At 53.7% G+C, this 56427-nt stretch overlaps 1 protein-coding gene across 2 annotated transcripts; it reads left to right on the plus strand.

The window, feature by feature from the left end:
- The first annotated feature begins 5569 nt into the window (after positions 1-5569).
- TTC39C (tetratricopeptide repeat domain 39C) lies at positions 5570-49644 on the plus strand. Of its 2 annotated transcripts, XM_078594282.1 has the most exons (17): positions 5570-5821; positions 10961-11035; positions 11717-12265; positions 31428-31476; positions 31993-32121; positions 33199-33313; positions 37737-38007; positions 39135-39353; positions 39794-39962; positions 40452-40545; positions 41400-41507; positions 42429-42538; positions 43345-43468; positions 44125-44222; positions 44912-45016; positions 46296-46334; positions 46967-49644. In XM_078594282.1, the coding sequence occupies exons 3-17, from the start codon at positions 12027-12029 to the stop codon at positions 47054-47056; spliced, it is 1959 nt and encodes a 652-aa protein (XP_078450408.1). In that variant the 5' UTR covers positions 5570-5821; positions 10961-11035; positions 11717-12026; the 3' UTR covers positions 47057-49644. The 2 variants fall into 2 exon arrangements, with proteins under 2 accessions (XP_078450408.1, XP_078450407.1); XM_078594281.1 differs by lacking the exon at positions 10961-11035.
- The last annotated feature ends 6783 nt before the right edge of the window (positions 49645-56427 follow it).

Consider the following 56427-nt stretch of genomic DNA (forward strand, 5'->3'; position numbering starts at 1 on the left):
ACAACATTTATTAAAAAGTCTAATTAAGTAGAACGTGTTGTCTATATTTATTTAAAGTTGCGCATTTTGATGTGACGTGTGGTCACACATCGTCACAAATGTCTGACCCCCCCCCCTCCCCCAGGTGCGTGACGTCATTTATGGACGTCCCCCAAGGAACGACACCGCGGGACTTAGGCGCCGGGTGCTCAAGCGGCTCGCTGCTAATGACGTGTCACCGAGCCATACACAGTTCGACGCCGCTAAGGAAAGACGCAAATCCGTTCGCGTTTTGCACGGGGGGGGGGGGAGAGGGGGGGTTGTGTGTGGGAGACGCGGACGAGTGGGAAGGAACGAGCGAGACAACGATGTATGAGTGACGCCAGCCCCAGGCGCGCACGCAACGCACGGGTGCTGCTGCTGCTGCCACAGCGCTCGAAGGTCGATTCCGTAGCCAAATCCGTAGCCAAAGGGGTCGTTTGGACACCCACCGCTGATGCCCCCCCCCCACACACATCTCAGCCCCCACCCCCGAGCCCCGACCACCATCACCAAAACGGCCTTAGTCGTCCACACTGTGGAGATGGAGTCAGCGATGGAAGTCAACTCGTGTGCAGGAGCTCGGATAGAGATGGCGGTGGCGAAGGCGAGAAGGGAGAAAGGCTTCATCCAGCAGTGGATATATCACGCGTGACCCGAGTTTGATTTCCTCTCACGGCCGGTCCTGGGGCCTCCTCCCCTAGGTCGACTCAGCCTCAAATGACTACCTCGCGCGATGTTTCAAATCATTGCCATTGGCGAGACAAAGGCGGCCGGGTGTGCTGCTGGCCACCCGACCCCTTCGTGTGCCGTGCCGGCCTTCATAGGTGCTCGCCAACAGCACTTGCCCCAAACATCTGCTGAGACTATACGGGGGATCTTTGTCTTTGTGTCTGTAATGCACGTGCGTTTCCTAAATCTGAAGGTTAAACCCCTTTGATCTGGCAGCGCTGCCCCATTCGCTCACCCCCCCTCGCTCTCCTCCACTTCCCAACACGTTCTGCCCCCAGCCACCCACCCCGCTCGGCTGACCCACATTCACGTGGTTTGTAACCTACAAAGCGGGCTGACAGCTCGGCGGGGTGGGGTGGGGAGGGGGTGGAGGGGGGTGGAGGGGGGGTGGAGGGGGATGGGTGGGGGAGGGGCGGGGGGTGGAGGGGGGATGGAGGGGTGGGGGTGGAGGGGGGTGTTTTGTTTAGTGAATCGGCTCGAATTGCAGTGTTCTGTGTCGGTGGGTGGTTGTCTCCTGCCATCTACTGGAAGGCCGTGATTTGTGCAAAACACGGTCTATATTTTAACAAAATAGATTTTTTTTTATATATATAAATAATCTCAATAATTTTGACGTAAACTTTCGCGAATGCAGGAATTCACATTCTATGGTTATTTCGGTAAAGTCTCGTATACAGAAAAGTAACAATAAAATAATAATACAAATTCTAGATTTGAAGCTTTCGTGACTGCAAGGATTCATACTCTTAGTTCTTTCGGTAAAGTTACGTAGGTAAAAAATGAAATTAAAATTAATAAAAAATAATAAAAATATTTTCTCTATCTACGTGACTTTTCCGAAAGAGACAAAGAATAGAATCTCAATCATATTCCAACCACTGCGTTCCTTTACCGCGGTAGAGCCCACGCCTCGATTCGATTCATATATGGAAGTTGATTATTGTTGAGCAACCATCAGGCGTGTTGTAGCGTGTTCACACCTTGATTGGTATGTCGACCCTGACGATGCCTTCCACATTTGTAAAAACGTGCGTTTGCTGGACATCTGTGGGGGAAAAAATAAATGTTCTGATTCCGTTTAGATGCATTTTCCACACGATAAGCCACTTCGTTGAACTAATCATTGATGGCCAGGTCGTTTCTAAAGAATAAAAAAAAGATATATTGCTCAGCTGGTCAAATAAAATTAACAATGCGGTTGCATTGATTGATCAGGGTAAAGCATGACGCAAGCTGGAGCGGTGATAACGTTGAGAAAAGTCGGTGGTGGTGATGGTGGTGCCGGTGGTCGGCACGAACGACAAAAAAGTGGCAACCGGAGGAGCAGGTGGAGCAGGTGGAGAAACAGGTGGAGGAGCAGGTGGAGGAGCAGGTGGAGCAGGTGGAGGAGCAGGTGGAGGAGCAGGTGGAGGAGCAGGTGGAGGAGCAGGTGGAGGAGCAGGTGGAGGAGCAGGTGGAGGAGCAGGTGGAGGAGCAGGTGGAGGAGCAGGTGGAGCAGGAGGAGCACGAGGGGCAGGAGGCTCCGTTAGCACACTGGCTCGCCCGCTTGCCATCGGCATCAAATTTCACGACGTACGAACTTTCTTACATCACGAATCTCTCTCTCTCTCTCTTGACTCAGTGACAACACTGTAGGCGTCAACGAGCTTGCCCAGTGAGCATGCCAACGTTGGGCACACGTTCAATGTTTACTCGGCAGTGATGACAGGCAGGGCATACCGGTCAACCGCTGATCAGTGCCCTACCTTATTACAGACCAATTCAGACCTTATTGGTCATAAATCTCAACGTTCATCCTACAAAGTCCCACCACAAAGGAGAAACACAAACAAAATAGACAAAAAAAATGCTGCCCGTATTGTAACGTCCGTACGCCGTGTAGACCTGAACAACTCAATTTCCCTGTACAAGAATACGGGGTAAACACCGTATGGGGCGACAGCTATGGGCAAGGCAGCCGGTGGTCGCTTCAACATAGCCGCGGAGAAAGACGGCACAAATTACAAATATCTACCGGGCCCTTTTGCCGGTATCACGACTGGTCGCAAGGCCAAGCCGAGAGAGGGGCAGGAGCCAGCGGCAAGAAGCTGCTTCTCCTTTTCCTCGTATTTCGTACGGCCGATGATGTAGACCAGGGGTGGGGAACGTCCAGCCCGCGGGCCGTACAAGGGCCGGCGAAATCATTTGGTGTGGCCCTGCCAAGGCAACCGCAGGCGGGACTCGAAATTCAATAAATCTCGGAGCAAACCTGGAAAAGCAGTTGCGAGTAGCAGCAACATCATCAATAGCAGCAGCTAACATCACCACACGCCTCGCCAGAGAGAAGCAGTTCCAGCCATCACATTAGGGGTGTGAGTTAATTAAATGTTTGACCAAATATAACAGGCTAATTTTAAGTTGATCATTTTGTATGGCCCGCGAATGATGTTGTAAATATCCAAATGGCCCTTGGCAGAAAAAAGGTTCCCCACCCCTGATTGTAGATGCAGAGCGACGGCTACAATGTCACATTCAGGTGGTCAAGCACAGACTTCCCGCGTTAATGTTCCATTTGTGCATCAGGTATCTGCATCTGTGCGGGGTGTATGCAGAGGATGCGATTCAGGGTGGACCGTGAGCAGCTGCTGATTGTAAGGTGAAGTCAAAACCACCCACATTCAAATGCCCTTGTGGAGCGTATTGATGCAATGGATATCACCAATTGTTGGGTAATGAATCGACGTTCTAATAATTATAAAGGGATGTGAAATTCATCACTCCTGTCAAGGTGGCCACTGTAGGTTTCAATGAGAAACCATCTCCACAATTCCCAGGCATTTTCCCTTCTTCTTCACGAAACGTGTGCGCGATGACGTCATTAATCATTTACACCCGCGGCCTCTTCGCAAATGACGTGACTACCTCAGTGACTATGACGTCATGGCGTCCCCCCATCGCAGAAGCTTCCAGCTTCGTGCCGTTGGCAATGTATCTGAAGAGTATGACGTCATTCCGCAACACCGGATATGCTGCGCGATATGGTCCAGATTATAAGACGCACGTAAGTAAAACAATTGAGGGTGCGTCTTATAATCCAGTGTGAGTCATACTTTCAGGTGTGTCTTATAATCCAGTGTGTGAGTCATACTTTCCCGTGCGTCTTATAATCCGGACAACACGTTGTCACATGGGACACCACAGCGGCGATAACTCGCGTATGACGTCACCGCGTTACCAATGTCGCTTCGCCGCACCGTGACGTCATTGCGTAGTTACGCGGGTCCAAGATTACGCCACACCGTTGTTGACATTACTGTGCTCATGACGTCATCGGTTTCGTCCCAGATGACAATGTCGCAAAGTCTGCTTATAGTTTCGCAATCGTTTTATGCGGCGCTCCTGTGTCGTTTTCAATGATACCATTCATTGGGGGCCGTCCATAAATGACGTCACGCACCTAGGGGGGGGGGGGGAGTCAGACATTTGTGACGATGTGTGACGAGGAGGGGGGGTTGAGAAATGTGACGTCACATCAAATGCACAACTTTAAATACATATGGTCAACACGTTCTACTTGATTAAATAGACTTTTTAATAAATGTTTTCTCCTACAACATCAGAGTGCAGCGCCACATTAAATACGCACTACAATGACAATAGTTTAAAGCGATTTGACGCATGTTTTATTTTCAAAATGGAAATATGGTTGTCGGAGGGGGGGGGGGCAGAGCTTTGTGACGTCATATTTGAGGGGGGGGGGGGTCTGACTTTTGGTGACGCTGTGTGACGAGGGGGGGGTCAAAAAACGACCAAAATCGCGTGACGTCATTTATGATGGACGGCCCCTTAGGGAGGCCTTCATTCAGCAGCGGAGTCGGCTGACGATGTTTGGGTGACGTCACCACCTTATTCGGTGTGACGTCATCGCGTAGTGAGAAGAGAAGGGCGGGGAGGGAATGGCCGGAACGGGAAATTAAAGCAAGCGCCCCCCCTCCCCTTGACTCCGCCCCGAAAGCACCGACACTCGATTCGCAAGTTCGATTAAATCGATTCCGATAATTAACATGTCAAATAGCGTAGAGTCGATTCGCACCGATTCCTGCACGTCAATATCGTGGGGCACGCCACGATTGATGCAAAACGCAGTGGTTGTTAGCGCAATGCGCTGTGCATCCTCGGGCGAGATCAGTTCGATTCTCATTCCCCGCCTGGAATCTGTCGCGAGCAACCTTATGGACCGGTCTGGCCCCCACCTATATGCACTGCCCAGCGCGGTGAAGTATGGTCAAAGAAATGAACATAGTTTGTAGGGGGGGGTGGTGGATGGTTCATTGTATTTGTACAGCAATATCAATAAAAAATAATAAAGCGCGGAATCAATTCGTTCAATGAAATCGTGGCGATTCTCGATCCATTCATGAGCGAAAATATCAATAACCACGCCCACTCGTTCCAATGATCCCGCCCACTTCCTCCCACGACCCCGCCCAATAAACATCTGACCCCGCCCACTTCTTCCCACGACCCCGCCCACTAAACCCCTGACCCCGCCCACTTCCTCCCACGACCCCGCCCACTAAACCCCTGGCCCACGACCCCGCTCATCAAGCCCCTGCCCCCCGCCCACTGAGGCCCACTATGCCCCGCCCACTTCGCCACTATGCCCCGCCCACTTCCTTCCACGACCCCGCCCACTAAACCCCTGCCCCACGACCCCGCCCACTGGAGCCCCACGATGCCCCGCCCACTTCGCCACGATGCTCCGCCCACTTCGCCACGATGCTCCGCCCACTTCCCCACGATGCCCCGCCCACTTCGCCACGATGCTCCGCCCACTGTCATCTCAGCTCCGCCCCCCAACGCGAGCATCGTCACCGCAGACACGGGAGGCGAACCGTGACCCTGCAGCTCGCCGCGGCCTCGGCATCGTCACCCCGAACCCCCTCCCCCCAGTGTCTTCTCATCATCACACAACAACATAAACATCATCGTCAGCATCGTCATCAGTCAAGAGCAGTGGTCGTCATTGTCGTGCTGTGTGCGGGACGTTGCTGATTGGAGCAGACGCAGTGCATTTCACCGGCCTGTGAAGGTGCGTGGTGTGTGTGTGTGGGTGATGTGTGATGTGTGTGTGTGATGTGTGTGTGTGATGTGTGTGTGTGATGTGTGTGTGTGATGTGTGTGTGTGTTATGTGTGGGTGATGTGTGTGTGTGTGGTGTGTGTGTGATGTGTGTGATGTGTGTGTGTGTGGTGTGTGTGATGTGTGTGTGTGGTGGCGTGTGATGTGTGTGTGTGTGATGTGTGTGTGATGTGTGTGGCGTGTGTGTGGGTGATGTGTGTGTGTGTGATGTGTGTGTGGGTGATGTGTGTGTGTGATGTGTGTGGCGTGTGTGTGGGTGATGTATGTGTGTGTGATGTGATGTGTGTGATGTGTGTGGGTGATGTGTGTGGCGTGTGTGATGTGTGTGTATGATGTGTGTGATGTGTGTGTGTGATGTGTGTGTGTGGTGTGTGGTGATGTGATGTGTGTGATGTGATGTGTGTGATGTGTGTGTGTGTGGTGTGTGATGTGTGTTATGTGTGTTATGTGTGTGTGATGTGTGTGATGTGTGTGTGTGTGATGCGTGTGATGTGTGTGATGTGTGTGTGTGATGTGTGTGTGATGTGTGTGTGTGGTGTGTGGTGATGTGATGTGTGTGATGTGTGGTGTGTGTGTGTGATGTGTGTTATGTGTGATGTGTGTGTGTGTGATGTGTGTGATGTGTGTGTGTGATTTGTGTGTGTGATGTGTGTGTGGTGTGATGTGTGTGTGTGTGATGTGATGTGTGTGATGTGATGTGTGTGATGTGTGTGATGTGATGTGTGTGATGTGATGTGTGTGATGTGATGTGTGTGATGTGATGTGTGTGATGTGTGTGTGTGATGTGTGTGTGTGATGTGTGTGTGTGATGTGTGTGTGTGATGTGTGTGTGTGATGTGTGTGTGTGATGTGTGTGTGTGATGTGTGTGTGTGATGTGTGTGTGTGATGTGTGTGTGTGATGTGTGTGTGTGATGTGTGTGTGTGATGTGTGTGTGTGATGTGTGTGTGTGATGTGTGTGTGTGATGTGTGTGTGTGATGTGTGTGTGTGATGTGTGTGTGTGATGTGTGTGTGTGATGTGTGTGTGTGATGTGTGTGTGTGATGTGTGTGTGTGATGTGTGTGTGTGATGTGTGTGTGTGATGTGTGTGTGTGATGTGTGTGTGTGATTTGTGTGTGTGATGTGTGTGTGGTGTGATGTGTGTGTGTGTGATGTGATGTGTGTGATGTGATGTGTGTGATGTGTGTGATGTGATGTGTGTGATGTGATGTGTGTGATGTGATGTGTGTGATGTGATGTGTGTGATGTGTGTGTGTGATGTGTGTGTGTGATGTGTGTGTGTGATGTGTGTGTGTGATGTGTGTGTGTGATGTGTGTGTGTGATGTGTGTGTGTGATGTGTGTGTGTGATGTGTGTGTGTGATGTGTGTGTGTGATGTGTGTGTGTGATGTGTGTGTGTGATGTGTGTGTGTGATGTGTGTGTGATGTGTGTGATGTGTGTGTGATGTGATGTGTGTGATGTGTGATGTGTGTGGGTGATGTGTGTGTGATGTGTGTGGGTGATGTGTGTGTGTGATATGTTGTTGATATGTGTGTGTGTGATGTGTGTGATGTGTGTGTGTGATGTGTGTGTGTGATATGTGTGTGTGATATGTGTGTGTGATGTGTGTGTGATGTGTGTGGGTGATGTGGGTGATGTGTGTGTGATGTGTGTTTGTGTGTGATGTGTATGTGTGTGTGTGATGTGTGTGGGTGATGTGTTGTGTGATGTGTTGTGTGTGATGGGGAGTACGTGGTGATGGGGTGTCTGTAATGTGTATGATGGGTTCTGCGATGTGTGTGTTTGATGGCTTTTGTGATGTGTGGTGTGTGTGTTATTGTGTGTAACGTTACGTGTGTAGCGTCTGTACGTGATGGGGTTACAGTATATGTGGAAGTGTGGTTGGTGTGTGGGTATGACGATGGAAACGTGTGAGCTACGTGATGTCGCTCTCGTGTGTGTGTGTGATTATGGTGTCTGTGATGTGGCTGACGATGTGTCTGTGAATGCTCGTACACACACACGTGTGACGACAACGTGCAATCATCTCTCTCGTGCTGACGTTCGCTCGGTTTCATGCTGAGTTGACATAAGGGATGGGACACACACGGGTTTCAGATACAAGGTGACACAGACGGCGGATCGAACTCAGATGATTCGGATTTGAGCAGAGTTCCAGGCAAGTTTTCCCAGTAGGGGGGGGGTGGATGATTTTGCTGTTGTGTGTCATCCCAGTTGAGTCGTTTCCAGGTTATTGATCAGCATTGGGAACTGCCTGGCCAATACAAATTCTATCTTTTAGTTTACCCGTGGTGAAGGGAATAAAACACGGAGCTGAACAGCAAGACACACGGGTCAGGAATCGAACCCAGGCCCAGGTGTTATCACTGCGTCACCCTGCCGGCCCTGAACAGTGAATTGGTGGTGGTGGTGGTAAAAGGGGCTTTGTGTTGAAGGCTGTACACGATCGGGTAGCTGTGTGAACTGCGGCTGTGGGTGGCATTGCTCACTCGCATTACCGCTGTCAACATCATCATCATTGTCAACATCATCATTGTTAACATCATCATCAGTCAACATCATCATCAACATGATCATCAGTCAACATCATCATCATTGTCAACATCAGTATCATCATTGTCAATATCATCATCACTGGAAACATCCTCATCATTGTCAACATCAGCATCATCATTGTCAACATCATTATTAACATCATCATCCGTCAACATCATCATCACTGCCAACATCATTGTCAACATCAGCATCGTCATTGTCAACATCATTATAAACATCATCAGTCAACATCATAATCAATCAACATCATAATCAGTCAACATAATTATAAACATCATCATCAGTCAACATCATAATCAGTCAACATCATCACTGTCAACATCATCGTCGTCGTCACTCCCAGCATTGTCTCCATCAGTGTTTCTCGTGCTGCTCCGTGTTGCTCTCGCGGAGACGACACGACCATTTGTCTTCACCAAACCTCACGTTTTTGGTTGTGCCAGTTGCACGGATGGATTAAGATCGGTCAATGAAAGACGGGCAAGTTAGAGGGTTCCACGGCTTGTTTTTCTTTTTCTCTCACCAACTTTGTTCGAACGCTTCGAGGGCACAGTCCTGTGGGTTTACATCTTGACCAATGGCTTACTGGTGCACGTGGGTTCCACGATGGGCCTGGACGATACGGTGAAGGTCACAAGGGGATGACACCCAGTAAGCATGTCCACGTTGTTGGGTCAACGTTGGCCGAACCTGCCATGCTGACTGGCCCAGAAGGGTCGAGATCACGGTAGTGCAGTAACGTCGTCGTTTTGGTAAATGTCAACATCAACATCATCATTGTTAACATCATCATTGTTAACATCATCATCATCATTGTGAACATCATCATCATTGTCAACATCAGCATCATCATCATTGTCAACATCATCATTGTCAACATAAGCATCATCATTGTCAACATCAGCATTATTGTCATCATCATCATTATCATCATCATTAACATCATCATCATTGTCATCATCATCATTGTCATCATCATCATTGTCAACATCATCATTGTCATCATCATCATTATTAACATCATCATCATTGTCATCATCACCATTGTCAACATCGTCATCATTGTCAACATCATTATTAACATCATCATCATTGTCATCATCATCATTATTAACATCATTGTCAACATCATCATCATTGTCATCATCACCATTGTCAACATCATCATTGTCATCATCATCATCATCATTGTCATCATCACCATTGTCAACATCATCATTGTCATCATCATTATTAACATCATCACTATCGTCATCATCATTGTCATCATCATCATTGTCATCATCATCACCATTGTCAACATCAGCATTGTCATCATCATCATTATCATCATTGTCATCATCATCACCATTGTCAACATCATCATTGTCATCATTATCACCATTGTCAACATCATCATTGTCAAGGTCATCGTCACCGTCTACATCGTCACTGTCTGTTGAGGGGTTTTCTTTTTGTTGAACTAAATTCTCGTCTAGTTATTTCGGTTGCCGACCCCCTGATCTAAAACATCGGTTGTATACTCATATCATCATAAGTATAAATTCATCGTCGTAATTGTCAATATCATTCGTGATTATCTATTGGTAACATCGCCATCGCTACGACCATCACACTGCCATCATCATCACCTTTACATCAACATCATCATAACAATCAAAGCAACGTCATTGCTCCCATCATCATAACTTAATTATGAATGAGGATTATTCTAATATTGCCCAATATCGTCAGCATAACGAGTTACTATGTCTAATTATGTGCATTGCCTCATCAATCATCATCTGCGGGCTGTGTTTATCTGTCAGCGTCCACGGCTGTGGTTTGTGTCGCTCATGTTGATGTCTCTATTATGCGTTTCATGACAACCCGTTTGGGTTGTTATGAAACAGTCCCCAATGCGACTGCATCTCATTGTAAGAGCGTGCAATGATCATCACTGCATCGCGCGCTTTCCGATGCCCTTCTGCGGCCGTCTGGAACGCTCTTCCTTCCCAAATTAGGAAGCCACTGGTAGCTATGCATTTTTAAATCATCGTCGAGATTGAGATCTCAGTTTTGTACAACTCCTTCGTTTGTTGTCCTTCCCCCCGCACCTCCGATGTGCACGTTTGGCTACGTACGGTGCAAAAGAAGTTCAACATCCATTCCTCCCATTAGCACGTTTGGCTACGTACGGTGCAAAAGAAGTTAAACATACGTGCCTCAAATGATCACAGTTGGCTATGTACGGTGCAAAAGAAGTTCAACATACATACATTCCTCCGATTAGCACGGTTGGCTCAGTACTGTGTGAAAAAAGTTCAACATACATACCCCCAACGTACGGTGCGAAAGAAGCTCACCATCCACGCAGAGAAGATGCCGCTGCAACAAGTGGAGAGTACACCCTGGCGGAGGGGCTACGGGGTAGAGAGGGACAGACGACTCAATCTCTCTCGGTGTGTCCCATCGCATCCGTCTTTGTTCGAATGAGCTGTGTGTGTGTGTGTGTGATGGATATTTGTTGTTGTTGTTGTTGAGCGCTTTTCAGGAGGCGCATGCAAAGGGAGCAGTTCCACGATTTCCGTCGCGCGGTTCAGGCACTCTCAAGACGCGGGCGCAGTCGGTCAGTGCAGTCGGTCAGTGCAGTCGGTCAGTGCAGTCGGTCAGTGCAGTCGGTCAGTGCAGTCGGTCAGTGCAGTCGGTCAGTGCAGTCGGTCAGTGCAGTCTCACGAAGTGGATCTTTGCTTGTGGGCAGAGGAGTAGAGTCCGACACTGAGGACTGTGGTGAAGGTTTGCGCGCTAAGTGTGCCCGCCTCTTTCGATGAGGGACGAACGTTCGTACGACATCGCGGTGTCGGACGTACTCCGATGATCTGACGTTTTCTATCGCGCCGGCTGGGATGGTGCGTTCAGTTTCACGGTTGCTGTATGCAAAAACCAATGACATTAATTCAGTAAGCCACGTTTGTTACACTCGCAAGACGAGACAAAGATCCCCCGTGTAGCCTTAACAGACTTTTTGGGGCAAGTGCCGTTAGTGAGGACTGGCACAGCACACGAGGGGTTGGATGGACAGAACCACGCCCGACCACCTTTGTCTCCCTGAGTGGCGATGTTTACACATCGCACCAGGTACTCATTTGAAGCTGAGTCGCCCTAGGGGAGGCCCAGGACTGGTTCAGATAATTCCTCATCACTGTTATTGGCCGTGAACGGGAATGGAACTCGGGTCGCCGGGTTCGTTCCACAGTGCGCTAACCACGACACTCCCGCTCCCCCTACATTCACACACACTGATACACAGACACACGTTGACAAACACGCCAACGCCACAGACGCAAACTCGCACGACGCACAGAAATACACACATGCAGACGTGCACACACATGTACGCAATCATACGAACACGCACATTGACGCACATATTGGCACACGCAGAAAAATAAACACGCACTGACATGCACACACAAGCACACTGGCACACACACACAACTAAACACGTGCACACAAACTCACGCTGACACAAACTGACACAAAGACACCGTGACACACATACACACACGCGCACGCACGCTGTACCGCGCACACACCACGCACTTGCAGAGCGAGCGCCGATGGCCGAGCGGCCGAGCCACCAGCACGTGAACGGCGGCTCGGACGCCGGGGCCCACGGGGACGGGGCCGCCTCGGGGGGCCCGACGGACCGGGGGCCCGGGCCGGGGCCGGGGGCCGGCACGCCGGACTCGCTGCTGGATGTGCAGGACTCGGTGGACGCTCACCTCGCCCTCAAGGGCATCAACATGCTGCTCAACAACGGCTTCAGGGACGCCGACGAGCTCTTCCGCCTGCACAGGTGTGAGCAGTGTGTGTGTGTGTAGCAGTGTGTGTGAGTGTAGCAGTGTGTGTGTGTGTGCAGCAGTGTGTGTGTAGCAGTGTGTGTGCAGCAGTGTGTGTGTAGCAGTGTGTGTGTGTGTATGAGCAGCAGTGTGTGTGTGTGTAGCAGTGTGTGTGTGTAGCAGTGTGTATGTGTGTGTAGCAGTGTGTGTGTGTAGCAGTGTGTATGTGTGTGTAACAGTGTGTGTATGTGCAGCAGTGTGTATGTGTGTGTGCAGCAGTGTGGGGAGCAGTAGCGTAGCTGTTAGTGGGCTCAGCGACGACCCGAGTTAAATTCCCGCTCACGGAAAACACCGATGACGATTATCTGAACTCGTCGCAGACCTCTCTTAGGTCGACTCGGCCTCAAATGAGTGCCTGATTAGCATGATTGGCTACGTACGGTGCGATAGAAGTTCAGCATTTGCACATCAGCACTGGGGAGATAAAGGCGGCCGGGCGTGGTGCTTGCCACCCACCCCCCTAACAGCACTTGCCCCAACTCTTGGCTCAAGTCTATTAACGGCTATATGGGGGATCTTTGCCTTTGTGCAGTGGTAAATGCACTGCGCTACGAACTCGGCTTCTCTAAGTGACCTACACGAAACTGCACCGCCGTCCTATGTGGATGGTGTGTGCACGGTGCCAGTTTTTGCCAAAGCCGGTCATCTTCAACTGCGGTTGACGGCAACTGGAACCACGCGTTGACCTGATCGTCCCACACACCAAGACGAGATACGGCACTTGCAGTGCTTCCATTCTTTCTAGTCATCCACTCACTCAGCTATTCACTCACACACTCACCTACACATTCACTCACCCACTCTCCGACTCATTCACCCACCCACTCACCCACCCACTCACCCACCCACCCACCCACTCACCCACCCACCCACCCACTCACCCACCCACAATTGCCAGTCACTGTGCAGAATTTGTCAATGTCAGCCAATTCTGCAGTAGACTGTGTCCAGCCCATATAGTCACCCACCACTCATTCACTCACCCACTCAACTCCTTATTCACTCACCCACTCATTCACCCACCCACGTATCCACTCATTTACTCGCACACCCACACACCCACCCACTCGCTCACCCACCCACCAACCCACAATTACCAGTCACTATGCAGGACTTGTCGCTGTCAGCCTTTTCTGCGGCAGACTCAAGTCGGACGTGCTCTCACAGTTCCTATGATCATTGTTACATTGCTTTTATGGCTTTATTTTGGTGATTTCGATAACTTTTTTTGGTTTGGCCATATTTGTTTGTTGTAGTACGGAGTTAGACCGATGGCCTTAATCTAAGTTGTCTTGTGGTTATGGTTGTTGTTTGACTTGCATCCCATTGGGATTTTTGCACAGCGTTGGTGTACGGTGCTTTTTTTCTGGAAGACTTTGCAGTTTTTTCCTGGATTTTTCTGTTTGCACATAGTCACTTTAAGATGTTATCTTTTTCATGTTTTAGTTTTTTGTTTGTTGCGGTACGAACCCGATTCAAGAGCCGAATGGCTCACAGGGCTATACCTAATAAATGAAACTGAAACTGGTAGCCTCTGTGCCATAGTAACGGCACAAATCCCTTTGGTTCCCGGCCACAGCCAACTTGAGCGGAGAGTCCTCCCAGGGCCGGTCCTAGGCTCTCCCTTCACCGGCCCTCATTGGCCAGCGCAGTGAAGGATGCTCACGCAAACTCCCGTGACTGACACGGTACGAATTCCATCCAGCAGTGGATCGACCAAGGGGCTGTGAATCATCATTATGATCACTAATACGTCGATACGTCTGGAATGTACACGCAGAACGGTTTAACTCGTGAACCGAGTTTTGCCAGCGATGTATATACATGTGCACAACACACACACGGTGCGCGCATCACCTGCTGACATCACTGCACCGTGATGGCATGCTTGACCTTGACTTTAAGTGCACGGGTTTGCACGCACGCACACACACACACGCGGCCACGCTGCGTATCTTTACGATGAGAGCTGTGGGTTTGTTTATGGAGTTGGCTGCAGTTTGCTCGGAGGTCAGAGACGCTGAGCCGACACCACTGAGATCCTGGTTGCAGCCGCCCGCAATTGAACCGCGTTCCCAAGCGTAGCGAGTTGATTGTCATAGCCCAGTGACCAACGACTGCACACACAAAAATTATTGAATAAAATTTAGTTCGGCACTTAAATTTGGGTACATTTCAGCTCTGAGAAAATGTAAATATAAAATTGACTGAATATTAGTCTCTGGGTAGGTGCGAAAGCGCTGCCCCCTACTGTGCGGAAACAGAGGTCACTTAAAACGATTTCATAAGTAGTTCTGCGGTGTCTGCTTCTGCGGGTTGTTCTCTCAGACGAAGTGTTCGCACGGCTCAGTGAGTGTTGCGAATGGATTCTTTCTCACGACTCCGATAGCACACCTGCGCTAACACTGGGGGAAAAGATATTTGTGGGGGGGGGGGGCGGGGAGTTGCAGAAAGAGCAATCAATTTATTTTATTGGTTGTCTTCCTCTAACCAACCATCATCGAGCGAGTCGATTGTCTGTTTGCCGTTGGTTGTGTTATCTCAAAGGGTGTGCCCAGGTTCGCAGAAGGCATGTGTGGAGAGCGGTAGGGTAGTGGTTAGCGCGCTGCGCTACGAACCTGGCTACCTGGTTTCTATTCCGGCTCAAGGCCAACACCAGCGATGATAATATGAACCGGTTCTGGGCCTCCTCTAGGTCGACTCAGCCTCAAATGAGTACCTGGTGCAGTGTGTAAACATTGCCACTGGAGAGACAAAGGCGGCCAGGCGTGGTGTTGGCTTCCCACCCCCTCGTGTGCCGTTCCGCCCTTCATAGGTGCTCGCTAACAGCACTTTGCTGCAACAGTCTGTTAAGGCTATACGGGGGATCTTTGGCTTTTGTGTGTGTGTGTGACACAACCGTATAAACAACGCTGCTTAAGACCTGCTCACGAAACACTGACCCCCCCCGCACCACACACCCACCCACCCAGGAACAGGCGTCACTTCCTGTGACAGCCGGGCCGGCTCATATCCATTTCTTCTCCGCACCTGCAGGAGCCCGTGCTCTTTGGACTTGTAACGGTGCTTCGGTTCACCGTTTAAAATCGCTTCTCACGCTCGCGATGCGTGCAAACAAGTGGCGTGACGCGTTCTGTGTGCCTGGCAAAGGGCGTTGCATGTCATTCAAATTAAGCATAAAGGATGAACTTAAACATGATTAAAAAATAACAATTGTGTGTTCCTGGCCGAGACCAGCAACTCCGTGGGACGTGAGAGCCTGGTTTTAATCGTGGACAGCTGAAACCTGAATCTGGACACAACCATCTCAGCTCCACTGGCACATCCGAATCTGGCTTGCGGGCCAAGCGTGGCCCCAGGGGCAGGGTTAATCATCTTTGTGATATTAAGCGTTGACCCACACCCAGGAAGAGGCGTCAATTCGCACCTCCTTTGAGCACGGTTGGCTGCGTGCGGTGTGAAAGAAGTTCAACATGCATACGTGACTATTGCACGTGGCTTGGCTTGTGCAGCGGAAAAACAAGCTGGCGCTTTCCGAGCCGCATCGGGATGGCTTGGCAGAGCCCTGCCGCGGCTCAGTTGTGCGGTGGACAAGAGGTTATCGGTTTCTGGCACGGTGTCAGCCCTCTTGAGCGACCGGGCTACCTCCAAGCCATCGCTTGTTGGTTAGTTAAAACCAACCGGTTGATTTTCCCATCGATTTGAACCGAGACTTTTCGTAACAACAACAACCGCCTACTCCTCCTGGGGGGTGAATTTGTTGTTGTTTTGTTCTGCCGGTTTTGAGAGACAATTTGTGTTGAACTTCTTTCACACCGCACATAGCCAACCGTGCTAATTGGAGGTGCAGGGGAAGGACAACAAACTAAATACAAAAAGCAGTTCTAAAGAAATTCGTTTTCAATCTAGATGATTTAAAAGTGCATAGCTCCCAGTAGTTTCCTCATATCGTAAGGAAGAGCGTTCCAGACGGCCGAAAGCACGCAATGCAGTGACCGTCTTTGTTCGAAGGCTGAGAGTCAAAAGCCATCGCTGCGAGGATGACCGGAGTTCGCGTGATGGTTTATGCTCCTTGACGAGATCGGTAAGGTATTGTGGTTCATTTGTGGCAAGCACTTTGTGTTTATCTTGCTTCGTGCCATTGCATCAGCCTAAACAGATCCACCAAAACCAGTTTCCCCCGTCAGTATTTAAACCCGGTCATCGCCGACTCTCCGATGCATTCTACACGCGCCGTGTGGGATCGTGGTGGAGGCTGCGAAAAGGCAGGTCGTGGGAGCGTAGAGGTACAGTGCAACTATGGGTGTTGCTGCGCAGTCTTGTCTGCTCATCGCCACGTGGTGGGCCGGCAGCCTATAGCACCTGTTATCTCACGGTGGCCGCCCATCCAAGGACTATACAGGGTCTTAGCATTTGAATTCATCGGCAAAGGAGCGTGGACTTCAACAGTGTCAGGGAGTCGACAGCACAGATGGCTGGGGAATAAGTTGACTCACATTCGTGTTGTTATTCTAATATCTGGCTGTTTGCGCACTGCAGCGTCACTTGCTGTATACGCGCAGCTGCAGTGAATGGCGCTGACTCGTCTTTACGTAAAATGTAAATGTATTAATATTTATTATAATAATGTCTGCTGTGGATTGTGACACCACAGAGCCCCCCCACCCCCCCCCCCCCTCTTGTGCCAATTTAAATTCTAACGACGCAAATCATCATCACGGATGAGACACCCACTGGTGGCTCGCAGCGCACGAACAACAAACCGCGCGCAACTCTCCCGTGAAACTTGATTTTTGAGGGCGCGCCATGCGGTTTGAACTGCATGGGGCCAAGTGGATGGCAGACTGGAGCCGGAGTGGCGTGAGATGCGCTTGCGTGCCAGGTTTTGAAATCCGTTGGCATCAGCGGCGCCGTGGAGTGGCCAAGTGGCTCGAGGAGCAGAGACGCTGAGTCGGCGGCACCGCTGAGACCTTGGGTCTGATCCAGGTTCCAGCTGCCCGCCGTGATTAACCCAGGTTATGGATGGTTTTAGCCCAATCTCAAGTCATTTGCATAAACCCGGAGACCCAAAGTCTCTCGTAGCAGCCTTTAAGCTGACGCAGAGATCTCTAGACTCACACAGAGGCCCATACACTCACACAGATGCCCATATGCTGACACAGAGATCTCTAGACTCGCATCGAGGTCCACGAGAAATGATGGTAGATCATGGGCAGGACTTTGTGACGTCATCAGAATCACCAGGCGGCGTCCCGCCCACCGTGGTTCGTGGGGGGGGGGGGTTTCCCGCCTTCGGGAGGCAAAATGTCAGAGCCCGAATAATCGACCTGCGAAAAAAAATAGTCGATTACAATTGTTACATCGTCAAGAAGTGAGCGCCAATCGAATCGGCGCTTAAAGGGGTCGTTGCGCCATTGCACAGAGGGGGATGCGTTCCCGGCGGCGTCATTTCTTTCGCGTGACTAATATACGAGCGCGTCGTTGGGGGTAGTCGCATTAACAACAATAATAATGCGTACGGTAAGCATTGCATGAGTGAAAAGAGTCATTTGTTACAGTAATAACATCAGCGGTGGGAGACGAGGTTGGAGGAGCTGCTGTTGATGCTCTTTGGTTTTCTCGGTAAAGTCACGTAGGTAACAAAATTTTTAAAAAAGCGTTTGTGCTTTTGCTAAGTTGTCCTCACCTGAAGAAAGACGCTTGTGTTGCGCCCGAAACGTCGTAATTTAATTCACATGAATTTTTCACCCACGTGACTTTACCGAAAAAAACAAAGAGCATGAATCCTTGCCGTCACGAAAACGTCAAATCTAGAATCTCAGTGATGCCCGCAGTCAACATTTCTGCGGTGAGGGTTTCTTTTAGGTGGAGCCTCAGACTCTGTCCCGGTCTCGCCAGCTCTCGCCTGGCTAACAAAGGACAAATTAAATCGATGTTGTTGTTGTTGTTGTTGTTGCACAGTTATTTATTTATTTAAAATCGTGACTACGTATCGTGATGATCGAATCGCGGGGGGGTTGAGGGGTCTGGTTAGCCGCCGAGAGCGTCGGTCCCATTGGCTGAGCGAATGACGAGGGTGCCGGGTACGCTTCCACGGCCAGCGCTGCTGCGTCTTCTCAGTCGTTTTTGATCGTCTTCATTATTTTTGTCGCGTAAACATATTTCCCCACGACGAGTCGGTGTTCTCGGGGGGGGGGGGGGGGGGGGTCTGCCCGTACTATCGATGTCTGCAGCCACCACAGGGCCTGTCTATCGACGCACTGGGTTGATGACTCGCCGCTCCGTGAGTGACAGCGTCTCCGAATGGCAGTGTGTTTGTGCCGCTGCACGACGCCAGTAGCACGATTGGGATACATTTGTGTTATTTACATTCCAATTGTGATACGATGCAAAACATTAAATAGCTGCTCGCAGTGAGCGAGAACGCTGGCATCGCTGTCGATCCCAAAGCGAGCACGGACACGCGCGGAGACGCCGCGTACAGACATGCACACACAGATACAGCACGGCACAGATACGCATGCGCATATACACGTGCACTGCAAATAGACACACGTGCACCCACGCACACACACACACACACACCAAGATCCCCTTTATAGCCCGCGGTGGTTGTTTGTTCAAGTGATATTAATGAGCACCTATTAAGGGCAGCACGGTACACCAAGGGGTGGTGTGGCTAACAGCACGCTCGGCCACCTTTTCTCTCTCCGGTGCTGATGTTTAAACTCTGCGTCAGGTAATCATTTAAGGCCGAGTTGACCTCGGAGGAGACCCAGGACCGGTTCAGATAATCACCGCTCATGTCATCCACGGTCCGGAATCGAACTTGGGCCACCCGGTCCGTGGCGAAGTGCGCTAACTGCTGCGCACATGCACGGCATGGTGAGCGTGCCGTCATTGCCATGTGACCAAGGAACCGCGGTGAAGAGGGGGGGGGAGGCATTGTCGTTGGCTCGGCGTGAGTCTTGTGATGTTCCCAAAATCCTGCGCCGCCGATGAACAGAGGATTAAATAATTTTTTAAAAGAAGCAAAAAATTTAGAATCCTGCAGCAGTGTGCTTGCGCATTTGCTGACGGCACTGTATGGGGCACTGCGAAGATTGCTTCCCCCTCCAAAGGCGCATGCGTTGAGTGTGCTTGTGCGTAGCCCCCCACTTCCCCAAGCATTGCGAGGGCACGCCGCGGTTACGTAAGTCGACAGCTTTCGCGGAGAAGGCCGGGTGGCCAGGGAGGTCAGAACGCCCCCCCACCACCACCACCCGCTCCACTCCTGCTGAGAACTTAGTGTTCGAACCTGGCCGCTGCCTGTGCTTTCGAACCGTTGTTGATCTTCGATGATGGCCGATGGACTATGGCCGATGACTGCACGCGCATAAACAAAAAGAATGGCATCGTAAATATTAAATTTGGTTGTTTGTACTGAAATTGACCGAGTGTGTCTACGGAGGGCTGCCTAGACAGCGTGTTGAGTGTCTCTGCCCCCCGTTCTCTGAAATTCTATCAGATTTATGTAATCGATTACATTCCAGCTGGATGGACAAGTCAGTTTAACACGTAGAGGCTTTCGCGACAAATATTATCCACAATAAACGTGTTTTTGGGTTAGATCACGTAAATAGTCAAAGTTATAGAAATATTGAATTGCCATGCCTGGATTAAGACCAGCAAAATCGATGTTTTTTGCGTGTGTTATTATTGTTATTATTAAGCTTGGTGACCCAGGAAAGCCTCACCGAGTCACATGACTGGGGTCCTGCAAAGTTTTCTTAGTAGGGGACGATGACTGCCACGTGTATTTCAATTGAGCAATTCGGTAACCACGAGGCCGGCACACGCAGGCCTACTCTTCCGAATGATGTCACAGGATCTTCGAATGGGCCCCGTCCCAACACGCTTCAAATTGTGTGCGCCCAAACGAGCGATTTGGTGAGGTGCACGGACGTCTTTCACCGGTGTGGACGTTCCTTCCGAGGGTCACGACGGAGTTATGTACGCGTGTATGTTGAACTTGTCTCGCGCCGGACGCAGCCAACTGTAGGTGGCGCCGTGTGACGTCATGTGACGTCATGTGGAAAAGTGCTTCGTGGCTCATCGGATTCCTCCAGTGCAGGATTAAGTCCGACACGACGAGCGTGACGATGGCGATGATCTCATCGTCATCCAGCAGAGGCCAACTCGGCGAGGATTCCGAATGGATATCTGTTCGTCTCACGTCATGACGCTGATAAACACGGTCGGAATATAATTGGGGCGGGGGGGGGGGGCACGGGTGGCGGTGGGTGAGTGGGAATAGTTAGTACAAAACTTAAAAAATGAAAATAATCGTTATTCCTTTATATACAATCTGTGCTTACCCCGTGGGCATCGTGACTCAAAGTTCAGAAATAGCCAGAGCGTACATTTGCCCTCAAGCCGTCGTTGACCTCAGTAGCTCGTGTCTCTTTCCCGTACGTTTTCTATTTTATTTTTACTGATGGCAACATTTGACATTCCATGCGCGGCACAAAGAACACGCATTTCAACGGCCCTCCCCCCCTCCCTAGCCCATGGCTACATCACCGGGACTGTGCACAACATCATCAGCAGCCCCCTTAAGCAAAGCCAGGGTTCGGCCTGCGTTGTGCTTGAATGGGCGATCACGGTGCCCATAGCAGTTGCTGCGTCACATGGCACCGCGGTGGCTAGGAGATGTTAACTATCTCGCCTGGTATACAGGAGGTCGTGGGTTCGATCCCGCCCCTGACGCCTGCTGTGTATATTTGGAGTTTGCGTGTCTCTCTCTCATCATCATCACGGTGGCTAGGAGATGTTAACTATCTCGCCTGGTATACAGGAGGTCGTGGGTTCGATCCCGCCCCTGACGCCTGCTGTGTATATTTGGAGTTTGCGTGCCTCTCTCCCCGTGGAAGTGTGGATTTTTCTCCGGGTCCTCCGGTTTTTCTCTCCGCATATAGAATCAACGTGCGTTTTAGAGAATTTGGCTGCTATAAATGTCCACATGATGATAAGCCACTTCGTTGAGCTATCATTTGTGACCATGTCGCTTCTGAAAAAGAGCGATATAGCTCAGTGGGCCTTACCATTAAAATAAAAAAAACAGTTTAATAGCTGCAGGGCTACATGTACGTACAGTACTTGCATTAGCAACTATACCATCGCTCATCACGTACTGTATTAAGACAGTGGTCCTACATATATCTAGATATCTATATATAGATATATATTATATAAATAGATATATATGTATCTTCTTGGTCCTCACCTGAGGACGGCTGCTTGCGTTGTGGCCGAAACGTCGTGAGAATTATTTTATTGTTTTATTTTTATTATTTTATTACTTCCCTTCTACGTGACTTTACCGAAAGAACCAAGAAGATGAATCCCTGCAGTCACGAAAGCTTTAAATCGAAAGATATATATGTAGTTTTGACGAATGATCCCGTCGTGCCGCTGCTGTATTTGCTGTGGCGCCCGAGCATAATTAACCACAGCAGAAACCCTCGATACGGTCGTCAACAACGCTGTGGCCTTAGAAGTAAAAAACAATCGATAATAGGTGACGTTTTTGGCAATGGCCCTTCTTCGTAGCGGATAAATAGACAGGCCTCAGTGGGTAATAAGAGTTGAAGACTGCACCATAAATAGCAACAGACTGTTGAGGCGAGTGCTGTTAGCGAGCACTTGCAAAGGCCGGTTAAACCTCACAAGAGGACGGTGTGTGGGCAGGACCACGCCCGGCAACCTTTGTCTCCCCCGGCGCTCAAGTTCACGCACCGTGCCTGGTGCTCATTTGAGGCCGAGTCGACATAGGGGAGGCCCAGGACCGGTTCAGATAATTGTCACTCGCGTTGGCCGTGGCTCGTAGTCGACCACACACAACATGAGTTGCGGACCGATGCCAGCAGTGGTGGGGCCAGCATTGCGTTGTGGGTTTGGGTCCACGTCTTGACGGGATAGCTTAAGACACATGAAAATGTTTCCGCACCCAGCACACCACATCCAGTATAGGTCTCGCTTCGGGCCACTAGTAACCGCGCGCCTCCTTCGTTCCGTCGACACAGCTTCTTGAATGGAACCGCGCAGTAAAAGAAGTATAGAAAATACTTTTTTGGCGGGGGGGGGGGTGGGTGGAGAGGTTGGGACAGGTCAAGAGACTAAACGTCGGGAGCTCCCAGCGTGATGGAGAGAGCGAGAGAGAGAGAAGTGCAGCAAAACAAAAGGATGTTCCTCTCGGAAGTGGACCGAAGAAAGAAATGCGATGAGGTCCTGTGGCCGTTTCAGCTGGCAAGGCCCTCGCCCAGACGCTCGCCATGAGCGGGTCACCGGCGCGCACGAAATCTTTAGCGGCTCAGCCCCTCCATCCCTGGAGGGTCCCTGGCGTCTCTCGCGTGCGGCGTCCGCTAATTTCCGCGCCGTGCCTCCCTCCGCTAACTTTGTTTCCATGAAGTGGCAAGAGCGCGCGACAAAACGACGACCGGCGCTCATTTGATGATTCGAAGGGTGCAATCGCGTGTCGTTTGGTGGCTTTGCAAATTGAACCTCGAGCCGGTGGTTGATCTGATCAGGGATCCGTCGTCGCCTTTTCGAAGCTCGCGTTCTCGTGGTCTCGTTTTTTTACCGTCTTGCAGCTAACTCGTCGCCTTCCCTAAACGGAGCGATCCCTCTGTGAGCGGACGTGCGCCGTGTGCTGTGATTTACGTGTCATTTTTACAGTGGTGTCCTCACTACAACTGACCGTGATTGGACAGAATCCTTGATGTGGAGCTAATTTCGACTTGAAACTGATTAGCCGCGTCCTGAATGAATTCTGCGATTCAACACACCTCTGATGGATTATTGCGGTTCAGGATCATGATTCGACCCAATAAGCCTGCGGTGAATGGCCGCAGGGTAAATGCGATCTGATTTTGCGCTTCTCTTTTCCCGCAATTTTATCGCGCCGGTGTCATCGCCATCAGGTCATGAGGCGAAGAATCCGTTCGGATATCCCTTGGAGCAGTGCGACTCTCCCATAGTTCGAGAATGGCCCACGGAAGTGGATATCCCAAAACTACTTCCGAGATTGCCTGAACGTGAACTCCGATCCGCACAATAGGAGGGGTTTTGGGGGGGGGGAGGCGGGCGCTTCAGCGCTTTTCCCACCCGCTCTGCCACGTGATGTTCATTGCCAAACCGATATTGTTCATTGTCAGAGCTGGAAACTATCCAAATTGAAGTGCACAACCAAATTGATTGTGATGGGGTCTTTCGTTGTTTGCGTGTGTGTTGACCGACCCAGAATCTCAGAGACCTCCGGCTCGGAGGTCTCTGAACTCCGAGCTATGCGACCACCTCTGCACAAGTGCAATGTTCGCCCCCCGCGCCCCCCCCCCCCCACCTTAAAAATAAAATCAAACTTATAATCTGCCTCTTGCGCAAGAGTGGTGACGCTGCCAAAGTATAAAAGTGCTGTATGCATTGAACCAAGCTTGAACTACTGCCAAGCTCAAAGCCTTAGAATTTATTCTGCCGAATCGGCACAAAGTGTGCGGTTACGTGAGCGTTTTGCCGACGGCGTGTGGCGCAGCCTGCATTGAGCGGGTCCTGGCGACTGGGGGGCAGCGATGGGGGGTGGCTTGCGTCCGTCACACTTGACGTACCCCGTGACTCTTGAGTTTTAGTGCCGGGCGTTGATACGTGCGTCTGTCGCGTTCGTCTGCCGGCTAGCCCGCCACGAGACGTGAGGCTGTGCTCACACCCAAAGACAAAGAAGCCCCGTATAGCCTTTAAACAGACCGCTGGGGCAAGTGGCTTTAGTGAGTTCCTATGAGGGCTGGCACAGCACGCGAGGGAGTGGGTGGTCAGCACCATGCCTGACCGCCTTTGTTACCCGATTTGTGATGTTTTCACGTTCAATCAGGTTCTCATTTGAGGCTGATTCGACCTAGGGGAGGCCTAGGAACAGTTCACTGGTGTTGACCGTGAGCGAGAATCGAACTCGGGTCATTAGTTTCACTCTAATCACGACGCTACTGCTGCCCTCTACCGTGCTCACAATGACAAAGATCCCCCGTGTAGCCTTAACAGACTGTAGGGGCAAGTGCTGTTAGCGAGCACCTAGTAAGGCCGGCACAGCACACAGAAGTTGTGGGTGGCCACCACCAGGCTCGGCTGCTTTTGTCTCCGTAGTGACGATGTTGACACACCGCACCAGTGCTTACCACACACACATGCACACTACAAAGTCTCCGACACACTACAAAGATGTTGCACATTAGATTTTGACATCACAAAGCATGCCGCCACTCGTTACAGCCTGTGACCAAATCAGCCTGAATGCGTCAATTGTTGTCCGACCTCGGAAACGAAGCAAGCGTTGAGCCTGGTAACTACTTCAATGGGAGACCACAAGCACCTGCCACGTGTTGTAGGCTTGGGGCCTGCGAGGTTAGCAGGAGACGGCAGTACAGCGGTCGCCAGGTATGCAGGAGGTCGTGGGTTCGAGCCCCACCATTACGCCTGTTCATTTGGCGTTTGCGTGTCTCTCTCCCCGTGGTTGCGTGGATTTTTCTCCGGGTCCTCTGGTTTTTTCCCCTCCACGTTGAGAATCGACGTGCGTTTCGAGTATTTGGCCGCGATGCATTTCCACGTGATGCTAAGCCACTTCGTTCGGCTATCGTTTGTGGTAGCCGGGTCGCTTCTGAGCTACATATAGCTGAATGGGGGCATTTACTTGGTAAAATAAAAATGGCGTGGTTCAGTGTGTTTTTAAATCTCTGTGAGTGCGAAGCTTTGGGTGTTGGCCCCCCTTTGTGTGCGTGGTGGCCTTCATCTGAGTCCCCGTGGTTCCCCTGACGATGGAATTGGCCATACGTCCCGATGTAGCAGCGCCCTCCTTCGACGAAGAGCCCAAGACTCGGTGCGAGGCTTTCCTGAATGAAAGGCCTCATTAAATAGGGCGGCCTGTAAAGGTACCTACCGTACCACTATTGATTAATCGTAGTTTGACCGCGATGCTGGAATGTCGTACGGAAAAATAATTACAGCGCCACTTTGTGTTCGCGTGGCATCTGAAGGCGATCGCATCTCTCACTCCTCGCGAGGCGCTCCGCACGGAACAACGGTTTGGCATGTTCCTTTGGTTCAAGTTCATTTGTTAGGTATAGCCCTGTGAGCCATTCGGCTCTTGAATCGGGTGCAACTGCAACAAACAAAAAACAAAAACATGAACAAGAAAACATCTTAAAGTGACTATGTGTAAACAGAAAATCCAAGAAAAGACAGCTAAATATTGCAGAAAAAGCACCGTACACCAACGCTGTTTGCAAAAATCCCAGTGGGATGCAAGTCAAACAACAACAACAACCACAAGATAACTTAGATTAAGGCCATCAGTCTAACTCTGTACTACAACAAACAAACATGGCCAAACCGAAAAACTTTTCGAAAATCACCAAAATAAAGCCATAAAAGCAATGAAACAGTGATCATAGGAACTGTGACCGAATTTTCACAATAAACGACGTAAACAACATGTACTACCAAACTCTGCAGCCATAGCTGGCTGCATGAGTCACTCCACAACAGCAGGAGCATCAGTCGGAGCGTCCACATGTTTCAATGGTGGAGAGGGGCAGCCGCTGTGAGGCAGAGGCAAATAAAATAGGGATCGGTCTTGAGGCCTGGACAGAACAGGTGCAGGGAGTCGACAGCACGGATTGCTGGAGAAAGGAAGTTCCATCTCACCTGGCATCAGACAATTGAGAGGACATTCCGTCTCATTCACGTAATCTGTCTTTTCACGTAAACAATGATTACATAAAAGCATTTCTGACACCACCCATCGGCTGCACGGCCTTCTGGGGAGTGTGTAGTTTCAGCGGCGTTGTTTCAGGGCGAGCAAACCCCGGACCGGTTTAGACACGCAGCGTCTCATCAGTCAGGCGTGCTTTTCTCGTATAATCTATCCGCACGGCTCGGCCGCGCACGTTACATTATTATCGCTTTGTCTAACCCTGACGTTTCCCGCATGAATACGCTTCGATGTAGGAATGCTAAGCAATAACCCCGGCGCTCGTTTGGCAATGGCGAGACGTGAATTATTCAAGCAGAACCCGACACGGGGGGGTTGACGCCCGTTGTGACAACGGACGGGTCACAGCACGAGCGTCACGGGCGAGCAAGTCGCGGGGCGAGAGAGTCAAGAGCGAGAGATTCACGGGCGAGAGAGTCACGGAGCGAGAGAGTCAAGAGCGAGAGATTCACGGGGCGAGAGAGTCAGGGGGCGAGAGAGTCAAGAGCAAGAGAATCGCGGGCGAGAGAGTCACGGGGCAAGAGAGTCAAGAGCGAGAGATTCGCGGGCGAGAGAGTCAAGGGGCGAGAGAGTCAAGAGCGAGAGATTCACGGGCGAGAGAGTCACGGGGCAAGAGAGTCAAGAGCGAGAGATTCACGGGCGAGAGAGTCACGGGGCAAGAGAGTCAAGAGCGAGAGATTCACGGGCGAGAGAGTCAAGGGGCGAGAGAGTCAAGAGCGAGAGATTCGCGGGCGAGAGAGTCACGGGGCAAGAGAGTCAAGAGCGAGAGATTCACGGGCGAGAGAGTCAAGGGGCGAGAGAGTCACGGGGCGAGAGAGTCACGGGGCGAGAGAGTCACGGGGCGAGAGAGTCACGGGGCGAGAGAGTCACGGGGCGAGAGAGTCACGGGGCGAGAGAGTCACGGGGCGAGAGAGTCACGGGGCGAGAGAGTCACGGGGCGAGAGAGTCACGGGGCGAGAGAGTCACGGGGCGAGAGAGTCGCGGGGCGAGAATCAAGAGCGAGAGAGTCACGGGGCGAGAGAGTCGCGGGGCGAGAGTCAAGAGCGAGAGAGTCACGGGGCGAGAGAGTCGCGGGGCGAGAGTCAAGAGCGAGAGAGTCACGGGGCGAGAGAGTCACAGCACGAGCGTCACGGGCGAGAGAGTCACGGGGCGAGAGAGTCAAGAGCGAGAGAGTCACGGGCGAGAGAGTCACGGGGCGAGAGTCAAGAGTGAGAGAGTCACGGGGCGAGAGAGTCACGGGCGAGAGAGTCACGGGCGAGAGAGTCACGGGGCGAGAGTCAAGAGTGAGAGAGTCACGGGCGAGAGAGTCACGGGCGAGAGAGTCACGGGCGAGAGAGTCACGGGGCGAGAGTCAAGAGTGAGAGAGTCACGGGGCGAGAGATTCACGGGCGAGAGAGTCACGGGCGAGAGAGTCACGGGGCGAGAGTCAAGAGTGAGAGAGTCACGGGGCGAGAGATTCACGGGGCGAGAGAGTCACAGCACGAGCGTCACGGGCGAGAGAGTCACGGGGCGAGAGATTCACGGGCGAGAGAGTCACGGGGCGAGAGTCAAGAGTGAGAGAGTCATGGGGCGAGAGAGTCACGGGCGAGAGAGTCAAGAGCGAGAGAGTCACGGGGCGAGAGATTCACGGGGCGAGAGAGTCACAGCACGAGCGTCACGGGCGAGAGAGTCACGGGGCGAGAGAGTCACGGGCGAGAGAGTCACGGGGCGAGAGTCAAGAGTGAGAGAGTCATGGGGCGAGAGATTCACGGGGCGAGAGAGTCACAGCACGAGCGTCACGGGCGAGAGAGTCACGGGGCGAGAGAGTCACGGGCGAGAGAGTCACGGGCGAGAGAGTCACAGCACGAGCGTCACGGGCGAGAGAGTCACGGGGCGAGAGAGTCACGGGGCGAGAGAGTCACGGGCGAGAGAGTCACGGGGCGAGAGTCAAGAGTGAGAGAGTCACGGGGCGAGAGAGTCACGGGGCGAGAGTCACGGGGCGAGAGAGTCACGGGCGAGAGAGTCACGGGGCGAGAGAGTCACGGGCGAGAGAGTCACGGGGCGAGAGAGTCACGGGCGAGAGAGTCACGGGGCGAGAGAGTCACGGGCGAGAGAGTCACGGGGCGAGAGTCAAGAGTGAGAGAGTCACGGGGCGAGAGAGTCACGGGGCGAGAGAGTCACGGGCGAGAGAGTCACGGGCGAGAGAGTCACGGGCGAGAGAGTCACGGGGCGAGAGAGTCACGGGCGAGAGAGTCACGGGCGAGAGAGTCACGGGGCGAGAGAGTCACGGGCGAGAGAGTCACGGGCGAGAGAGTCACGGGGCGAGAGATTCACGGGGCGAGAGAGTCACAGCACGAGCGTCACGGGCGAGAGAGTCACGGGGCGAGAGAGTCACGGGGCGAGAGAGTCACGGGCGAGAGAGTCACGGGCGAGAGAGTCACGGGCGAGAGAGTCACGGGGCGAGAGAGTCACGGGCGAGAGAGTCACGGGGCGAGAGATTCACGGGGCGAGAGAGTCACAGCACGAGCGTCACGGGCGAGAGAGTCACGGGGCGAGAGAGTCACGGGCGAGAGAGTCACGGGCGAGAGAGTCACGGGCGAGAGAGTCACGGGGCGAGAGAGTCACGGGCGAGAGAGTCACGGGCGAGAGAGTCACGGGGCGAGAGAGTCACGGGCGAGAGAGTCACGGGCGAGAGAGTCACGGGGCGAGAGAGTCACGGGGCGAGAGAGTCACGGGCGAGAGAGTCACGGGCGAGAGAGTCACGGGGCGAGAGAGTCACGGGCGAGAGAGTCACGGGCGAGAGAGTCACGGGGCGAGAGAGTCACGGGCGAGAGAGTCACGGGCGAGAGAGTCACGGGCGAGAGAGTCACGGGCGAGAGAGTCACGGGGCGAGAGAGTCACGGGCGAGAGAGTCACGGGCGAGAGAGTCACGGGGCGAGAGATTCACGGGGCGAGAGAGTCACAGCACGAGCGTCACGGGCGAGAGAGTCACGGGGCGAGAGAGTCACGGGCGAGAGAGTCACGGGCGAGAGAGTCACGGGGCGAGAGAGTCAAGAGCGAGAGAGTCACGGGCGAGAGAGTCACGGGCGAGAGAGTCACGGGCGAGAGAGTCACGGGGCGAGAGATTCGCGGGCGAGAGAGTCACCCGCCGTCCGGTTCAGCGCCGATCCCCACCGCGGGGGTCACGTTTCTTGTGAAATGTCAACGCGCGTCTCCTCGTGTTCGTCTCTCCGCTTTGCACTTTCCTGGTGACCTGAAGAGGCCGGCCCCGTTCCGAAGCGTCAATCATCGTGCGTCCGTTGCGCACGCGTCCTCAACAAGTGCCCCCCCCCCGTCCATGTCGCGTGAGGGGGGGGAGGGTGAAGCGGGGGAAGTGAGGGAGTGCTTCTCATCCAGCAGTGGATTAACGAAAGGTGCTGCAATTGTACAGAACGTTAGGGCACTCGGTGGGTCCACACCACCCCCGCTGCCCCCCCCCTCCACTGCCACCCCCCCCTCCCAACCCACACCCCGAGTCGAATCGATTGGAGGTTTTGGCTTCTTGAATGGAACCGTGAGCTCGAAACGGTGACTCGTCATCGGGCAGCGGTGGCGGCGTAACGATCGCGCGAGCGATTCTCACTGCACGGTGGCGGATCCGGTGGCCATGGAGTGAGTGGAGTGAGCAGCGTCAATGGTGGGGGGGGGGGGGCAATGAAAGGTTGAGTCGCGAGGGAGCGGCTGTGACTCAGGTGGGGGCGCCGCGGGGGCGAGTTGTGAACTACCTTCGCCTGGTCTCCTAGAGGACGTGGGTTTGATCCCGACCCCTGGCGCCTGTGTGTGTCGAGTCTGCGTGTCTCTCTCACGCTGGTCGCGTGGACTTTTCTCCGGGTCCTCCGGTTTTTCCCCTCCACATTGAGAATGAACGTGCGTTCAGAGGATTTGGCTGCTGTACATTTCCACGTGATAAACCACCTCGTTGGGCTGTGGCCACGTCGCTTCTGACAAAGAGCTGTCTAGCTTAGTGGGCCTTACCTGGCACTGCCGAGTCAGCGATGCTGAGCCGCCACTCCGGGGCTCGATGCCGGGTTTCAGCCGCCAGTGGTCACACCAGATTGTGGGGGTTGTAGTGAGTTCATGGTCTCTGCCTGGTCATCAATGACCGCACAACAAAAATTACATTCCGTGGTTTTGTTTTTTCCGCCACCACTTCATTTCACTTTCTTGTACTGCATGTATGTTGAACTTCTTTAGCACCGTACATAGCCAACCGTACTTATCGTAGTTGCGGGAGGAGGACAACAAACGAAACGCAAGAAGCGTTTTTTTAAGAAATGAGTTCTCAATCGAGGTTTAAAAAGTGCAAAGCTCCAGTGGTTTCCTAATATCGGAAGGAAGAGCGTTCCAGATGGCCGCAGAAGCGCATCTGAAAGCGCGCGATGGAGCGACCGTCTTTGGTCGATGGCTGAGCCACAAGCCCCGCTGCGAGGATGACCGGAGCTCGCGTGCCGGTTTATGCTCCTAGACGAGATGAGCGAGGTGCCGTGGTTCACTTGTGGCGAGCACTTTGTGCGCAATGACTCCCGCGAGCCCCCAACAAATATCCTCCGCCACCTTCATCCAGCCACACTGACCAGCGGGGTGGTTCGACCCCGCACGGCGTTGGGCGGATTGACCAAAGGCACTGCGCGTGCACGTAGCATCGAGCTTTATTGCTTAAGAGAGAGAGAGAGGGAGAAAAAAAAACGCAAACATTAAAACCCAACCTCGGATTCGTCCAGTAAACCTTTAGGCGCTGCTGACAGGTTGTTGGCAGAAGCGACGAGCTGCTGAGCCGCGATTTTAAATAAACGTGATTCACCGCTTAGGGCGACTGATTTGCAAAGCTCTCTGGTGTTTGCCGATGATTTCTAGACGTGGAGTGGCAGCAGATGCGTGCGTGTGTGTGTTCCATGCGTGTGTTCCATGCACGTGTGTTCCATGCGTGCATTACAAGCGTGCGTTACGTGCGTGCATTACGGGCGTGCGTGTGTAGCACGGCGGTCAGAGCACTGCGCTACGAACCCCGGTCACCCGAGTTCGATTCCCGCTCGCAGCCAACACCGGCGACGAATATATTGAAGCAGTCCTGGACCTCCCCTCGGTTGACTCGGCCTCAAATGAGTGTAAAACATCGCCACTGGGGAGACAAAGGCGGCCGGGCGTGGTGCTGGCCACCCACCCCCTCGTATGCCGTGCCGGCCTTCATAGCTGCTCGCTAACAGCACTTGCGCAACAGCATCGTATGCCTATACAGAGCGGGGTGGGGATCTTTGTCTTTGCATGCGGTCTCACCCCCCACCCCGATGTGATCGTGTCGTTGGCAGGACGTCGGGGCCCTTGATGAGCTTCGGGGCGAGTTTCGTCAGTTTCCTGGTGAGTGGCGGTTTCCTCATAGTGCGGGCGTTCTCACTCCTGACCCGTGAGCCCACGCGTGCGACTGAGCCACACGATAACCCACACACGTGTGTCTCAGCCGCACTATAACCCACACACGTGTGTCTGAGCCACACCATAACTCACACGGTGGGTATGTATGTAATATGGGGAGCGGTGGCGCAATGGTTAGTGCACTGCGCTATATCTGAACCCCATCCCAGGGCCTCCCCCTAAATCAACCTTGCATGAGTACCCGGTGCGCCGTGTAAACTTGGGAGACAAAGGCAGCCGGGTGCGGTGCTGCTGATCACCCACCCCCTGTCGTGTGCCGGGCCGGCCTTCACAGATAGGTTCTGCTCGCTAACAGCACTGCTACAAAGGCTACACGACGGATCTGTGTTCGTCTCTTGTGTACGTACGCGCATGCATGCGTGTGTGTCCCCCTCCGCCCCCCCCCCCGTCCCACCCCCCCCCCCCCCACCGACACCCCCTGCGCGTGGGTGTCACCCCCAGCAAGCGCTCATGACGTTCGAGGAGGAGAAGCTGCACACGGCGTCCGAGGACCTGCGCAGCACGGAGCGGCTGTGCGGTGCCGACGAGGTGGGAGTCATCGACGCCATCAAGAGCAAGATGAAGAAGAGCGTGAGCACCCGGTCGCGTGACCCCTCCCCTCGCCTCGCGTTCCCCCGAAGGGGGGGGGGGTGGGGGGGGTCACCATTAAGGGGTTTGGGTCACGAGTCCAGGACGTTGGCGCGGTCGGCGGTGCGCCCACCGTGCCGACGTGGCCTCCCCGACCGCCGCTGCGAACCGCGTCCCCCGCGGTGCTTACCGAACCGTCGGTAGGGCAAGGAATACCGCGCAGCTGCGAATCCGTGCAGAGAGAAGCCACGCTAGGTGACACCGTATGGCAGAGGTCGCACACGGGTTTTGATTCCATACCCGTACCCGTTCCCGGCCGCACCAGGGTCGCAAACGGGTACCCATAGCCGGGTATTGGGTAAGGTACGGGTATCGGGTACCCGGTTGCGACCTCTGCCGTACGGGGGGGGGGGGGGGCCGTCGTCTCTTGGGCTCGACCCTGCCCTCGGCGTTTGGGCCTCGTCGATCGATGGCCGGTCTGTTCCCATCAACCTCCGCCGGCCTACCCTCCCGCCCGCCCGCGCGCTCACGCTCACTCACTCGCACTCACTCTCGCAAGCCCCAACGGAAATGTTTCCCCTGCTTTTATTTTCACCGGACAACCGCTCACCGCGAGCGCGCGCGCGGTTGACGCGGCACCAGGGAGCGCTCCCCCGGCGCTGCTTGTTTTACTCCTGGTAAGATTTAAACTAAACCAAAAAATTGTTTAGTTAAATGTGTATATATTTTGACAGTGATTTATATTCCTGTCCTATACTTTGCACTCCCATCGTGTTTTTTTTTTGTATCGTTTGTTGTTGTAACGGTCTGACCCTGTGCCCCGACTGGACATCAGTGAGAAAGAGCTTAATGGGATCCCTCCTCCAGTAGGAAGACAGATTTTGATTCTGACATCCCAATCATCTTCCCGCCAACTACGAAACTCGGCAGGACCAGGAACCCTCGAGAGAGCCTCGAGATTCCTCCCTCGCCCCCCCCCTCACCCCCCGGCGCTTTTCCCAGGGGCGAAACGAACGCTCGAAAAACCGCGCTTTGTCCTCTCCCCGCGCGTCCGCCCCCTTTGCGCCGTCCCCCGCCCAGGCGGAGGACGCGAAGCCCTCGCCGACGCTGGAGGATCGCCTGCAGAGGCAGATCATCGTCGCCGACTGCCAGCTCTACCTGGCCGTGCTCGCCTTCGTCAAGCAGGAGCTGTCAGGTGTGCGCGCTCGCGCGGCGCCGTGGAGCTCCGATGAGCCCGCTGGAGGCACGCGCCCTTGCGCACGCACGCACACACACGCACGCGCACGCACATACCAGTCCCCGGCATCGTGAGCCAGATTTCTCAAGGGGTCCTCACCCCCGTGTCTGTCTCCTTTATACGGGGGGGGGGGGGGGGGGGGGGTCTCTTTATCCTCGCAGCAGCGGCTTTTGGTCGGCCGTCGAAGGAAGACGTCGCGCCACTTTCGGACGCCACTGGGGCTGTGCACTTTTAAATCTGGATCAAAAACGAATTTTTTTGCGAACTGCTCTTCGTGTTTAGTTTCGTTGTCCTTCCCCCGCATCTTTGATTGGCACGCTTGGCTACGTTCGGTGCGAACGAAAGTTCAGCATACATTTATAGGGATATTCAGGGGTGTTTCGGGTGCAAATCACCTGCAATGTGCCCGATCTCGTCAGATTTCAGAAGCTAAGCGGGGTTTTGATCCCCGCGCGGTGCTTGAACGGCGCGACCGTCGGGTGAGCCAGGTTGCCATAGGCCGCTGTGCAGCTGTGCCACACAGCGGCCATCGGAGGGCAGTGCGGCAAAATCCATTGTTGCGCAGTACTTCTATGTATCCCACATCCCTAACTACCCACCCCCGCCGCCGCCCACCACTTTCACCGACCCGCACTACTGACCGGCGTGGTGAAGTAACGGTCAAACAATCCCGACGATCCGCACGGCGTTGGGAAGTCTGCCATCCAGCAGTGGATTGGGAAGATAATAAAGAGCTGCGCACGTACAGACACACGGACAGGGGTGCTCAGTTCGGCGGTCCCAGCGATAATTCTCTCTCGCTCTGTCAACTCCGCTGTTGCTCGCAGCAAGGTTGGGGTCGAATTCAGCCGGGCCCCGTGCATCTTCAAAATTTAATTCCCTGTCGTCGCTGATAAAGGCTACTAACCCTAAGTGCTCAGATTATAGCATGTATCTTTTTGTTTTTTAAATAATCCCCGCATCCTTTCCCGGAGCTGCCGAGAATATCGCTTGGGTCAGGGTTTTATTTCAGCCGGGTTTGTCTGGGTCGGTGAACCGCAAACATTTCGTCCATATGCAGCTCACCACATCCAGTATATACTTTCGGATGCGCTTCTGCAACCATCTGGAACGCTCTCTTCCGATATTAGGAAGCCACTGGGAGGAGCTATGCTCGATTGAAAACACATTTCTTCAAATCTGCTACGGTCCTGCCTCTGGGCCTACTGCAGTCGACCAGTCACTGAGCGGGCACGTTTTGTAATTAGCGCTGGCGGAGGAGAGGGGGAGGCAGGGGGCGGGAGGCAGATGAAGCAAGAGCGACAGGAGATGGGGGGGGTGGGGGTAGAGTCGTGACCCCATTGCGATTATTTCCGGCCCCCTAAGTGCGCAACGACACGAGTTAACGAGACGAATATCGGCGAAGGCTCGCGGTCGCCCGGAGGAGCTGTGGGGAGGGAGGGAGCGAGAGACAGACAGTGAGGTCATCGGCTATTTTTGGCATCGGGTCCGTCGTGAGCTTTCATCCGCGAGTGATCGGCTCTGCGAAGACGCGGTGTTAGTGGGGATGGATCGGTTGGGCATTCCTAGAATTTTCACGAGTAAGGGAAATGTCATTTTTTTGTGGGTTCGGTTACATTATCTTATTTATGCGTCTTCGGGCTCGCACTAACAACGTCACGACACCACACGAAACCGTTTTTTCGGCAGCATAACGGCAGAAGTGGGGTCATATGCGTGATGGCTCGTGTGGAGGAGGAGGCCGATTTAGAGTGACCTCAGAAGTAGTCGCGCGTAACGTCAACCTCCCTCCTCATTCTCTGACACAAGCTGCAAGAATTCCAAATCGAAAATCTCCGCGTCTCATGGCGTGACGCTGATAACACGGTTCGGAACACGAGTGGAAAACATTCCCAAATGGAATTATTTGGCTCGCGTCGTTCGAGGATGTTTATCTCCATCTGTTTTTTTTTTTTGGTGACCGCTGAGCCAGTGATGGACGTGCCACGTCCCCATTGGTGGGGCCCGGTCTCTCCATCGGGATGCCCAATGTCGGCTCCCCACGCAGTGGTTACTTAGTTTATCTGCTTCTGAATGCATGGTGGTGTGCCAGGTTGATCTCTAATCAAGTACAATTTTGCTTGGGAAAATACCATCGCCCTGTCCGAAAGGGTTAATAATGGGGTTGGAGCAAAGCCCACAGTAATGTTTTCAGTCTCTGTGTTCCATTTATTTTTAACTAATTCTCCATTTGACTCTGCTGCTGCTGCTGTTATCTTTAACATCGTGACCACAATTTCTCTCCCAGATGGAGTGTCCACGGCTGTGAGTGGAATGTTTTTTTTTAGAAAATGCAAATAGCTAGACCGGTCACATTTAATTTGTGGATGATGGTGATGGTGGTGATGATGATGATATTGCTACTTGCTACGGATAATGATGACGATGATGGTGTTTGTGATGGGAATGGCCAGTGATGCTGATGGTGTTGCAACTGCTAAGGGTGACGAAGGTGATTCTGTCGCTTTTTGTTATTTTAACGATCACGAGTTTGGTGATTATGATGATTTTCCTGCTAATGGTTTTGCTGCTGCTGCTGCTGCTGCTGATAATGATACTGCTGCTGCTGCTGATGATGATGATAATTATGACCCTCGTCTGCACAAACATAACACTGCCAAAAAATCGATGCCTCTTTCACTGCCGCCATCAGTCATTCACTTATACGCACAAAGACAAAGATCCCCCGTGTAGCCTTTAACGAGCACCTACGGAGGCCGACACTGTACACGAGTCAGTGGGTGGTGAGCACCACGTCCGACTGCGTTTGTCTCCCCAATGTCGATCTTTTTACGCACTGAACTATATACTCATGTAAGGCTGAGTCGACCTAGAGGACATTGGTCGCTGTTATTGGTCGTGAGCGGGAATCGAACTTGGGTTGCCGGGTTCATAATACTTGCGCACTAACCAATACATTACCGCATCTCACGCAAAACACACACACAAATGCGCACACAAAGACAAATACACACGCGCACACACACAAACATAAACGGGTGAATAAAATAACCGTGGAGATTAGGAAGCCCTTCACATGCACGATGTGCGTTGCCATGGAGACGGAGAGGGCCGGAGGTGGGTAGCGAGGGTGGGGGTGGTAAGGGTGCGATGTTGGGAGGGGGGCGATGGTGATGTGATGGAGTGTGAGGATGTAGGGGGGGCAGGGCCGGCGGGGGGGGGGGTGCTGCTGGTGGTGGTGGAGGGCGGTGCACATTTTGTCTTTCTCCCTGTCCTCGTAAAATTCTCATCTTCACCCCAGCGACTGGGGTCAGGGTTCGCTTGTGTGGGGTGTTGGCGTGGGGCAGCGGTGGGGCGGGGAGGGCACAGGAGGGAGTCCCTGCATGTTTCCTACGAGTGTCCCCAGCATTGTCGGGGTTCCGTTGTCTCTAAATTAATTGCAACGATACCTTAATTGTCGGCCACCGCTCGGGGAGAGGAGGAGGGATGTGCCAGGGATCGTATCCGGGTGGTGCCGGGGACGGCTCGGGCCGACAGGGCAGAGCCCCGCGATGTTTACTACCACTCGGACACGAGGAGTGGGAGGATGTATGCATCCATGTTGAACTTCTTTTGCACCGTACGTAGCCGACCGCGCTAATCGGGAGGTGCGGGGGAAGGACAACAAACCAAAGGACGCCACGGTGGCGAGATGTGAACTACCTCGCCTGCGATGCAGGAGGTCGTGGGTTAAATTCACTAATGGGAATTATTTCGATTTGGTGTAAACTGGTGCGGTCATCCAAGCGTATCGCAAAGTAAGCCCTTCATGAATAAAAATACACACTTGATCAAACCGAAGAGAGAAAAAAAGGCACACGTGCATCTGGGAACAAATGCAAATCTTCCTTCTTTAGGCACACAGGCACACATATACGTGTTTATATATATTTATATGTATCTAATCCGTGCTATGTGCTGAAAGAACACAGCTTGCCAATGCCATACATTGTGCCATTCGTACATGTATATATTTAACTTCTTTCGCACCGGACGTAGCCATCCATGCAAGTCGTGGGTGTGGGAGGTGTTGCACAGTGCCGTTCTACGTTGTACCACCACGCCGTGCCACGTCTCACCATGTCAGAGCTCACCGTGCCACCGTTCCTCACTGTACCACGCCATGCCATGTCTCGCCGTGTGACACATCTCACCGTACCACATCTTACCGTGCCACATCTCACCGTACCACGCCGTGCCATGTCTTTCTGTGCCAAATCTCACCATATCACATCTCACTGTGCTACATCTCCCCGTACCCCGTCTCACTGTGCTACATATCACCGTGCCACTTCTCACCGTGCCACATCTCACCGTGCCATGTCTCACCATGCCCGCACAGCGTACATCAAGGGCGGCTGGATCCTGCGCAAGGCGTGGAAGGTGTACGACCGGTGCTACCGCGAGGTGAGCGAGCTGCACGCCGCCTCGCACCGCCGTCAGCAGCAGCAGCTGGCGCTCACCGACACTACCGCCTCCGACACCACCACCAGCAGCAGCAGCAGCAGCACCACAACCGCCGCCGGCACCACCGCCACAACCCCCGGCACGGACGGAAACTCGAACCTGCGCCGGACATCAACCGCATCGGAGCGCGGAGCGGCCGAGGCTCGGTAATAATAATCATCTTCATCTTCTCCATGGTGATATCCACGATCATGCGGAGTCCTGATCGCCCTCTCATTCCTGTCCTGGGCCATCTCCACATCCGCTCCACAGTCCTTCACATCCCTCGCTCACCACTTTGAGCTGCGGCCTTCGAGGCCTGCCATGTTTGGAGCCGTGTGTCACGGCTGGTAACGCACGCAGATTGAACACGATCTAATTAGGGGGTCAGAAGCATAGACATTGACAGACAGAGTAAGAAGAAAAGCGGAATCGGAATCAGAAAACTTTATTCAGTCTCGAGGAAACCGATGAGCTATGAAGCTAGGGGGTTGGGTCAGCAAGTCGCGACAACAAACAGTACAAAAAAACGATAGGAGTGCAAAATGCGGATAAGGTAAGCAAGTCACTATCAATAAATATAAAGTATAGAAGTCCAAATTTCATAAGTACATACATTACCGCCGATTTGTCAACACCAAATGAACGATTTTTTTTTGTATTTCACCAGGAAAGGCCCTGTTTTTCCAAGGCGACCTGCCTACAGACGACAGCTCAACCCAGTGGCTTGTCACGTGGACATTTATAGCAGCCAAAAACACTCTCAACGCACACGTCGATTCTAAATGTTGAGAAAGACACCGCAAACTCCAAATATACAGCAGGCGTGAGGGTCGGTGTCGAACCCACGGACCTCCTGCGTATCAGGCGAGCTAGTTAACATCTCCGAGCCACCGAGAGACAAACGCGAGGAGGAAGGAAATGAGGGAACAGAGCCAAGTTCGAGGCATGCACCATTGCCCGCAAAAAAAAGTACTCCAGTAGCGGTTAGCGCGCTGCGCTACGAAGCCTGGAGCCCTGAGTTCGATTCCCGGCCAAAACCGGTGACCATTATTGGAACTGGTCCTGGTCCTCCCCTAGGTCGACTTAGCCTCAAATGAGTACCTGGTGGCGGTGTGTAAACATCGCCACTGAAGAGACAAAGGTGGCCGGGCGTGGTGCTGGCCACCCCACCCCCTCATGTGCCGCGCCGGCCTTCATAGGTGTTACTCGCGAACAACACTTGCTCCTACAGTCCGATAAAGGCTACACGGGGGATCTTTGTCTTTGGTGCGCACGGCGGCGACGGTGGCAGGCTGGAGGCGGAGCTGGGCTCGGCGTCGCACGCCACCCTGCAGCGCCTGATGGGCGCCGTGAGCTTCGGCTACGGCCTCTTCCACCTCTGCATCTCCATGGTGCCGCCCAACCTGCTCAAGATCGTCAACCTCCTGGGCTTCCCCGGGGACCGGCAGCAGGGCCTCAGGTCGCTCGCCTACGCAAGCCAAAGCCGAGACATGAAGGCGCCGCTCGCCACGTAGGTTTGCCCGTCACGCCGCGGGGGGGGGGGGCGGGGGGGTGGTTGGGGATGGTGGTGGTGGTGATGCTGCGGTGGTGGCAGTGGTGCAATGACGGTGTTGGTGTGAATATGGCGACGGCGGCGGAGGTTTGCTGGTGATGCTGATGCTGGTGGTGATGGCGGTGGTGGTAGTGCAATGATGGTGGTGGTGTGGAGATCGTGGCAGTGGTGGCGATGGTGAGAGGTGAATTGTTTTGAGCCTGATGTGGTAATTCACCACCGTCCGCCCCCCACCACCTTGGTGGTTCATCTTGGGTTCTTCGTCTTTGTATACATACGTGTGTGCCAATGCTGGTGTCGGTGCGAATGCCGGTGTCAACGCCCATGCCGGCGGCTAATTCCGGTATCGGTGTCGATTCTTGCCGCTGCGCTGCTGCTGGTGCACCGCCGCCGTGCAGGCTGGCGCTGCTGTGGTACCACACGGTGGTGCGCCCGTTCTTCGCGCTGGACGGGGACGACATCCAGGCGGGGCTGTGGGAGGCCGAGGAGATCCTGCGGCAGAAGGAGGCGCTCTACCCCAACTCCTCCCTCTTCCTCTTCTTCAAGGGCCGCGTGCAGCGACTGCGGGTGGGTGGACCGCACCCCCCCCCACCCCACCACCTCCCCTTCCTATCACCCACCACCCCCTGGTCCTGGCCCTCTCCCAGGTCAACTCAGCTGGCCGCGCCACCGCGTCGTGCGTGTGTGTACGTGTCTGTCCGATGTGTGTGTGTGTGTCCGTGTGTGTGCGCTGCGCTAACGTCCCCTGCCAGCGGGAGAGCAGCAGTTAGCGCGCTGCGCTACCAACCCAGCGGCCCGAGTTCGATTGCTGCTCAAGGCCAACGCCGGTGACGATTATAATCTGAACCGGTCCTGGACCTCCCCTAGGTCGACTCGGCCTCAAATGAGTACCTGGTGGCGGTGTGTAAACATCGCCACTTGGGAGATGAAGGCGGCCGGGCACGGCGCTACCCACCCACCGCCTCGTGTGCCGTGCCGGCCTCCATAGGTGCTCTTACCCCCAACAGTCTGTAAAGGCTATGCGGGGCTTCTTTGTCTTCACTGCGTGCCGTGCAGTGCGAAATCAACAGTGCCTTGACGTCCTTCCGGCTGGCGCTGGAGTGCGCCAGCGAGCAGAGGGAGCTGCAGCACGTGTGCCTCTACGAGATCGGTGAGCTGGCAGTACCGCACCGCTCCCCCCCCCACCCACCACCGCGTTGCTCGCACCGCTTGCTGCAGAGGAATCACGGCAAGGCGCCGCAGACGATCGGATTCTCGCACTCGGGCAGCGGTTCATTTTATCACCGAAGGTTTTGCCGGGTCGCCGGATAGACCGCGGCGGGCGGGCACCCTCGCTCGCGTAGGCCACGGCCTTCGCGACGAGCTATACTGGACGTGGCGTGCCGGGCGCGGAAGCGTCTTCCGGGTCGCCGACCCAGGCAGGCCCGAGCGAAAGGAAGCCTCGACGCGCTCGACGGTGCAAACTGGAAGGCATTCACGGCCGGTGGTGGCGACTTACAACACGGGGGTGGGGGGCGACCAAAGGAGGGAACGCGCCCGACAGGAGCGGCGACATCGGCCTCGGTGGCACGAGCTCGACGGTCATTGGCGCCGCGAGACCGCGAGCGACGGCGACGGATCGAGGGGGCCCCTCGTCCCGTCAGTGGATCGGCCACGGACGACGACGATACTTAAACACGGCGGGAATCGCGATGAGACGCGCGTTGCCTTCGTGCCGGGTTCCGTCCATCGGCCGCGGCGGATTTCGCCAGTGGCGAGCGACATTTCGACCGGTTCTGGCCGTCTGTCTAGGGTCAGCTCGGCCTCAAACGAGCCCCCGTCCCCCCTGGCATCACGCGGTAAACATCAGCCCCCGGGCAGACGAGGGCGGCCGCATGCGTAGCTCCGGTCACGCCGCATCCTCGTGCGCCGGGCACTCGCGCCCAGCTGTCTCCGTGGGCTACGCGGTGGAGGGGGGAGGGGGTGAGACCTTTGTGCGCTGCTTGTCGCGGTGTGTGCCGGCAGGCTGGTGCAGCATGCTGCAGCTGGATTTTGGCGATGCGGCCGAATGCTTCGCTCGGCTCAAGACGGAGTCTCGCTGGTCACAGTGCTACTACGCCTACCTGACAGCAGGTACATCGCCCACCTGACAGCAGGTACATCGCCCACCTGACAGCAGGTACATCGCCCACCTGACAGCAGGTACATCGCCCACCTGACAGCAGGTACATCGCCCACCTGACAGCAGGTACATCGCCCACCTGACAGCAGGTACATCGCCCACCTGACAGCAGGTACATCACCTACCCCACAGCAGGTGAGGCGCTGTGCGAAGATAGTGACCCCCCCCTGCAGCCCACCGGTACAGCCTTACAAAAACCGTCCGGAGCTGGGGAGGAAAATTGTTGTACATACGTGTGTAATAATGAACTTCTTTTGCACCGTACGTAGCCAACCGTTTCTATTTCGGAGGTGCAGGGGGGGAGGGGGAAGGACAACAAACCAAACACGAAAAAGCGGGCGCCTGTTGTGACCCCAACGGTACGCGCGCTAGTGGGTGGCATGGCCAGCGTGAGCGAGTATTTTGACCCTGTAGAATTCGGACCGCAGGGTCAGAATCTTGTATATATTATCTCAACCCCCGGGGTGAAAGAATACTCTTACGGCAATGCTGCTCACTTCCCCACCAGCCCAGGGACAGAATAAAGGTTATGGTCGCAGTAAGGGATGAGGCCCGAATCGGAATCCTTCTTTATCCCGGAGGAATCCGATGAGCTCAGACAGCCAGTATGTGTGTACGTAGAATTTATTTTGCACCGTACTTGCCCAACCGTGATAATCGGAGGTGCGGGAGCTAACCAGCAGGGGCTGGTTAACAAGTCACAACAACGATAAACCAGCCCCCTGCTTAAATCCTTCACGGCGGGTGTGCAGGCTGCAGAATTTGACACCGCACAGCTGAAATTGGTCACTACACGCACGGGGGGGGGAGAGGGAAACGCCGGGAGGCCGCGCTGACGCGCATCGTGCGGTGCGCGCGGACCGTGTGCGCAGTGTGCCGGGGAGGCACGGGGGCTCTGGAGGATGCGCAGCTCGTCTTCAAGGAGGTGCAGAAGCTGTTCAAGCGCAAGAACAACCAGATCGAGCAGTTCGCCGTACGCAAGGTAAACATCGCCAACGGGGAGACAAAGGCGTCGCCACCGGGGAGACAAAGGCGTCGCCACCGGGGAGACAAAGGCGGCCGAGGGCGCGACGCTACCCACCCACCCCCTCGTGTGCCGCGTGGGCCCAAACCCCACGCCGCCGACGGTCGCCATACGTTGGGGACGCCTCCCCGTGCCACGTCTCGCTGTGCCACGTTTCGCCGTGCCGGATCTCACCGCGCCGGATGGGGATTTTCCATGGCAAATCACCCTCCCTGCAAACTCACCCTCCACGCAAACTCCAAATATGTCCTTCCCCCGCACCTCCAATTAGCACGGTTGGCTACATACATACAGTGTGGAAAGAAGTTCAACACACGTGCAGCGGTCAGCGTTGGAATCGAACCCACGACCTCCTGCGTACCGGGCGGGGGAGACAACACCCCGCCGCTGCGGATTGCAGGAGGCCACGTGCAGCGGCATAGCTGCCGCCGGCCAGGCAGCGGACGGTCGCTGTCACGTCCGATGACCCACCGTGGGGACCGTGGCGCGCTCCGTTGCGGCGGCGCTTCACCCCCCGCGGGCCGCAGCGAGGCGCGTTGTGGCCGCGAACGAGGCGGCGCGAAGCGGCCGTTGTGTCGTGCGAGCGGTGAGCGGCGAGCGAGCTGACGAGGGGTTTGAGGCCGCCGGTGCTCACCGAAGGGACGGCCGCGCGGGGCGAGCGGAGGACGGCGGCGAGACCGGCGTCGCTGTGCCCAACCGGAGTTCTACCCCCCCCACCTCCCCCCGCCCACCTCCCCCCCCCCCCACCCAATCCGCACCCCCAGACCGACCGCTTCAAGAAGACGCAGCCGACGCAGCAGCTGTGCGTGCTGGCGGCCGTGGAGGTGCTCTACCTGTGGAGGGCCCTGCTCAACTGCTCGCCCACGCACCTGCAGCGCATGCTGACCGGTGCGTGCGTGCGTGCGTGCGTGTCTGCGTGCGTGCGTGCGTGCGTGCCTGCGTGCGTGCGTGCGTGCGTGTCTGCGTGCGTGTCACGGGGGAGGGGAGGCGGGGGGTCACCGGTCAGGGGTGCGGTGTGAGTGTGGTTGTGGGTGAGGGGTACGTTGTGTGGTTGTGAGTAGAGAGGTGAGAGTGGTTGTGGGTGAGTGAGGGGCGTGAGTGTGGTTGTGGGTGAGGGGTTACGGTGTGTGGTTATGGGTGAGTAGAGAGGTGAGAGTGTGGTTGTGAGTAGAGAGGTGAGTGTGGTTGTGGGTGAGTGAGGGGCGTGAGTGTGGTTGTGGGTGAGTAGAGCGCTGAAGTTGTGGTTTTTATTGGTTAACCCGAGCTATCGCTGCAAAAGCAAGGACCGCCATAGTTTGAGAGTCCTTACGCAGCAGTGTACAAAGAACGCCGATGTTGAAGATGATTACGATGTGGTAGAGTGTCATTGTGTTCGAAAATATCGTTGTGTTTAGTTTCAGCAGAGGAAAGGAGAGAAGAGAGATCGTAACATATCGCGACTGCGTATTGTGGTCAAATGTGTGGCATTGCCTCGCCGCATGGGCACGTGTTATCGTTGTGTTTAGCTGAGAGACCAAGGCGTGCGTGCGTGCGTGCGTGTGCAGTGTGTGAAAGCGTGGACGACCTGTCATCAGCCGGCATCAAGTGTCTCCTCATGGGCACCATCAACAAGACACTGGGCAACCGGGAAGAGTCCATCCAGGTAAGGGCAATGTGCGGGCGGAGGTTGAGGTTGGGCTGTTCCATTTCCCGTTTGCAGCCTGAGTCGACGTGGCTCTGTGCGGAGCACGCTGGCTACGCTGCCATTGCGATCACTGCCTCATTTATCTCCTTCGTTGCCTCGGCCCGACTGCCACCACCAGGCCCACGATCATCACTACCATCACCAACACCAACACCACCTCCATCATCATCATCACCACCACCACCGCCTTCACCACCACCTCCATCACCACCACCACAACCACTGCCATCATCATAATCACCATCACCAACACCACGATTATCACTATACATCACCAACATCACCACCTCATCCATCACCACCACCACCGCCACCGCCTTCACCACCACCTCCATCACCACCACCACCACAACCACTGCCATCATCATCATAATCACCAACACCACGATCATCACTACCATCACCAACCCCACCACCACCTCCATCACCACCACCACCATTGCCATCATAATCACCACCACGATCATCACTACCATCATCAACGCCACGTTTATCACCACTGTCTCCATCACCACCGCCTTCACCACCGCCTCCACTAACATCACCGCCTCCACTAACATCACCGCCTCCACTAACACCGCCTCCACTGACACCGCCTCCACTGACATCACCGCCCCCTGTGCCCCGTACCGCCGCCGCCCATGCAGCTCTTCAAGCAGGCGTTCCTAGACGGTTCGAGCCGCCAGCACAACGCCTACGTGCAGCCGTTCGCCTGCTACGAGCTGGGCTGCCTGCTCATCGAGGTGCCCGAGGTGAGGCCCGGACCAACCCCCCCGCCCCCACACACACACGGTGCTCCAGCCCAATCGGAGCAGCCTATTCCAACCCACAGCCCCAAATCCAGCCGCACGTGTCCTCTTTGCCAACTACGGCACGTGGTTACTGTTAATGTCGCTGGGCTAGCCGCTCTCCTCCCTCCGCACCATGACTCACCAACTCCTCTCCTCCCCACCACTCTCCCTCTTCACCACGACTCACCAACTCCTCTCCTCTCCACCACTCTCCCTCTTCACCACCACTCACCAACTCCTCCCCACCGCTCACCAGACACTCTCCCTCCTCGCCACCACCGCTCACCAACCCCGACGCGTGACATCTCTGAAGCACTCCTCACCGTCGCTTTAGTTTCTCTTCACGTGTGCGTGGTTTCACGCATGTGTTGAGCACCTCGGACAACACGGCCCAGGCTATGTGTGTAGATTCTGTCAAGAATGAAACCCACCACTGGTGGCTGGGTGTGCGTGTGTGCGTGGCTCTGGTCCCACCTTCCCCTTAATAGGTGCTCACTGACATCACCACTCGCATCATGACGTCACCAGGCACATCGTGACATCACCTGGCGCATCATGACCTGGCGCACAATATAGTTGTGCATGTTCTCTGGTTCATTCGGTAAAGTCACGTAGATAGAAAAATAATACAAAAAAGTGAAGAAATAAAATTTCTAATAATAATAATTAATAAAAACATTAATTAAAACTGTAGCCTGGTTCTTAATCGGAGTGAGTGTACTGACAGTCTATAATGTAGACTGTAGCAATGGTTCTTAACCAGAGTGAGCGTACTGGCAGTCTATAATGTAGACTTATTCTTGGTTCTTTCAGTAATAAAAATAAAATTTTAATAAACATAAAAAATTAAAATAAAAAACCACGACGTTTCGATCGCAACACAAGCGGTCGTCATCAGGAAAAGGGGGGGGGGGGGGGGGAGTTGTGTAATTGGTGGTAAAACGTCTGGTGTTTAGTGAATAGAATCTTAGCATCTGCAGCAGTTCCACGGACCGATTCCGCATGGCCTTGCGTGGGCCGCAGGACAGGAACCGTTGATTTTATACGGATAAATGAATTTCAAATTGCATCATCCAATTGTGTGAAAGCCTTTGTGTAAAAAAAAAAGAAAAAGCGTTACGATCCGCACACGATGATCGAGGCCGTGTCCTGCGCGTGGGCGACAGTTTTATCTGGCGGCCATTAGAATGCGATTTGTGTTGTAACTCCCGCACCCTCTCCCTCTCTCCTCTCGTTTTAGACCACGGGGAGAGGCAAGGCATTGCTCCTTCAAGCCAAGGTCTGTGCACCACCTGCTTTGGGCTAGCGGCAGCAGCCTCCATCAGTGTCACTGTCACCATTGTCGTACAATTATTATCGTCAGTCCTCGTCAACACCATCGTCATCATCCGATAAATATTTTCGTGATTATTGTTGTTCCGTCATCATTGTCCATTCATTGTTATGATGACTGTCCAATCGATATTCTCATCATGGTTCAGTCGTTAATCATCCTTGCAGCGGCTTTTGGCTAACCATCGAAGAAAACATGGTCACTGAATCACGCACTTTGAGATTCACTTCTGCGGCCGTCTGGAACGCTCTTCCTACCAATATTAGAAAGCCACTGGAGCTATGCACTTTTAAATCTAGATTGAGAACTCATTTCTTTAGAACTGCTTTTTGTGTTTAGTTTGTTGTCCTTCCCCCGCACCTCCGATCAGCACAGTTGGCTACGTACGGTATGAAAGAAGTTCAACATACATACACATATCATCATCGTCCAATTGTGATTATCATCGCCCAATTAATTATCAACGCCCAACCGTGACCATCATCGCTCCACCTCCCCCGCCGTGTATCTCTGTGCAACCACGTTACATTTCCCTCGCCGTGTATCTCCCACCCGCTGTCTCCTCCGCTCCCATGCAGGACGGCTTCACGGAGTACGACTTTGAGAACCGCCTGCAGGTGCGAATCCACGCTGCTCTCGCTCCGCTCAAGGACGTCAGCCCCCAATAGCGACCGCCCCCCACCTTCCCACGTGACGCCCCTTTTACACCGCTCCGCCGACTGCCGCCGCCCTCCTCCACCCACCCCCCCACCGTGGCCCCCAACCTCTGATCTCCTGACCTATTCTGGTCTTCACCGGGGTCGCGAGACGCCCACACCTCCCCAAGCGAACCCCAGAGCGGATGGGACGCCATTCGTCCCAAATCCTCCTCCGCCTCCCACCGACAGCTGCGCCCACCACCAGCGCCCACCCCGAAGCGACGAAGCGGCTTTGCACTTCCTCCCTCCTGCCCCCCCCCCCCACGGAGCGACGGATGGGAGGGCAAGGTGGAACAGGGTCGAGAGTTCTGATGGCGGACTGTGAAGGACGAAGAAGACCGGGCTTTCCCAAATTGGAGTCGCACATCGTGGCGCTGCCTTTCCACGCTTTGCCCGCCTTCTTCGTTCGAATGCGAATGAAGTAGTTGACACGCTGCACGAGCCCGATGATTGCTACACGCGTCGCACGTGTCGTAGAGAGCTGTGGGATTCGTATTGAGACGGAGCGTTTGTGTGTGTGTCTACGTGTGCAACGATCAGCGTGCTGCCCTACGGACCCGACGACCTGAGTTCGATATCCGCTCACGGCCAACACACCAGTGACGACTATCTGAATCGGTTCTGGGCCTTTACACTCCGGAGCAGGAACTCAAATGAGTACCTCCTGCGGAGTGTAAACATCGACCACTTCGGGAGACAAGCGGTCGGGCGTGGTGTTGGCCACTCTCTCCTTCGTGTGCTTGCTAACAGCACTTGGCCCAACAGTCTGTTAAGGCTATACGGGTGATCTTCGTTTTTTTTTTCTCCACGTAGAGAGCGCGAATTTGCGTTGAGATAGCGGTGTGTGTGTGCGTGTGTGCGCGTATTGCTTGCAATGACCAATAATGTTCATCCCAGTGAACGTTGCAGAGCTTTCTAAAAGAACACTTTGGCCGTGTTCATCAGCAAATGAAGAGACCAATTTCCTGTTGTACAGTCGTCGTGCAACGCAGGGCCCCACATCGCACATTGCCGCGTGCTAAATCGTACCCCCCCGCCCCCCCCCCCCCGATCATACGTCACATGCTTAACTTACGTCAACCCAGTGCCGGATTATCCCAGTAGCACAAGTAGCTACAAATGCTACGGGCCCCGCACTTTCAAAGGCCCTGCGCTAAATGCTTTCAAGCTATCAATTCCGGTTCAGCGAATCTGCACTTGCTCTATTACTATAGTACTATGCCGCCTTCAACTTTTATGAACGACTGGGTGTTTAAGGTTAGCGATTTGTCGTATTATCTGGCTGTATAGTAAATGAAAAAAATACAATTACTTTACTATGCACGATAAATATTTATGTGTTTTAATATTATGGTTTTAATTTATTCAGGGCCCCTTTATAACATATGCTACAGGCCCCGCACTAGCTTAATCCGGCACTGGGTCAACCCCGGTTTACCCATCATCGGGTGCGTGCAGCGTTAAGTTCCACCTTTTAAATTTGTGTTTTAAACGCAAAAGGGGTACGGGGGCCCGGCACGCGCGTGCGGATTGGAGCTTGGAAAAAAATCACGTGACCGACGACGCGACAGTTTGGCGGGGGGTGGGGGTGCCGATGTCTATGCGTGTGTCGTTGTCTGTGTGTGTGTCTATGTTTTTTACATCGTAGTTTAGTGGTTGTTCATTGAAGGTGGAGGGGTTACCAGCCCCCTCGCACCCATCCAGAGCCCCCATTTGGCCGCTGTGGTGGCTACAAACGCCTTGAAGGGAAAGGCCAATCGGAATTGGCCCTCCCCCCATGGCACTGCCCACTACAGCGTTACCGTCCAGGCACCACGAGGAGACCTCCTGCCAGCGGGCGTTCGACACTTCACGTGGCCTCAACGTGCACATAGTCTGGCACAAGCGTCGTGGTGACGTCACCGCCACTTAGTGGCGAATGGCGGTTGTTGTTGTGTCTGTGTGTGTGTGTCTGTGTGTGTCTGAGCAGAGGCATAGCTAGGGGGGGGCAGGGGGGTACATATGTCCCCGGGCGCCAAGGTAAAGGGGCGTCAAAATGAGGCTTACAACGTTACATTATAACTTATTGCGGCGGGCGCGGCAGCCTGAAACTAGCGCACAAGTCTACACCTCAACCTACAAGTTTATATATCCCGCCACACACAGCCTACATGTCATGTAATTACATTTTGGTATGTGATTAAACGGGGGGTGGGGGGGGGGCGCCAATTTTATAGTTCGTCCCCGGGCGCAAAATATCCTAGCTACGCCACTGTGTCTGAGTGTGTGTGTGTCTGAGTGTGTCTGTGTGTCTGAGTGTGTCTGTGTGTGTCTGTGTGTCTTGAGTGTGTGTGACTGTGTGTCTGAGTGTGTCTGTGTGTCTGAGTCTGTGTGTCTAAGTGTGTCTGTGTGTCTGTGTGTGTGCGTGTCTGAGTGTGTGTGTGTCTGAGTGTGTCTGTGCGGCTGAGTGTGTGTTCGGATGCCGCCGCCGTCATCGATTCCTGGAGTCGTTTCTCTCCCCCAACTCCACTACCCCCCCCCCCCTTCCCCGTCGAGTGCGCTTGTGAATGGGCCGAGCCCCCCCCCCCCCCCCGATAAGTTTTACTGAATTCTAAAAAGGGGTCGATTGAACGATGCTGTTCGGTTTTGTGTAGATTCCATGAATCGTCCCAGGTTTGACCCTCGACATTATCATCATTCACATGCTGCTTGCTGCTGCTTGCACACCCCGTCATTAAGTTATTTATGCGTCGTGAAAGCGATTCTATTGTGTTCTTAACCCTGTTGTGTTGTTTTATCGATAACCAAGAATTGACCGCAAATTGAACGGTCCACGTGGCTCTCACGCCATTGGTCAGACTTCACGAGGTGGGGGGGAAGCTCTCCCATTGGTCCGCTTGGTGCCCCGCCCACCAGCCTGGGACTCCGCCCACCAGCCTGGGACTCCGCCCCTACCCTACGGATGTCATTATCAATGAGGTTTTTATTGGGGGGTGGGGGTGAGATCGCGTATATATAGATGCGTCGTTAAACCCGCCACCACCCGACACGGCTAATGAGTAAGGTTTAGTCAGGTAAACACAACATGGCAGTTAGCTACTCGTCCAGCACGCCGGTTTGTTGGAGAGTTAATCTACTTCCGTGACAAACCTTACTTAGTAAGCTGTGTCGGGTGGTGCCGGGTGTAACGACACGTTTATATTTACTTGGCCTAACAAAAAAGCCTTATGAATGATATTGGTCTCATGAATGATATTGGTCGCGAAAGCCTGCTACATTTTAAACTAATTTCATTATCCTTCGCGATACATTTGCGATGGGAATTCCCCCCCTCCCACCTCTCCCCCATGTGAAACGATTCCAGTAACCGATTCCACAAAATTGTCATCATCATCATCGTCTCTCGCGTGTGTGCGCGCCTGTAAGCATTGCCCGGCCTCAATATAAGGCGAGATATTAACTCCCTCGCCTCGTATACAGGAAGTCGTGGGTTCGACCCCGACCCTGACTGCCTGCTGTATATTCGGAGTTCGTGGTGTGTCTCTTTCCCCGTGGTCGCGTGGATTTTTCTTCGGGTTCATTCGGGTTTCCACTCCACATTTAGAATCAACATCACGCGCTCAGAGTATTTGGCCGCTGTACCATTTTTACGTGACGATAAGCGACGTATTTGAGCTGTCAAATGTGGCCAGGTCGCTTTCTGAAAAAGCGCCGTAGAGCTCAGTGGGCCTTAACAATAAAATAACACAGTCGTGGCCGGGGGGGATTAATTTATCGCTGAATATCTTTCCAGCCTCGCCGCGAGTAGAGGTGGCACGTGACTTAACAGCGGGAGGGATGGCTACTGGACGTGGTGTGCCGGGTGCCGAGCTATTCCGTGGGTCGCCGATCCGGACCAGCCCGGCTAAAAGACCCCATCAATTTCCCCTGTGTATCAGGAGGTGGTGGGGGAATGTACAGCCCACTCCATTTCACACGGCACACAGCCGTGTGTGGCCTAACACTTGAGACACGGCCCACAAACGATGCACGTACTGTATATATATCCGTCCGTCACTGCGACCATCTGAACTGCGCTAGTTTCGGATACTTTTTGATTTGGAAACACAATGTCCCTTGCACTTTGTGTCGCGCTCAGTCGCGCCCGTCGTCTTAGTTGTGAGCGCACAGGCGATGCGCGTGGTGCCGTCCCAAGCGCGTCTTGTTGCCCGCCAAAGGTTTGTTTCTCGACAAACAAAAACCATCCTATTGGCTCCTCGGTAAAGAAACGGATTTCCCCCCGCCCCTGGCCATACAACATGGATGTTTGTGCCACCCACTTAGGGGCCGTCCATTGAGTAGGTAACGCAAAAAAATGTCAAAACTTGACCCCCCCTCCCTGTACGCACGCGAACTTTTGACCCCCCCACCCACCTGCGTACGTACAGCCTGACGCACCCTCCGAATCCTATAGAACGGCCGATATTTAATCCACGCAGAAACGATCAAGGATTAATAATATTAACGTGTTTAAGCAAACAGACAGTCCACAGTCGGACTATCTAACTCATTTGAAGGCCAATGTAGACAAATTATTATCCAGGCTTCACCCCCCCCCCCGTTTCCTATGCGTACGTACATCGTCAGTAGACCCCCCCATACGCAAGCGTACGCATTTGGGTTAACCCCCCCCCCTCCCCCCTCCATGCGTGCGTACTCAATGGATGGCCCCTAACGCACCGCTGCGAACGACACGACAATTCGGAGTGGCGGCCGGCGGCGTTTCCCAGTAGGCGGGGGTTGTTGACATCTCGGCGGCCCGGCGTCTACGCCGCTGCTGCTGCCGCTGCTGCTGCCGCCAGACTCCTTGGCGTGCCGTCCTCTCTCTCTCACCCTGAGCCAATTGGCCTCGGAACCCGCGGGCCGTGTCTGCTGCTGTTTCCCCCCCACCACCACCGTCATCCCTCCTTGCTGCGCGCAGCAAATGCAGGGGGAGGTGGTCCTCGTTGGTAAATGAAACCGGTTTAGCCCAGCGTTTGATACACTCCCAATTGAAATGAAGTCTTCACATGCCGCATGCACCCGATGTTTGGTGAAGAGGAGTCGGTGGCCTAAACCCGCTGCTGTAGCACCACGCCACGTTGGCCGGAGCACCCGACTCGCAGTTTAATGAGCTCAAATCCTGGATGGAGGTCAACTCTGCATATCGTCCCTCTGGGGTCAACACTGGTTGTGCTATGGGTAGACTTGTCCTTGCCTTAGGAATTTGGAATTTCCACCGCTGGCTCAGGGCCTGGTATTTGGCAGACACTTCGTTGTGATATGGTTGCCTTGGGATGCATGAAAGTGAGAAATATATTTTTTCTGAGAGCTCTGTTTCATCACGGATGGCCGAAACCCAGATTTCAATACGCAGGATCTCAGCGGTGCCGGCTCCAGTGCTTGTGACCTCTGAGGGTAACCGGCCACCTTTGACCTCCTCTCTCTCACGTCCTCAACACGAGTGCCGACTGCAGGGTACAAACACAGCACAAAACGCGTGAGAGTTTGGAGCTGACGTCTTGTCCTTTCGCTGGCTGGAAACGCACTCCTTGGTTGCATTTGTAGCCAAGTGTCTCTTAGACCGAACGTTGTCATCTTCAGGCGGTGTGTGTGAGATATACACATACACAAGTATATATATATCTATACGTGGGTATTTACACGTGTACAAGATTCCAGGCTTGAGTCCGGATTAACATTTGGACGTGCACTCGTAGGATGTGAATCGTAAATAGTTGTGAAACATCTCTCGTGACATTGTACAGCAGCATCTCGGTGTTGGGAGTAGTGTGCTATTTGACGTCGTGTTATACGGACGGCTGATGGTTGAGCGACATAACTCGCGTTAACGAAGGTACCGAACTCAAATCATGCCCAGGGTCGACTCATCTTCACCATTGTCATCATTTATCAACATCATAATGAACACAATTATCCAATAATTATCATCATCCGATGTCGGTCACCGTCATCTACTTTGCAATTAAATCTCCAATTGTTGCGCTTCGTATTTGAAACGCATAAACAATATCGTCATACACTCATTGCATCAATAACATCATCATCTACATATGCACACCATGCAATAAGTTAATACTATCAATAGCCTTGTTGTCCATCTACAGCATATAATTGTCGTGACCGTGCAATAATCATCATTATACATTTATCAGCAGTAGCAGCCATTTATTTTTCATCATCATCAGCATCGTCACCTCCTCTGTGGGGTGAGGCTGTTTGACCTCCCACCGCTTGCTGGGAGGCCAAACAGTGGTTGGTGGCTTCTGGAGCGGACTGGCTTCCGCCACGGGAATGTGGAATTCCCATCACTGACGGGGGGGGCGGGGGGGGCTACTTGAGACACGAACACCACACGGTGTCTGTTTAAGCGTCGAGATGGCTTGTGAGAGAGTGTGGTCTCCAGCCCACGTGGGCAGACGCACATGGGATGCCCACGTGCGTGTCCCGGCGTGCGCGTGTGTGGCCCTCGCTCCCAAGTGCGTGTTTACCGTTAAATGTGACAAACATGGGGTTTGGATTATTATTTAAGGAATTGATTTATCCTTCGCTTTACGTGCAGTAGCGTCCGATGATTGATGGCGCGGAGAATTGCTCTGCTTTGTTAAGATGAAATAGGCGTTTATTTATTTCAATGTGTCAGCTCGGACGCATTCCCAGCTCCTGCCGAAACGGGTGCGAGGTGTACGACGCCTTTACTGGCTGGCGGCATTCCCCTACGCTGCGTTATGGAGTGTTGTTTCGGCAGGGCATTGTGTTCTTGCCTTATCATCATCATCACCACCATCACGAACAGCACCTTCGCCAATTGCTATCATCACAACCGCCCACCTCCGCTGCCACCTCAAACATCACCACCGTCGTCAAAACCACTTCACCACCAGCATCGTCACAACTGCCACCGTCTTCACCACGATACCATCGCCACAACCCCTCTGGCATCTGACCTCGGGCTTGCCGACAGGAGGTGGCAGCGCTGCATGCAGTGAGAAATACTGAACCATAATTCTACAGCCAATCGGCAGCACGAGCCCCAAACTCCAACCACAACGCCATCCCTCTGCCTTGGCAATGGCACTGCCACCACGCCCACGAGTGAATCCGTAATTTGCGAAGTGTTGTGACCAACTCGCTCTAAATGCACCTGGCCTCAGAGAATCCCGAAAGCTAAGTAGGTGCGGATGAAGCCTGGTTTTAATACATGGATCGGCGGTGACCACCACCAGGGCTTACCAGGTGTTGTAGACGCAGGGTGGCCAGGTGTGGTCAGGAGATGGCAGTGCTGAGTGCTACCTCTCCGGATTGTCCATTTTCTGCCCACACGAAGCCAAACTCATTGATGGAATTTCATGTCCAGACATCTAAACACATTTTTTTATTTTGCCAGGTGGAGCCCACTGAGCTATGTGCTCTTTTTCAGAGGCGGTTTGGCCACGTTTGGTAGGTCATCGAAGTGGCTTATATGTGGGGATTTATAAATGACCGCGTCTAAATGTAGCAGCACCCTCTTGAAAAGAAGAGTCTTGAGACTCCGTCTGGCTCTCCTGGGCAATTAACTGGAATTGTTATCGTTATTTGAGAGTGGGTTTGGCTTACACATGCGTGATGGCAATCCAATGCTTCAGAAGTGGGGTTGGTGGATGACGCAGATCTCACCCCATAATGTTTTTGTGTGACAAGAAACCCCGCGGGGCTGTGTGTGTGTGATGTGGCCAGTATTTGACAGTTCAGCAAATAGGCTGCTGGCCTGTCCGTGTAGCAAACGTTTGAGTGTTATCCTTCTTGCTCGTATTGGTCTTCGCCAGGTACTTTCGTCCTCACACGCAACGAATACTGTCATTTGTATAACATCCCACTTGTCGGACGACTCCACTCGGAACAATTCCTGCGACATGGTTGAGACTGTTCTGGCCAAAGGACATTGTTGTATTATCACTGTATTCCTGTCGTTGCCCGAAGATGTTAATCGTCACCAGGAATTAATTCCATCTTTGAATTATCTGGAGGTAACTCCCGGGACTCTCCCCTCCGGAAAAGGGGGTGGTGGGGGGGGGGTGGTTGGTGGGGGTGGTTGGTGGGGGGGGTGGGGTGGTTGGTGGGGGTGGTTGGTGGGGGGGGGGTGTGGTTGGTGGGGGTGGCTGGAGGGGCGATATTTTCCGGAGCTCAGCCCATCTCCCCCCGGACAGCTCCGGGGCTGAAATCAATCCCCGGTTGTAAACTGCAAGTGCCGAATTCTGCTGGCAGGATGTTGTAAATGAGGGTTGCGCTGCCAATGATGCGCCATCAACCACCCCCCGTGATGGACCGAGGCGGGGCCTGGTTTTGAAGCAGTGGCCGAGTATCCAGCCCGAAGGCTGCCCTCGTTTTAGTTGGGGGGGGGGGGGGTGCACAAGGACCGTAGTAGTAATTTTAAAACAAACTTGATACCTGCTAGGTGATGCGAGCCGTATGCCGTCGTCCAAACTTGCAAGAGCTCCCAGCACCCCCCACGTGTGTGTACAGCAAATAAAGACAAAAAAAATATATCCCCGGAGGTCCCGTCAGCCCGCAACAACTGCTTCCCAGACCATTATCCAACAAGCAACACTGGTATTCTTTGGGTCTTTCGGTAAAGTCACGTAGATAGGTTCAAATATAATTTTCAAAAATAACAAGAAACGTCCTAGTTTTCGTTATTTTTTGTTATTTTATATTAATCTATCTACGTGACTTTACCGAAAGACCCAAAGAATATGAATTCCTGCAGTCACGAAAGCTTTAAGTCAAGATTTCATTGTAGCACTGGGTTTGAGCAATAGCAAAAAACAAACCTCTTGGGCCGGTTCGGTTGCTTTGACGCTGGTGGCTCATCTCTCAGCAGCAGTCGGGATCGGCAAGCGGCGGGGGTTTAGATGTTCGGCGCTGTTCAGCGTTGTGAGCGGCACGTGTCGAGACTGCACTCATAATGTCGGCACCCGCCGACCGCTCCGTGCTGTGGTGGTACATAGCGGCGCGTTCGTCGTAATTGCGCCGTGTGTTCTGGTGCCCTCTTTCTCCTCCTCCTCGTCGTCAGCGCGTGTGCCGCGCCGTATTTATTGATTACCCCGGGCGCTGTGGAATCAGTCGTGGCTTCCCGTTCGATCCTTTCGTGTCGTCGTCGTCGTCGTTACACTCTTTGAAGAGTCCACCCCAGCGTTGTCTTTCCGTGGCCGTGTCTTGGAGCCGGTTTAAACTCCCAAACCCCACGTTTCCCCATCCCCCGCCGTGTGCCTCCTGTGTGTGAGAGACTCCAATCATCACAACCTTCATCGCACCTCCGCGGGTGTCGCTGCGAATACCAGCGG

Source organism: Lampetra planeri, chromosome 5, assembly GCF_965212315.1.
Source record: "Lampetra planeri chromosome 5, kcLamPlan1.2.h2, whole genome shotgun sequence".
NCBI lineage: Eukaryota > Metazoa > Chordata > Hyperoartia > Petromyzontiformes > Petromyzontidae > Lampetra > Lampetra planeri.

What these genes read in the sequence shown, in the direction of transcription:
- TTC39C (XM_078594282.1), top strand. Translation starts at nt 12,027, where the DNA reads ATGGCCGAGCGGCCGAGCCACCAGCACGTGAACGGCGGCTCGGACGCC. An exon ending in CCTGCAGCGCATGCTGACCG is followed by an intron (nt 43,469 to 44,124) that starts GTGCGTGCGTGC and finishes GTGCGTGTGCAG; the next exon opens with TGTGTGAAAGCGTGGACGAC. An exon ending in ACCGGGAAGAGTCCATCCAG is followed by an intron (nt 44,223 to 44,911) that starts GTAAGGGCAATG and finishes CCGCCCATGCAG; the next exon opens with CTCTTCAAGCAGGCGTTCCT.